General features: G+C 42.9%; 1 protein-coding gene across 2 annotated transcripts; it reads right to left on the bottom strand.

Annotated features, from left to right (window-relative positions):
• Positions 1–6,863: 6,863 nt before the first annotated feature.
• LOC132883661 (flavin-containing monooxygenase 5-like) lies at positions 6,864–49,558 on the bottom strand. 2 transcript variants are annotated; one of them, XM_060917550.1, is made up of 9 exons: positions 49,303–49,558; positions 29,986–30,127; positions 28,770–28,958; positions 28,432–28,597; positions 21,629–21,771; positions 14,838–15,034; positions 8,035–8,390; positions 7,774–7,846; positions 6,864–7,641 (listed from the first exon to the last, which is right to left on the bottom strand). In XM_060917550.1, the coding sequence occupies exons 2-9, from the start codon at positions 30,115–30,117 to the stop codon at positions 7,212–7,214; spliced, it is 1,686 nt and encodes a 561-aa protein (XP_060773533.1). In that variant the 5' UTR covers positions 30,118–30,127; positions 49,303–49,558; the 3' UTR covers positions 6,864–7,211. The 2 variants fall into 2 exon arrangements, with proteins under 2 accessions (XP_060773533.1, XP_060773532.1); XM_060917549.1 differs by lacking the exon at positions 49,303–49,558 and adding an exon at positions 42,107–44,830.
• Between the last annotated feature and the right edge of the window lie 11,390 nt (positions 49,559–60,948).

Raw genomic sequence — 60,948 nt, 5'->3', positions numbered from 1 at the left:
GTTTGTTGACATCATAATATTTCAGGACTAGTGCCGCCGACACCAAGCGTTTGATTTCTGCCACCACAGCCTCATGTTTTGGAAGCCAATGCCATGGTACGTCCTTGTCCAGGAGCCTGCGCAAAGGTTCACACACCTCAGAGAGCCGTGGCATGAATTTGGACAGGTATGTGATGAACCCTATGAATCTCTGGACACCTTTGACATCCACTGGTGGTGGCATGGCCTGAACTGCCTGAACCTTCTCAGGGTCTGGTCTGAGACCCTCAGCTGACAGCACATGTCCATGAAAGCGCACCTCCTTGACTTTGAATTGTAGCTTCTTCAGACTAAGCCTGAGGCGGACCTCCCTGCAGAGTTCCATAAGTGCCAGTAACTTTGTGTCATGATCTCTGACGGCCTCGGCATCAGAGTCACCACAGCCAACAATCAAGATATCGTCAGCAATCGGCTCCACTCCATCTAGGCCGGACAGAAGCTCATGCTGTTTCCTCTGATAGACCTCAGGGGCCACTGAAACCCCAAAAGGGAGTTTCAGCCAGCGTTTGCGTCCCCATGGAGTCCAGAACATTGTAAGGAAGCTACTTTCGCTGTCAAGTTTACATTGGAGGAAGGCCTCACGCGTATCCACCAGAGAGAATATGCGGGCCTTGGGCAGCTTGTAGAGGACATCATCTAGTGTAGGCATGATATAGTGAGATCTTTTCAGTGCTTTATTCAATGGCTTTGGGTCAATGCAGATTCGAATTTTATCAGGTTTTTTAATGATTACCATGTTACTAATCCAATCCGTAGGCTCTGTCACAGAGATTAAGTGGCCCTCTCTCTCGTGTCTGTCCAGTTCTGCTTTTACCGCTGTTTTGAGGGCTATTGGGACATTGCGTGGTGGGCACTGAACCGGTGTGATGGACTCATTTAAATCAAAGTGGACTTCACCAGGTAGTGACTCGATGGGTGAGGAGAAGACATCATCATACCTGCTGGTGAGCCGCTGCTTAGTGAGAGATCCAGGAAAAATGTCTTCCATCTTGTGGAGTTCCTCAGGGATGGTAAAGTGCATCAGACCCAGACGTTCACATGTTGAGCCCGACAGCAATGGATACTGGTTAGTCTCCACGATCTCAAACTGTAATGGGTAAGTGTGTCCCTTTATTGTGCAATTCGTCCTGAACAGTCCAAGTGAAGTCATGACCTCGCCAGAGTAAAGCCTCAGCCTAGTTTGGCTTGGCGCTAGTGTCCCTTTTGGAGCCACTTTCATCTTTTCTTTGAGGCTCATAACATTACAAGTAGCTCCAGAGTCCAATTGACACTTTAGCCTGACACCGTCCATTCTTAAATTCACAAACCACTTCTTCCCTTGTTGTCTGTCTGTCATTGTGGCTGAAGTCATATATAAGTATGCTTCTTCTTGCTCATTGTCCTGTAATGTGTCTTCTGCAGTGTCTACTACATTTAAGCGTGGCTGCATAGTCTGTTTTTTTTAGACACACGCTGGCAAAGTGGTTGGGTGTTCCGCAGTGGCGACATGTTTTGCCGAATGCAGGGCATGCATCCCTCCCTGCTTTGTGCTGATGTCCGCAATATTTGCAGTTCCCTGCCACCTCTCTTGTTCGTGGTTTGTTGAACTTGTGGGAGCTGCGCGCAGGTTGTCTGGAGTCTGCGGCATGTATTGTGTCGTCGGATTTCTGAGCTAATGCTCTCATGCGTGCATCTGTTAGCTCTGCTGCATGGCACATATCAATGGCTGAGGCAAGCGTAAGGTCTTTCTCTCTCAGCAGGCGGCGGCGCGTGCCCTCATCTGCTATTCCAAGGACTAGCCTGTCTCTTATGAGCTCCTCTTTTAGCTCTCCGTAGTTACAAGTAGCCGCCTTTTCTCTCAGTCTAATCACGTATGCATCTATCAGTTCTCCCTCCTCTTGCTTCTGACTTCCAAAGACGAAACGCTCAAAAATGACATTTTTCACAGGTTTGAAGTACTTTCCCAAAGCTGTCAAAATGTCCTTTACATTCTTCCCTTGCTCCTCAGTTAAGTGCAGATTGTGTTTATAGATGTGCCTACATTCACTGCCCATAACCCTTCTCAGCGTCGCTGCCTTTACTTCTGCTTCTTTTTCGGATAATCCAGAAGCCAACATGTAGTCTTCAAAGTCCTCCTTGAACGTGTCCCAATTGGCAGCGACGTCCCCGGAGAGTTTCATTTCAGCCGGCAGTGGTATCGCGTTCAGGTTGGCAGCCATTTTCGTGTTAGCCTTTGCGCCGTTTATTTAGCCGATAACTAATGAGCAAAAAACTTCCGTCGCTATATTAGGAATCTCACTAACTTTCCCAAGCTTCTGACACCATGTTTGTGTGTAATGCTTGACACACAGAGTCAGGGAAACCGCTTTACCCAAGCACAGGTTTAATGGCCTGTTGCAAATACAACTGTACAACGAGAGAACATGTTGTCATGCTGTGTACTAGGTTTCTCATCGGTTACCCGAGCCACCAACAGGTGGCGCAGCTTACCTCATAACACCCGCCTTTCGCCCGTAGTCAGCTGGGATAGGCTCCAGCTTGCCTGCGACCCTGTAGAACAGGATAAAGCGGCTACAGATAATGAGATAAATGGGTACCAGTAAATCCTGCCATATTTTTAAGTGGGATTCACTGTAATTGAACTGATCTAGAAATAATACAGGCTATGTGTTGTTTTTTCTTACATCCTTAGCTACTTATATTTCATGATGATTTAAATAATGTTTTAAAACTTAAAACTGACTTCAAATTAAATAACATTTAAAAAATTAGTTGAGATATTTTGGCAAGTACAGAGTTTTGAGTGATTGCTGATTGTGGGACATGTTTATTATAAGAATATATGCTTAGTCATGGACAACACTATCAGTTTTTATGTTAACTTTGTCCTCTCTTTGATCCCGTTGATTGCAAACAACCTGCCTTGTACCTTCTTCTTTTTTTTTGTTCAGGCCCAAATAATTTATTTAGAATGGCAGGGTTAAATGAACCTATCTGCCCTAAATTTATACTACTAAAGGAAGGCTGTCTGTCTGTCTGTTCACCTCTGCAAATCAACATGGCGAGATGCACAGACTCCATACTTTACACATGGATTGGTGACACCCCAGAGGGGCCCAAGACAACATTTTTGATTTTGCAAAATATGGGATTAGTGCTAATCCAACACATTATTCATTTCCCAGAGGTTACATGCTCACGCTAACACGCTGCATGCAGCCTCGGCAGGGAATCCCCTCCCTGGAGACTTCTGCTCGGGCCGAGTCTACATCACTGAGGAGATGCGGGGAGCAATTTACATCATTTTGACAGAACACAGTGAAAACATATATATCACATGTGTCCACTCAACCCAATTCCAAGCAGCTGTATGACCAAACCCTAAGACCAACACAGCCTCTGTGAAGAGCACCATTCAGAGGAAATCAGGTTCACGAGCAATAACTACTAGTACAATCTAAACTGATCAAAGTTTGAAAAAGCGCAATTAAATGACGTACAGTGGATATAAAAAGTGTACACACCCCGTTAAAATGATCGGTTTTTCTGATGTAAAAAAAAAAATGAGACCATGATAAATAATTTCAAAACTTTTCCCACCTTTAGTGTGACCTATAACCTGTACAATTCAATTGAAAAACAAACAAATCTGTTAGGGGGAAAAACATAAAAAAAACATACAGTAAGCTGGTTGCACAAGTGTGCACACCCTTAATCTAATACTTTGTTGAAGCACCTTGTGATATAATTACAGCATTCAGTCTTTTTGGGTCAGAGTCTATCAGCCTGCCACATCTAGACTTGACCATATTTGCCCACTCTTGCTTGCAAAAGCACTCCAAATCGGTCAGATTGCGAGGGCATCTCTTGTGCACAGTCCTCTTCAGGTCACCCCACAGATTTTCAATTGGATTCAGGTCTGGGCTCTGGCTGGGTCATTGTCGTGCTGAAAGATGAAATTCCTCTTCATCTTCAGCTTTCTAGCAGACACCTGAAGGTTTTGGGCCAAAATTGACTGGTATTTAGAACTGTTCATAATTCCCTCCACCTTGACTAAAGCCCCTGTTCCAGCTGAAGAAAAACAACCCCAAAACATGATGCTACCGCCACCATGCTTCACCGTGGGTATGGTGTTCTTTTGGTGATGCGCAGTATTGTTTTTGCGCCAAGCATACCTTTTGGAATTGTGCCCAAAAAGTTCAACCTTGGTTTCATCAGACCATAACACATTTTCCCACATGCTTTTGGGAGAGTTGATGTATTTTCTTACAAAATTTAGCCAGGTCTGGATGTTTTTCTTTGACCCTACCTCATTGTCCAGACATATGGAAAATATGGGAGATTGTTGTCACATGTAGTACACAACCAGTACTTGCCAGAAATTACTGCAGCTCCTTCAGTGTTGCTGTAGGCCTCTTGGCAGCCTCTCTGACCAGTTTTCATCTTGTCCTTTTCATCAGTTTTGGAGGGACGTCCAGTTCCCACTTATGTCACTGTTGTCCCATATTTTCTCCACTTCTTGACTGTCTTCACTGTGCTCCATGGTATATCTAATGCCGTGGAAATTTTTTGTACCCTTCTCCTGACTGATACCTTTCAACAATGAGATCCCTTTGATGCTTTGTAAGCTCTCTGTGAACCCTGGCTTTTGCTGGAGGATGCAACTGAGTAAATGTCTGAACTTTATTTGGGGTTAATCAGAGCCATTTTAATTGACGGCAGGTGTGAACCCAAAAAGATTGAATGCTGTAATTAAATCAAAGGGTGCTTCAACAAAGTATTAGTTTAAGTGTGTGCACACTTATGCAACCAGCTTATTGTACATTTTTTAAAATGCTTTCCCCCCCAAACAGATTTGTTTGTTTTTCAATTGAATTGTACAGGTTATAGGTCACATTAAAGGTGGGAAAAGTTTTGAAATTATTTACTGTGGTCTCATTTTTTTTTTACATTAGAAAAACCTATAATTTTAACAGGGTGTGTACACTTTATATCCACTGTAGGTATGAAAGTGCTATAAGCATCACTGGTCCATTCTGCTTTTCTTTGGTCACAAAAATCACTCCTTGTTATAAATGATTTAATGAAAAATGGCATGAGATTTAATGAGCGTTTAATGAAGTGTTACAAGACTCAATCAAGCTTCACAGAAATATTTGTATACACTCGTACTGTAATTCATTCAGAATTTAGACAATTAAGATGGTCAGTATATCAAAGAAAAAATCCAATTATGCCAATAAAAATAATAAAGCATTTAGTGAAAATATAAAGCATCATAATCTAAAACACTTGTTGCTATAATATGAACAATGTGCAGGAAGTTGTGCAAAAATAAACTTCTATTCCATCATTGAAATGAAATGATTTTATAATGTTAATAATTAGTGCTGTCAAAAATGTCGCGTTATTAACGCGTTAACTTGACTCAATTTTAACGGCGATAATTTTTTTTATCGCGAGATTAACGCTCTGTGATATGATGTAGGTTTTTCATAAGCTTTTGAAACTGCCAGGAACTTGGAACAAAGACTTTGCAAAAAAAAAAAAAAAACGATAGCAGCTAGACTGTAATGCCACGCCCCGCACAGCCAGAGTCCTCTGTCCTCCCCAAAGAACCAGCGCGGGCAGGGCGCGCTAGTAGAGATGGGATTTATGGCTCTTTGATGGGATCCGCATCTTTGTGATCCGTTCTTTGAAAAGAGCCGTTCAAAAGACTGGCTCATTTGGCTCTTTTTAAATATTCATTCAGTTTTAAGAAGACAGCGTCTAAAGAAGCCAGATCCCTCTGAACTGTAAACTCAATGCTATCCCAGAAATCCTTCCTGTAATATGCAAATTTGGCCGCCTCTGATTGGACAGCGCGACGCATCAACAGGCAGAAAGTGTAAAAGTACAAAATGTGTTAAGTGAGCTGAAACAGTAAAGATCAGATTGAATGCAATATTTATCAACGAACAACTTAAACTTAATATAATAGTGTACTTTATATTATAATCAAGCATGTCAAGCCTACCGTCACTGTGTAACCTATCTCTCTGATTAGAGACTCAAACAGTAAATCATTTCACTCATGGTTCTCTTGCTAGCCCCGCTCCGGTGTTCGGCTTAGGTTTCACTTTGCAGTGGCTGTGTCAAGACGTGTTATGCTTTGCAATTAAAAAAAAAAAAAAATTGGTACAAAGCAAGCCCATTCACTTTTTTATGCTGATAAGAGAATTACAATGGTTTTTTATGTGACAAAAATGTGCGATTAAATTGCGATTAATCGCGAGTTAACTATGACTATCGCGATTAAATATTTTAATCGCTTGACAGCACTATTAATAATATACATAACCATGTGAGAAAGTCAACTTATCTGGTATTCATTAGAAAATAAGTTGCATGTTTAATTTAAAAAAAGCCATAAGACATAATTATGTAACATGTACCAAAATTATGTAAAATTATAAAAGGGTATGGTTACATTTCTAAAATTAGCACTTGCAGCCTTGAATGAGAGGCATATACAGTGTCTTGCAAAAGTATTCATCCCCCTAACATGAAGCAACCCATCTAACTTGAAGGAGTTAGAGCAGTTTTGCCTTGAGGAATGGGCAAAAATCCCAGTGGCTCAATGTGCTAAGCTAATAGAGACATACCCCAAGAAACTTGCAGCTGTAATTGCAGCAAAAGGTGGCTCAACAAAGTATTGACTTTGGGGTGAATACCTATGCAAACTCCAGATTTCTGTTTTTCATCTTAATTATTGCTTGTGTCACAATAAAAAAATTTGAATGTGTGGTAGGAATGTTGTGTAAATCAAATGGTGCTCTTCCCCCCCCCCCCCCCCCCCCCCAAAAAAAAATTCCATTTTAATTCCAGCTTGTAATGTGACAAAACAGGACAAACACCAAGGGGGATGAATACTTTTGCAAGACACTGTAAAGAACCACTATAGGATGCTTTTAAGTCTGTTATGTGAAAACAATAGTACTGGTCTCCAATGGAGTAGAATATGTGTACTTAGATATTTAAATTGTGAATCATTATATAGCAAGCATTTCATTATGCTGTTGCTGAGGCTTTAAAAGTTTAACAGGAAACGTTCAAGACAATTTTATTTGATGTAATCTTACTCTCTTAGCCCTATGATGCTAGCAGGAGAAGGAACCTCTGAGCTGTTATGAAATAAATCACTGCATTAGTGATCACTGTTTCACCACAGGCAGAGGCAGATAAGATTTTAGCCTCTCCAAGAAGGACATGATGTCTGGGAAGAAACTAGACAGGTTGAACCTGCTGAAGTAGGCAGATGACAGTAGAGCAGCAGCAGACACAGACAGGAGCAGAGGGAGATGGGAACGACGTGACTCCTGCACTGGGGCACTGCGTGTCTGCAGCGGCTGGGAAATACGTTTCCACTGGGTGAAGATAGCCTGACGAGCTCCATCCCACAGACCTGGCCCACACAGCCGAAACTGGTACGGGGTGCAGGGACCGAACAGGATTCTCAAACCCAAACCAGGATCAGTCAGGAATATCCACAGGAGGTTGGGACGCACACCTATTTGCATGGCCAACTCATCAATGTAGGGGAGGTAATCTACCTGGATGGTATGCCTCTGGGAGGTTACATACCTGAAGAAGAAGGATGCCAAAGTACAGCGTTATCCTCAGTATACCATTATCCTCTTTAAAAACACTGTGGCTTGTTTTTTAATTCTTCATACAGACAGTGAGTTTTCCCCCAGATATATAACTGTACATTACCTCTTAGACATACAGTCCTCCTTCTTTTTGATGTCTTTCAGCATGTTGCTCATTGATGGAAGCTTACTAAGCCCTATATGTCAACATTAAACAATAGAAGTCATATGCATGCAATTTCTGGCCACAGATTTTCTGGAAAAAAGCTCTGTCTATAAAACAGCTACATTCATAAAAAGCAAAACACCCCATTACAGACTAGCCTATAAGTCAATGCCCAGGAAACATGTAAACATGCTATTTTGAAACTTTAAACTCATTCACCTTTGAAGACACGTGTGGCCCAGCGAGCCTGCATCTCAGAGATGGGCATGATGGCTCCCAAAGGTTGGACGAGGCCAATGATAGCCAGTGTGGGTTTTTCAAGGCCTGGAGGGAATACATACTTATACAGGCGTGCCCTGTTCTCTTTGACCGAGATCAAATGGCTTTGCAGGAAGGGGAAAGAGAAGGAGTAGCCTGTGGCAAACACCACCAGGTCAATGTTGTCCTCAACAGTGCCGTCCTCAAAAACGACACTGGAGCCACGGAATTCATGCACATTTGGCTTTACCTTGATAGTGCCAGAAATAAGTCGATTTGGCAGATCATCATTAACCGTGGGGTGCTGACTGAAAAATCTGAAAGAATGTGACAAAGAAATGTGTTTAGTGAACTCTGAAGGATATATCCACAGACCTTCAGAGGATGTCTAATTTTATAAAGGCTCAAAAATCAATAGGTTATTAACTGTAGTCACTGGTTTTAGCAAAACAGTATATAAAAGGTGCTGTTTAACAAAAGGGCTGTGTCTGATTTAAATTTGGTTTTGGCCATCTCTAGTGAGATATAATGAACCCTACACTACAAGTGAGAGTAACACTGCTACAATAGCCCACAAGCATAAGTACGTCATCACTTGTTTATTGCAATGCATTATGGAGGATAGCCGGGATCGGTAGTTGTGCAATATAGTGGATGTTAGATGTCTGTGAAGATTCTCAATCATCCAGGTCATAGTAAACTGTGGGTGGTAGAAATGGGCAACTGGACTTGCTTGAAGATTCTTGAAAACGTTTCACCTCTCGTCCAAAAGGCTTCCTCAGTCAGACAGAACTGAGGAAGCCTTTTGGACGAGAGGTGAAACGTTTTCAAGAATCTTCAAGCAAGTCCAGTTGCCCATTTCTACCACCCACAGTGGATGTTAGATTAATTTTACATGAGAGCGATGTGAGAGGAGCAATTTTGCCATGCTTTGTTGTGGAAGACAATGAAATTGGTGATTTAAAGAGGTGGATAACATGTCAAGGGTTTACAGCAGAAAATTTGAATCCAAATCAAGCTTGGTGAGAAGGTAAGACATAAGTAACAAGAATTCGTACAACCTAGAGATTGACCGAGTCGACCACACTGTACAACATCAAATCTCAGAATGTCTTATCAAAACATTTATAAATGAGTGAGGAGTTAAATAAAACTTGATATCAGGAAACATTACAAAAAAAAAAAGTCTTTGGAAACCCGCTGATCTGCTGTGACATGTTCAGTAGAAATGCATTTATTTCAATAAATGCCGCTAGTGAGGTACACTCGAACGAGAACCTTTCGTAGTTTGGGAGGTTTATCGGCCTGACGGGCTAATTCGGCTGCCGAGTGCTTTGGTATGTTGAGAGGCAAAGGCTTCTTCGTTTTACAGGCTTTGGAATATCGCTAGTTTCAGACGATGAACCGTGTCGATTGTTATAATCTTCTATAACCGAAGACCATTCTGCAGACCATGGAAATATCGCTGGGTCACAGTTTAAGTACATCTTTGCGGGGGCGTGGTCAAGTGTCGGTCTGTGACCGGAGGGCGGAGTCAGGGAAGGTAAGTGGCAGAATCACTGCACCTGAGGTTAATTAACGTGTGTTTGTGTGTCTTCCCCAGTGACCACGCCCTATTTAAGGAGAGAGCGAGAGTAGAGGAGAGCTCTCTCCCACACCAGATGACTTGTGGCTGGGAGAGTGTATGTGAGTACTGAAAAATGCAAATAAAAAGAGTTTTTGGGAACTCAGTTCTGGCCTGCCGTCCTTCTGTGCTCCACCCACCTGCTCTGACTACTACAGTGGTGCCGAAACCCGGGACTGAGCACCGAAGAGAACAGCCCCATGGAGTCCTCCCCCTTCGCAGACCTGATCCACGCCCTCACCACGGCCCAACAGAGCCAGCACCAGGCACTGCTCGCCCTCCAAAAGGAGCAAGAACAATGGTTCGAGGCCCTGGTGCTGGCGCAACAGGAAGATCGTCAGGTGTTCTGGCACCTCCTCGCATCGGTGGGGTCCACCATCTCCACCGCTGTGGGCCCACTCCACCTCACCCCAATGAAGATGGGCCCGCACGATGACCCTGAGGCCTTCCTCACGCTATTTGAACAAGCAGCAGAGGCCTCGGGGTGGCTGGTGGAACAGTGCATGGCGCGCCTCCTCCCCCTGCTAACGGGCGAGACGCAGCTGGCTGCACTACAGCTCCCCGCCGACAGCCGGCTGGTCTACGCGGACCTGTGCAGGGCCGTCCTCCAGCGTGTGGGGCGCACCCCCGAACCACATCATCAGCGCTTCTGCGCTCTGCGCCTAGAGGAGGTCGGCCGCCCGTTCGCGTTTGGTCAGCAACTCCGGGATGCCTGCAGGCGGTGGCTGAGGGATGACAACCGCGACGCCAAGGGAGTCGTTGACCTGGTGGCACTGGAGCAGTTCATCGCGCAACTTCCCAAAGGAATGGCGGAGTGGGTCCAGTGCCATCGCCCGGCGTCGCTGGATCAGGCCATCGAGTTGGCGGAGGATCATTTGGCGACTGTTCCCGCGGCAGGATCACAGATCCCCTCTTCGCTTCTCTCCTCTCTCTCTCCCCCTCCCCTTCTGTGTCTTGTCCTCGCCCCGTTCCCCCACCGCGGAGGCGGGGGCCAGCTCCCTCACAGCCGGTCCGCCGCACCCGCGGTGTCCTCCTGTTTCCCACTTCCGTGTCTGTCTCTCCCCCCCCTCAGGTGAGTGAGCCCCAGAGTACCGGTGCAGAGAGAAAGCCCGGGCCGGTTTGCTGGCGCTACGGGGAGCCGGGGCATCTCCAGCATCAATGCTCGGCAAAGGAGGTGGGCGCAGTGTTCCGGATCCCCGACGTGCCAGGAGCCGCCCTCGATCAGGCCGGAGCGTATCGCATACCGGTGAGTATCCAAGGGTTATACATATCAGGCTTTGGTGACTCTGGCTGTAATCAGACCTCAATCCACCAAAGCCTGGTGCAAGACGAGGCATTGGGGGGAGCACAGGGGGTGAAGGTGTTGTGTGTGTGCACGGGGATGTTCACAGCTACCCTTTAGTGTCGGTCCACATTTTTTTCAGAGGGGGAAAAATTTAGAGTAAAGGCGGCAGTTAATCCTCACCTCACCCACTCGATAATTTTGGGGACTGATTGGCCGGGATTCGGGGAGTTAATGAGTCATTTAGTAAAGAGTGGGTCCTGCCATATTTCAGCAAGGGGAGGTCCCGGTGTTGCTTTGGCGGGAGCAGCTGTCACAGAGCTGTCTACGTCATCTCCGCGTCAGAGTGAGGAGTCGCCGGCTCCTCCTCCCTCTCTCGGGGAATCTCTCGCGGATTTCCCATTAGAGCAGTTGCGAGACGAGACTCTGCGGCATGCGTTTGACCAAGTGAGAGTAATCGATGGTCAAACGCTCCAGCCAAACGCCACCCCGTCCTTCCCCTATTTTTCTATTATGAAGGATAGGTTATACCGAGTGACGCAGGACACTCAAACTAAAGAACAAATCACGCAGCTCTTGATTCCAAAAAGCCGCCGGGAATTGGTATTCCAGGTGGCTCACTTTAATCCCATGGCTGGACACTTAGGGCAGGATAAAACACTAGCCCGAATAATGGCCCGGTTCTATTGGCCAGGGATTCGCGGTGATGTCCGTAAGTGGTGTATGGCGTGCCGCGAATGCCAGTTAGTAAATCCAGCGGCCATTCCAAAAGCACCTTTGCGCCCTCTCCCATTAATCGAGACCCCGTTCGAAAGAATTGGGATGGATCTCGTCGGGCCATTAGATCGGTCAACACGAGGGTACCGCTTTATTTTATTTCTGGTGGACTATGCAACGCGATACCCGGAAGCAGTGCCTCTTTGCAATATCTCAGCACGCAGTATTGCGGAAGCGCTCTTCCGCGTCATCTCCCAAGTTGGAATCCCAAAAGAGATTCTGACTGACCAAGGCACCTCGTTTATGTCACGTACACTGAACGAACTGTATGGGTTGTTGGGTATTAAGCCGATCCGCACCAGTGTGTATCACCCACAAACGGACGGTTTAGTTGAACGGTTCAATCGCACCCTCAAGAATATAATAAAATTTGTAAGTGAGGACGCACGTAATTGGGATAAATGGCTCGAACCCTTGTTATTCGCAGTGCGAGAGGTCCCACAAGCCTCCACGGGGTTCTCCCCGTTTGAATTATTATATGGGCGTAAGCCATGCAGCATTCTAGATGTGCTGCGAGAAAATTGGGAGGAGGGACCTTCACCAAGTAAAAATGAAATTCAATACGTTATTGACCTGCGCACAAAACTCCACACACCTAACCCAGGAGAATTTGCGGCAGGCCCAAGAACGACAAACCCGCCTGTACGACAAGGGTATGCGCCTTAGGGAGTTCGCACCAGGAGATAAAGTATTCGTACTGTTGCCCACATTGAGCTCCAAATTGACTGCCAAGTGGCAAGGACCCTTTGAGGTCACACGGCGAGTCGGGGACATTGACTATGAGGTGAGGTGAATGGACAGGGGTGGGGCGCTACAGATTTACCACCTCAATCTGCTCAAACTCTGGAACAAGGAGGTCCCCGTGGCGTTGGTGTCGGTGGTTCTGGAGAAGGCGGAGCTGGGGCTGGAGGTTCAAAAGGGAGCATTGGCATCACATACCTCTCCGGTCCCCTGTGGAGACCACCTCTCCCCGACCCAACTCGCGGAGGTTGCCCAGTTGCAGACCAAGTTTTCGGACGTATTCTTGCCCCTGCCTGGCCGCACCAACCTCATAGAGCACCACATTGAGACGCCCCCGGGGGTGGTAGTGCGTAGCCGCCCTTACAGGCTACCCGAACACAAGAAAAAAGTGGTTCGGGAAGAACTCGAGGCCATGCTTGAATGGGCATCGTCGAGGAGTCCCACAGTGACTGGAGCAGCCCGGTGGTTCTGGTACCCAAGGCCGATGGGTCGGTCTGGTTCTGTGTAGACTATAGAAAAGTTCACGCGGTGTCTAAATTCGACGCGTACCCAATGCCTTGTATTGATGAGGTGCTCGATTGACTAGGCACGGCTCGCTTTTACTTGACACTGGATTTGACAAAGGGTTATTGGCAGATCCCCTTGACTCCATTATCCCGAGAAAAAACGGCCTTTTCCACACCGTTCGGCTTACACCAGTTTGTCACACTTCCTTTTGGGCTGTTTGGGGTGCCCGCTACGTTTCAGTGGCTGATGGATCGGGTCCTCCGCCCCCACGCCACCTATGCGGCAGCATATCTCGACGACATCATTATTTATAGTAATGACTGGCCGCGGCACCTACAACACCTGAGGGCCGTCCTTAGGTCATTGAGGCGAGCGGGTCTCACAGCCAACCCGAAGAAGTGTGCGATTGGGCGGGTGGAAGTACGGTATCTGGGCTTCCACTTGGGCAATGGGCAGGTGCGTCCCCAAATTAACAAGACAGCAGCAATTGTGGCCTGCCCGAGGCCCAAGACCAAAAAGGGGGCGAGACAGTTCCTGGGGCTGGCTGGCTATTATCGTAGGTTTATACCTAATTATTCGGACGTCACCAGCCCGCTGACTGATCTGACTAAAAAGGGGGCACCAGATCCGGTCCAGTGGACGGAGCAATGCCAGCGGGCTTTTTCTGAGGTAAAGGCTGCACTGTGTGGGGGGCCACTGTTACACTCCCCTGACTTTTCTCTCCCCTTTATGTTACAGACAGATGCATCGGACAGAGGGCTGGGGGCTGTTTTGTCCCAGGAAGTGGAGGGGGAGGACCGCCCGGTCCTGTATATCAGTAGGAAGCTGTCGGTGCATGAGGGGCGCTACAGCACTATTGAGAAGGAGTGCCTGGCAATCAAGTGGGCAGTCCTCGCCCTCTGTTACTACTTGCTGGCATGCCCTTTCACCCTCTGTTCGGACCACGCTCCCCTCCAGTGGCTCCACCGCATGAAGGATGCCAACACGCGGATCACCTGTTGGTATCTGGCACTCCAACCCTTTAACTTCAAGGTGATCCACAGGCCGGGGGCGCAGATGGTCGTGGCGGACTTCCTCTCCCATCGGGGGGGGGGTCGGCTGCAGGCCGGATGCCCGCCCGGCCTGAGTCGGGCGGTGGGGGTATGTGGTAGCGGGGGCATGGTCAAGCGTCGGTCTGTGACCGGAGGGCGGAGTCAGGGAAGGTAAGTGGCAGAATCACTGCACTGGAGGTTAATTAACATGCGTTTGTGTGTCTTCCCCAGTGACCGCGCCCTATTTAAGGAGAGAGCGAGAGTAGAGGAGAGCTCTCTCCCACACCAGATGACTTGTGCGTGTATGTGTGTGGCTGGGAGAGTGTATGTGAGTACTGAAAAGTGCAAATAAAAAGAGTTTTTTGGAACTCAGTTCTGGCCTGCCGTCTTTCTGTGCTCCACCCACCCGCTCTGACTGCTACAATCTTTTTCCCACCAGGGAAATGTAAGCTACAAACACTTGCCCATTTCGATTCAGTTGAAAGGTTTTCGTTGTTGATTAAACTTATCCATTTCTTCTCTTCTCCTCGACTGGCAGATGATAAAAGCTCAAATTAGGTGTTCTCTTTGTTGTGGAGACACAGTTAGCCACACAGCAATTCACTTCAGGCATGGTTAAAACCGGTTAGACAGAACAATGCAGTGTTTAACAGAGGTGAAAGTAAACAATATTGCGGCCCTGACACTGGGTATCGCCCATAATGCATTGCGGTAAACAAGCAATGACATAGTCAGGGGTTAGGGTTATTCCACTATTATGAAATGTACAATGCAAAAAAAATGTAAGCATTCATCACTCTACCTGTGTTTTGGCTTCAGCCCATACAGTGCATGATTAAACCTCGCATTGAGTTTCTTCTCTGCCATGTTGCACAAGAATCCAGAGGGCAGAATAGCATGGGCCATTCGATATACCCTGCTAAGTATCAGATCACTTGGAATACCATTGGTTCCTACACGATTCAGGACCCAGCAGCCTCTCCTAGTGCTCAGGAAAAGCTGAAGGAGCAGACAGGATTTATTTATTTTTAGACCAATGTTGAGTGAAATACTGAACATTATACCTTCATGTGCTCTGGCTTCATTGATTTTTGTCACTCAATGTGTTTGGAAATCCCAACTCCCCCCCAAATCACAGATTTAGATATGGTGGTATTAGATGAGGCAGTATAATCTCATCATTAGCAGAATAAATTAAATAAAGTGTCAGATATGGTTATGAAGGTCACTAGCACTCACTAATTTTACTTAAGTCATCATGATTCATAAGTTCTATCCAAAATAATCATTTCCAAACTCTGTTCTTCTTTTAATGCTTTCTAGCACTGTAGAAACTACACAGCTCAGAACCAGCAAAACTTTGTGAATGTTTACTAAGCTACTGCTCCTCACACAGCTGCCTTGTTAATAAATGCAATGAGTTTGCATCCTTCTTCAAAGGTAAAATTGAGAAAATACGGCAGAATATTGCTCATAATATATCTCAGTTGCAAAAAATTGAAAAACTGCAATCACCAATGACACAGATAGATAACTTCAACACAATGTCAGAATCTTGTTTAATTGATTATGAGACTCTTGAAAAAACTGTACAAAATCTCAGTTCCTCAACATCTGAATTGGACATTCTGCCCACCAACTTTTTTAAGTCTGTTCTTCATCTTATAATTACAGATGTGCTTCAAATTATAAATACATCCCTAGAGACTGGCGTTGTTTCTGTGTCCCTGAAAAAAGCCGTTGTAAAGCCCCTACTTAAAAAAATAATCTGGATCCTTCAGTATTAAATAACTACAGGCCAATATCAAATTTACCATTCATCGGGAAAATCCTTGAAAAAATTGTCTTCAATTAATTAACTGCCTTCTTGATATCAAACAGCCATTTTGATAATTTTCAGTCAGGATTTCGTGCCAATCATAGCACTGAAACAGCGCTGATTAAAGTTATAAATGACATGCGTCTTAATACTGATGCAGGCAAAACATCGGTCCTGGTATTAGTGGACCTCAGTGCAGCTTTTGATACTGTTGATCACAACATACTGCTATATCGACTTGAACACTGGGTTGGATTGACTGGTAAAGTTATCAATTGGTTAAATTCATACTTAAAAGATAGAAGTTTCTTTGTTACCATGGGAAATTGTTCTTCAACGTCAATGTCCTTGACCTGTGGTGTTCCCCAGGGGTCGATTCTTGGACCATTACTTTTCAACCTTTATATGCTCCCACTTGGGCAAATTATCAATAATAATTCAATTTTGTATCACTGCTATGCAGATGACACCCAAATTTATTTTGCTCTATCACCTAATGATTATGCCCCCCTTGAATGTCTCTACCAGTGTATCGATCAAATCAACAACTGGATGTCACAAAATTTTCTTCAGCTGAACACAGATAAAACAGAAGTAATTCTATTTGGAAAAAAAGATGAAAGACTCAGGATTACCACTATTCTTGACACAAAAGGGATTAAAACTAAAGAAATGGTTAAAAATCTTGGTGTTTTCATTGACAGTGAGCTAAACTTTGACAGTCACATGAAAGCAATCACTAAAACGGCATTTTATCACCTAAAAAACATTTCCAAACTAAGAGGGACTTATGTCAAAAAATGATCTGGAAAAACTGATACATGCCTTCATCTCTAGTAGGGTTGATTACTGCAATGGCCTTTTCACAGGCCTGCCAAAAAAGACCATCAAACGACTTCAGCTGGTTCAAAATGCAGCGGCTAGGGTTCTCACACGAACAAAAAGAACAGAGCACATTACTCCAATTCTAAGGTCCCTTCACTGGCTTCCAGTAAGCTACAGAATTGACTTTAAAGCATTGCTGCTGGTGTACAGATCTCTAAATGGTACAGGGCCCAATTACCTCTCTGATATGTTGCAGCGGCCTAACCCAATCAGATCTACCAGATCGCAACAGAAAAATTTACTATTAAAACCTGTTGTTAAAACAAAGTGTGGTGAAGCAGCTTTTAGCTACTATGCAGTACAGCTATGGAACCAACTGCCAGAGGACATTAAAAATGCTCCTGCTGTTGGCAGCTTCAAATCTAGGTTAAAGACTAAGCTGTTCTCAGATGCTTTCTGTTAAATAATTAATATTGTCTTCTTTACATGTTTTATAATCTTTACTTTTACAGTCTCTGCATGTTTCAAATTTTACTTAACTTTTATTCTATTTTATTCTGCTGGGTTTTTTTTCTTTTTCTCCCCCTATTTGAACTTCTACTTCATTTTATTATTTTATTTCTACTATTGTTTAATTAGGGGCCAAGCAGCGAAGCTGGCGAAGGCCCCTAATGAGTTTGTCGGTTTTCTTATTATTATTATTATTATTATTATTATTCAACTTTCTTCTCCTATGGGAAGTCAATGGCAGCCCATAGAACCACACATAGGAAAATGCTCAAATTTGGCACACACATTGGAGACAGTCTCAGCATTCCCCACAACAATTTTTAGGTCCCCAGCCCCAACCCTCTAGCGCCACCAGCAGGTCAAAGTTGCAGGTACATTTCTGCTTGTAACTTTTGAACCGTTGGTCCGATTTTCAAAAACTTGGTATCCCTGGAATCCTTGGGTCAAGACGAATCCAAAGCACCCCATGACGTCATTTTCCGCCCATATAGTTTTCCCGCCATTTTGAATTTTGTGAAAATCACTTAAAATGCTTCTCCTCCCTCAATTTTGGACCAATTTCTCCCAAACTTGGTAGATGGCAACTTTGGACTAAGCTGCACAAGAAACTTACCCGGTTTTTAGAATTTCATAAGCGTTTGGCCGTGGCAGCCAATCAAAATTGGCGGCGCAGACGCCAAACAGGAAGTGTGCTCATATTTCGGCCGCCCTTTGGCGTATCTTAACGAAACTTGGTGAGTTTATGCCATACCCCTCGATGAAGGACCCCAAAAAATTTGGAACAAATTGGCTGCTAGGGGGCGCTATAACTAGGAAAAATGTCTTTTGGCTCATATCTCATGATGCGTTTTGGCTAGAAACAAAATTCCACTGCCTATGGAATCCTTGGCTCAAGTCGAATCTATCGCACCCTATGACGTCATATTCTGCCTTGAGGATTTTCCGCCATTTTGAATTTTGTTAAAATCAATGAAATTCTATGGAAACCCATAGAACCGTCTGACGACAGGTTTTCAAATTTGGCACACTGATTCTAGGCTGCCTCACGGTTCTTGTCAGCAAATTTCAACTCAGCATCTCAAACTCTCTAGCGCCAACAACAGGTCAAAGTTGCAAGTACATTTCTGCTTGTTACTTTTGAACCGTATGTCTCATCGTCAAAATCTTAGTATGGCTGGAATCCTTGGGTCAACCCGAATCCAACGCACCCTATGGCGTCATATTCCGCCTGGTATATTTTCCGCCATTTTGAATTTTGTGAAAATCAATTAAAATGCTTCTCCTCCCTCAATTTTTGACCAATTCCTTCCAAACTTGGTACATGGCAACTTTGGACTAAGCTGCACTAAAAACTTACCCGGTTTTTCGAATTTCATAAGCGTTTGGCCGTGGCAGCCAATCAAAATTGGCGGCGCAGACGCCAAACAGGAAGTGTGCTCATATTTCGGCCGCCCTTTGGCGTATCTTAACGAAACTTGGTGAGTTTATGCCATACCCCTCGATGAAGGACCCCAAAAAATTTGGAACAAATTGGCTGCTAGGGGGCGCTATAACTAGGAAAAATGTCTTTTGGCTCATATCTCATGATGCGTTTTGGCTAGAAACAAAATTCCACTGCCTATGGAATCCTTGGCTCAAGTCGAATCTATCGCACCCTATGACGTCATATTCTGCCTTGAGGATTTTCCGCCATTTTGAATTTTGTTAAAATCAATGAAATTCTATGGAAACCCATAGAACCGTCTGACGACAGGTTTTCAAATTTGGCACACTGATTCTAGGCTGCCTCACGGTTCTTGTCAGCAAATTTCAACTCAGCATCTCAAACTCTCTAGCGCCAACAACAGGTCAAAGTTGCAAGTACATTTCTGCTTGTTACTTTTGAACCGTATGTCTCATCGTCAAAATCTTAGTATGGCTGGAATCCTTGGGTCAACCCGAATCCAACGCACCCTATGGCGTCATATTCCGCCTGGTATATTTTCCGCCATTTTGAATTTTGTGAAAATCAATTAAAATGCTTCTCCTCCCTCAATTTTTGACCAATTCCTTCCAAACTTGGTACATGGCAACTTTGGACTAAGCTGCACTAAAAGCTTACCCGGTTTTTCGAATTTCATAAGCGTTTGGCCGTGGCTGCCAATCAAATTTGGCTGTGCAGACGCGAAACAGGAAGTGTGCTCATATCTCGGCAGCCCTTTGACCTTTCTTAACCAAACTTGGTGGGATTATGCACCACCCCTCCAAAATGGCCCATACCACATTTGGTGCACATTGGCCATTAGGGGGCGCTATAACTTTCCAAAATGTGTTTTGGCTCTTACATCATTGAGCTCATATCTCAGCAGTCTTTTAGCACAGACACACACACACACACACACACACCTAGTACACTGGAAGTAATTTCAGCCATCACAGTCAATCGAATTTGACGGTGAAGCCGTGCATGCCTCTAACCGTCTGGTTGGAGGTACATTCCTGCTTGTAAACACTTCCTGCGCGTGCCTATGACCGTCTGCCTGGTCAGTAGTTTCTGTTGCCATGGCAACTTAGGCTGGGTCACACTGCTTGGCCCCGGATTGCTGCTTGCAGCTATATTTCTTATTATATTTCTTCCCATTTATTTTATGTAATTTTATTCTCTATTGTTTACTGTTTTGCTTTTACTTCTGTAAAGCACATTGAACTGCCACTGTGTATGAAATGTGCTATATAAATAAACTTGCCTTGCCTGAAAAAACAATGCCTGCTCACTGTTGATGAAATCTTACCCCGATTCCAAAGAAGTTGGGACAAAGTACAAATTGTAAATAAAAACGGAATGCAATAATTTACAAATCTTAAACTGATATTGTATTCACAATAGAACATAGACAACATATCAAATGTCGAAAGTGAGACATTTTGAAATTTCATGCCAAATATTGGCTCATTTGAAATTTCATGACAGCAACGCATCTCAAAAAAGTTGGGACAGGGGCAATAAGAGGCTGGAAAAGTTAAGGGTACAAAAAAAGGAACAGCTGGAGGACCAAATTGCAACTCATTAGGTCAATTGGCAATAGGTCATTAACATGACTGGGTATAAAAAGAGCATCTTGGAGTGGCTCTCAGAAGTAAAGATGGGAAGAGGATCACCAATCCCCCTAATTCTGCGCCGACAAAAAGTGGAGCAATATCAGAAAGGAGTTCGACAGTGTAAAATTGCAAAGAGTTTGAACATATCGTCATCTATAGTGCATAATATCATCAAAAGATTCAGAATCTGGAAGAATCTCTGTGCGTAAGGGTCAAGGCCGGAAAACCATACTGGGTGCCCGTGATCTTCGGGCCCTTAGATGGCACTGCATCACATACAGGCATACTTCTGTATTGGAAATCACAAAATGGGCTCAGGAATATTTCCAGAGAACATTATCTGTGAACACAATTCACCGTGCCATCTGCCGTTGCCAGCTAAAACCTTATAGTTCAAAGAAGAAGCCTGGATCATCTAAACATGATCCAGAAGCGCAGACGTCTTCTCTGGGCCAAGGCTCATTTAAAATGGACTGTGGCAAAGTGGAAAACTGTTCTGTGGTCAGATGAATCAAAATTTGAAGTTCTTTATGGAAATCAGGGACGCCGTGTCATTCGGACTAAAGAGGAGAAGGACGACCCAAATTGTTATCAGCGCTCAGTTCAGAAGCCTGCATCTCTGATGGTATAGGGTTGCATTAGTGCATGTGGCATGGGCAGCTTACACATCTGGAAAGACATCATCAATGCTGAAAGGTATATCCAGGTTCTAGAGCAAGATATACTCCCATCCAGACGACGTCTCTTTCAGGGAAGACCTTGCATTTTCCAACATGACAATACCAAACCACATACTGCATCAATTACAGCATCATGGCTGCGTAGAAGAAGGGTCCGGGTACTGAACTGGCCAGCCTGCAGTCCAGATCTTTCACCCATAGAAAACATTTGGCGCATCATAAAACGGAAGCTACGACAAAAAAGACCTAAGACAGTTGAGCAACTAGAAGCCTACATTAGACAAGAATGGGTTAACATTCCTATCCCTAAACTTGAGCAACTTGTCTCCTCAGTCCCCAGATGTTTACAGACTGTTGTAAAGAGAAAAGGGGATGTCTCACAGTGGTAAACATGGACTTGTCCCAACTTTTTTGAGATGTTGTTGTCATGAAATTTAAAATCACCTAATTTTTCTCTTTAAATGATACATTTTCTCAGTTTAAACATTTGATATGTCATCCATGTTCTATTCTGAATAAAATATGGAATTTTGAAACTTCCACATCATTCCATTTCATTTTTATTTACTATTTGTACTTTGTCCCAACTTTTTTGGAATTGGGGTTGTACAAGTCATTACACAACATCCAGGCATCTCTTTGCTCAGGACACAAACTTTGTAGAAGAAATGCTGCACCCACCTGTTTGGTCACCCTGCTGAGCTCCACAGCAATGTCACCTCCTGAATTACCAACTCCAATCACAACCACTCTCTTGTTCCGCCATTCATCTGGAAACTTGTAATCACGACTGTGGAAGTATTTCCCCTTGAATGTGTCTATCCCTGAAGTGAAATACAGACGTTTATTTAACAATCATGTGAAGAAACAGTATTTGCAGGCATTGTGTAGTAACTGTATCCTGCACATTCAGCAGCATGAAGTGTAGCAAAACACACGACCATGCAGTAATCATTTTGTGAATTACCACAAAACGGTCATGTGAAAAATTAAGTACGTCTTATGAAAATTGTGGACTTTTCTCAATATATTAAAACAAGCAAACTTTCACTCTGATACAATGCCTACAGATGGTGATATTTCAAAAAATGACACATAAAATTGACATTTTATAGTCATTTTCATAATTAAAAAAGTAAAAAGTACACGCTTACAAGTCCATAAAATCAGAATCCGGTGTTCCAGATTAGGTGCCATTGATTAGAACCTCCTGCAGGTGGAATCTGTCTTATTTAAACCCAACATCTAGGGTCTGGTGTTCTCTTTGCTATTGAAGTGTGTGGTGTCGTCATGCTAAGGTCTAAAGAGCTCTCTAAGGAACTCAAAAAAAAGGTTGTGGATGCCGATGGATTTAAAATATCTCTAAATTGTTAGAAATAAACATGAAAGGAAAATCATCTACAAGTGGCATAGATTTCAAACAACTGCCAATTTGTCCAAGACTGGCCGCCTCAGCAAATTCAGCCCATGAGCAGATAATTTGATGCTAAAATAAGTCTCCAAGAACCCTAACATTTCATCAGTGGATCTGCAGGTAACTCTTGCAGCTGTTGGTGTGAAAGTGCATACATCTACTATCAGAAAGAGATTGGACAAATTTGACCTGTATAGGAGGTGTGTCAGGAAAAAGCCTTTGCAAATTATTTTGGAATAGAAGAAGAAGACTTTATTTGTCACATGCACAATCAAGCACAGTGAAATAACATGTTCTAGACAGACAAATTGAAGGTAGAGTTGTTTGGCCACAGTAAGAGTACACATTTGTGGATCGCAGACTAAAGATGACTTTTCAGGAGAAGAACCTCATACCAACGGTGAAGCGTGGTGGTGGAAATGTTATGGTTTGGGGTTCCTTTTCTGCCTCAGGGACTGGGAAGCTTGCATTCATTGATTCAACTCCGAATTCTGAATCATATCAAAGAATGCTTGAAGATAATGTGAGGGCGTCTGCTCAAAAGTTGAAGTTGAACCGGAGGTGGACCTTTCAACAAGATAATGATCCTAAGCACATGAGCAAATTCACCAAGGAATGGCTCAAAAAGAAGAAATGGAGGGTTCTGGAATAGCCTAATCAAAACCCAGACTTGAACCCCATTGAAATGTTGTGGGGAGATTTGAAAAGGGCAGCATATATAAGAAAACCCTCAAACATCTTGCAACTGAAGGAATGCTGCATGGAAGACTGGTCAAAAGTTTCAGCAAGCTGATATCAGTGACTGGTGGACCATTATGCAAAATGCCTACAAGAAATTATTTCTGTTCAAAGGGGCAATACTAGCTTGAAGCCAAAGGGTGTACTTACTTTCTCTACAGAAGAATATTACATCTATTTATATTCTTGTTGAATAAATGTTTGAATAGAGCTTGTTGTTTTGTTCAAGTATATCATCTTTATCTGTAGGTGCTGTATCAAAAGGGTGAAATGTTTGCTTATTTAAATATGTTGGGAAATGTTTACAATTTCCATGGGATGCACTTACTTTTTCACATGACTGAATATTAAATGTGGTTTAAGTCATTCAATAACTAAACAGTGATTGCTGGTGCTGTATAAAAGTAAAGCCGAAACATCTGCGTAACCGCATGTGAAGAATAAAGACAATTAATAGCAGGAAGAGGCATGAAACATGATATGAACAAAAAGTAAAAGTGTAGACAGGAGTATGTGCACTGTGCGTAAGGTGTATGTAAAGAAAACTTTTTACAGACTCTCTTGTTTCTTAAAAAAGATACAAATGAATTTGGATGCATCACCCTCGATGGTGCATAATATCTTTCAAGGAATCTGGAGGAATTTCATTGCGTAAAGGGCAAGGGCACAAGCCTACGCTGAACACCTGTGATCTCTGATCCCTCAGATGACACTGCATCAAAAACTGTCATTCATTGATAGTTGATATAACCACACGGGCTCGGGATTGCTTTGGCAAACCTTTGTCAAGCACTATAATACAGAGTTACATCCACAAATGCCAGTTAAAACATTACTGTGCAAAAAGGAAGCCTTATGTTAACTGCGTCCAGAATCACCATCAACTTCTCTGGGCTCAGAGGCATCTGGAATGGACCATCGCACAGTGGAAATGTGTAATGTAGTCAGATGAATCAGCATTCCAGGTCTTTTTGGAAGAAACAAATGCTGTGTGTTCGAGACCAAAGATGAAAAGGACCATCCAGACTGTTACCAGCAAGAAGTCCAAAAGCCAGGATCTGTCATGGTATGGGGTTGTGTCAGTGCCCTTAGCAAGGGTAACTTACACTTCTGTGATGGCACCATTAATGTAGAAAAGTACACTGAGATTTTGGAGCAACATATGCTTCCTTCAAGATTACATCTTTTCCAGGGAGATTTCAACAAGACAATGCAAAGCACATTCTGCACACATTACAAAGGAATGGGTGTGGAAGGAGAGGGTGCCTGTCCCCTCGGTCCCTGATAGAGAATTTTGTGGTGAATTTTGAAATGAAAAATAAGACAACGATGACCCCGTACTGTTGTACACCTTAAGATCTCTTTCCAGGAAGAATGGGACAAAATAACACCTAAAACATGTGGAAGCCATGGCCTAATGTTTAGAGAAGTAGCTTTGGTACTAAAAGGTCACTGGTTCGATTCCCTGGACCAGCAGGAATAGCTGAAGTGCCCTTAAGCAGGGCACCTAACCCCCAACTGCTCTGGGTATGTTGCACGTCATTCTGGATAAGAGCATCTGCTAAATGCCACATAATGTAATGAAACATGTCATCACTTGGTGTCTTCAGTCCCTAAAGATCTTTTAAGTGTTGTGAGAAGGAACAACAACATTACGAAGTGGGAAATGCTTGACCGTCCCAATTTATTTTGAAATGTGTTGCAAGAATTAAAATTGAAACAAGTGTTAATTTTGGAAAAATAATAAAATTCATGAGTTAAAACATCAAATAATGTGCTGCTGTATTGTTTGGAATGCAATACAGGTAAACATTATTTATAAATAATTGTTTTCAGTTTTAATTTCAAGTTCAACATACCATCCAAACTTTTTCTGATTTGTGGTTATATAATTTTACTCCTTGTTACTGGATTGAGGTAGAACCTACCAGTATTCAGCAGCAAGATCAACTGTGCTGAAGAGCCATGCAGCTGCCATACGGAGTGTCATTAACTTGAGTGCTTGATTGTGACTGCAATGAATCTGTGAATGCCATTCTTTTTCTGGACCTGCACCACCATGGACTGACCATGGACAATTTGAGTCTTCTATATAGTTCCATGCTCCAAAAGTTTGTGTTGATGGGAGGTGTGCAGGTCACAATTTAATGAGCACATCCTTACTAAATGCAATGGTGGATGAAGTCAATCCTGCCATGATTGTGGAGATGGGAGCTGACAATATGAGCAGTCTTTCAAAAGATTCAAGCAGAACTTGTTCATCTGGGTTCAAACGTATGACAGAAAAGTCTATGGTTGGTATAGGGCTGGTAGATGCCTGAAGTGTTCTGACAGATGGCACTAAACTGTGCTTAGTGACACTAAACTGTGAAGAGGTTAGATATCCTTACGAGACCTTGTCTGTAATAAATATCTGTCAATGTCCTAGCAATGGCCAACACAGATTTGCTGAAGGCTGTGGGTCAACAATTTCCATATAAGAGTTGGAACCTTTATCACTGCTAGTGGCAGGGATAGTAAACATCATTTCAGATAAGGGAAGGATTATGACATAAACGTGAAAGAGATGGCCACACACTGCACTATGATCAGATATTGCTGTGGGTAGAAAGGCACACTGGTGTCATAATTGTAAGTGAGCGTGGAACAAGGGGTGAGGGAGACTGGGCACGTCAGAGCTTCGCTGAATGGTTTGAGTAAGAAAAATTGGTGTGAATAATGTTCTTTGCAAGTCATCTCAGTAATGAATTTGAGGATTGTATTTCTTTCCTGTTAGGTGACAGCTAAGAAGAAGCCATTATTTGCCAGATGCACTCTTAAGCACAGTGAAATTCATCCTCTGCATTTAACCAATCTGAAGCAGTGAACACACGCATGCACGCGCGCGCACACACACTGCAAAAAACTGAAAACTGAATTTGAGGAGAAAATTCCATAACACTACTGAAATTATCTTGCTGCATGGACAGATACAGTGGTGCTTGAAAGTTTGTGAACCCTTTAGAATTTTCTAGATTTCTGCATAAATATGACTTAAAACATCAGATTTTCACACAAGTCCTAAAAGTAGATAAAGAGAAACCAGTTAAATGAACGAGACAAAAATATATTATACTTGGTAATTTATTTATTGAGGAAATTGTTCCAATATTCCATATCTGTGAGTGGCAAAAGTATGTGAACCTTTGCTTTCAGTATCTGGTGTGACCCCCTTGTGCAGCAATAACTGCAACTAAACGTTTCTGGTAACTGTTGATCAGTCCTGCACACTGGCTTGGAGGAATTTTAGCCCATTCCTCCGTGCAGAACAGCTTCAACTCTGGGATGTTGGTGGGTTTCCTCACATGAACTGCTCGCTTCAGGTCCTCCCACAACATTTCGATTGGATTAAGGTCAGGACTTTGACTTGGCCATTCCAAAACATTAACTTTATTGTTCTTTAACCATTCTTTGGTAGAGCGACTTGTGTGCTTAGGGTCATTGTCTTGCTGCATGACCCACCTTCTCTTGAGATTAAATTCATGGACAGATGTCCTGACATTTTCCTTTAGAATTCGCTGGTATAATTCAGAATTCATTGTTCCATCAATGATGGCAAGCCATCCTGGCCCAGATGCAGCAAAACAGGCCCAAACCACGATACTACCACCACCATGTTTCACAGATGGGATAAGGTTCTTGTGCTGGAATGCAGTGTTTTCCTTTCTCCAAACAGAACGCTTCTCATTTAAACCAAAAAGTTATATTTTGGTCTCATCTGTTCACAAAACATTTTTTCAATAGCCTTCTGGCTTGCCCACGTGATCTTTAGCAAACTGCAGACAAGCAGCAATGTTCTTTTTGGAGAGCAGTGGCTTTCTCCTTGCAACCCTGCCATGCACACCATTGTTGTTCAGTGTTCTCCTGATGGTGGACTCATGAACATTAGCCAATGTGAGAGAGGCCTTCAGTTGCTTAGAAGTTACCCTGGGGTCCTTTGTGACCTCACCGACTATTATACGCTTTGCTCTTGGAGTGATCTTTGTTAGATGACCACTCCTGGGGAGGGTAACAATGGTCTTGAATTTCCTCCATTTGTACACAATCTGTCTGACTGTGGATTGGTGGAGTCCAAACTCTTTAGAGATGGTTTTGCAACCTTTTCCAGCCTAATGAGCATCAACAACACTTTTTCTGAGGTCCTCAGAAATCTCCTTTGTTCGTGCCATGATACACTTCCACAAATATGTATTGTCAAGATCAGACTTTGATAGATCCCTGTTCTTTAAATAAAACAGGGTGCCCACTCACACCTGATTGTCATCCCATTGATTGAAAACACCTGACTCTAATTTCACCTTCAAATTAACTGCTAATCCTAGAGGTTCACATACTTTTGCCACTCACAGATATGTAATATTGGATCATTTTCCTCAATAAATAAATGACCAAGTATAATATTTTTGTCTCATTTGTTTAACTGGGTTCTCTTTATCTACTTTTAGGACTTGTGTGAAAATCTGATGATGTTTTAGGTCATATTTATGCAGAAATATAGAAAATTCTAAAGGGTTCACAAACTTTCAAGCACCACTGTACTTGTCCTATTTTGTTAGTGTTATACCCAGTGAATTGACTGAACAGGAATATAAGCTGAAGAATATAACCCAAGTTTCCAAAAAGGAGAGGAATGAGGTATAACACTAGGCTGCCCTATATAGAAATCATAGCTCGGACAAGAGTGTCTAAAAACTAAGGGGAAATGTTTGTGACAAAGGGTAAATAACTGATCTTTGGACTTACAGGAATAAATAAATGTTTTTAGCCAGATGCATGAAGGCATGGCAAACTACATATTATCTAAGTAAAACATGCAAAAACACAGGCAAAAAAGTTGATATTCTGCTCAAATGTAGTCCTGTTTAAACAACAACAAAAAACAAACAAACAAACAAACAAACAAACAAACAAACAAACAAACAAAAACTTACAGGTTGTTTTTAAGAGTTAGCCAATTATTTTCACACATGGAAACTTATAAGTAACTTTATTGTGGATATAATATTGTAAATTCAAGTCAGCCTCTTTGACTTACACAGTTTATCATTAAACAAAGTCCAAAGTTTAGTTTAATCTAGATTCAGTAACATTAACATAATATTGACACGGCAGCCCTGTCCTGTAATGACCTACGCTCAGTAAAACAGTAACACAGGCGACTATGGCAAAGGGCATTAATTACATGGATGTTCACCTATGGCTGCAGCGTCTTCAGCAATGTTTGAAATGGTGCATCTTTCAAAATGAGAGCCTGGTTTAAAAAAAAAAAAAAAAAAGACTTCTGATGTTGTACCTGGAAAGTCTTTCAGAGGAAGATGAGGGTGACAGTGGTGCCCAGTGCAAACAAGTACAGCGTCAAAGACATGTTTCTCTCTCTTGCCATCCCTGTCCTCTGTCTCAATATCCCACTGACCAGAGTGAGCAAAATCTGGTCTTGGGCTGACGGTAAGTACTTTTGTCTGAAACATACACACACATGTAAGAAGAGCATGGCAACTTCTTTTCCAGCCTTTAAACCAAATACACTATACATAAAGTGTTCGACATCAACAGTGAAAACAGAACTGACTTTATTGCAGTATATAAAAACAATGGTTCAAGCTCAACATAATATTTAAGCTGATGGCTGACCTGCAAGCGGATGTAGCGCCTGAGCTGGAAGTGGTCAGCATACATGCGAAAGTAGTCCATAATGTAAGAATTGTGCATATAGTTTGGGAAATGGGCAGGAATGGGGAAATCGCTGAAACACATCATCTCCTTTGAGGTGTTGATGATCACTGAATGATAGATGCTGGCCCTGTCTGACTCAGGATTCTCCTGGAGGGGGAAGGAAGTGATGACAAGGGTTCAAAATAATTCATTTCATAACAAATTCATAAATACTTCTGTGAGACTCAGAGTTCAAGATAGCCGGGATTGCACTGCAAAATACGACCCAATTTTGAAGAACTGCTAATCAATTTCCCCAGTGTATCGCACAGAAACATGATGCAAAAAGTTGGCCAACTTCTCAAAGAAAATTATAAGCTTTCCTTATTTCCTAACATTCCCAGGGTAACTTGGTTAGTTGCCAATTGTCCAGCGGGGGATGGATGGATAAATTAATAATAATAATAATAATAATAATAAAGATAATGGTTTTCTGTGATCGCGGTAAATGGACGGAAAACACAGAATCCAATATTTGAAATGGAATGTCCAAAAAGTTTTTTTTTTTCCCACAAATTAAAACTAAATATTTTGTATCAAATAAGCCATTACAGTGTTGGACTTCACCTTTAACTTCGTTGGGGCATTTTTAAGCATAAATAGCATTATTCATGAAATTTAGAAGTACACCAAAACCTTTTTTAACATTACTCCGAACCCTTGATCACAAAATTAGCTTTAAAATGAGGGCTCAAATAGATGACATTTCTAGCTGGATATGAGTAATGTGTAATGACCAAAAATGGGTCTTAAAGCTTGTTGTAGTAGTTGTACCATTACATTTGCTTATTAGCACAATGATATAAAGGCTCACTGCAATAAAACATTGCTGTAAACTTGTCATAAGACTCATGTCTTTATTTTCTGTCACTCGCATATTTATTATTTAATATATATTGAAACAAAAAAAAAGCTACACAAAATTTTGGAATTGCTACACAAAATTACTATTGTGTAGCATTTTTTGCTACACACAAAAAAAATGTTATCTTGAATGCTGGTGAGACTCAATCGACTGACTCATATTGCAGAAGGGTGCTCATGCAGTTCATGAACAAATGAATATTTGTTTCAATATACACACTGAAGTGTCAAGTGCTGTAGAATGAATTTGAGGACAACAACTTCATCCTACCTTAAACCTCCAGAGTCCTCCAATGTCATCACTGCTTTCGAAGCACACTGGCTCCAAACCCTCATCTAAGCAACACTTAATGCAGGTCAGTCCAGAGCTTCCTCCTCCAATCACAGCAACACGCCGAGCCATACTGCGTCTTCTACATGGAGACAAGTGGAATTAGGGGCTTTACGATGAAAGGCTGAACCTAAATAATAACTGATGGCATTAATAAGTCACTGAAGGAACATTATTATGCCAGAACATTTCTCAAAAAAATGTTGAGAAATTCACACTGCCTGTGAATGAATTACCCATTATCACGGATGCCCATATTTGACTTTAAATTATGTACAAATCTTGTGATGTTTTTCAACATCATGATCATGGATCATTGAATGTGTTAATATGTAAATAAAACCTCATTGCTAAATGTTTTGTGCTTACACAACCTTGAAGTATATAAAAAATACTACTCCAGAATTTTGTTGTTATTTTTCTATATTTTCCAAGGATATTCAACAAAAATTGCAATTATACCTAAAATTTTCTAATTGCAAAAAATAATATACAATACAGAAAAAGTTGTTCAGGAAATGTGTATGCCTAGATTAGGTTCTTATAAGCCTTAATTTGTGTGCAAAACACCCCTTTATTATTCCCTTGTTTATTAAAAGCTGCCCAGCGTTTTTGTCATTTTTGGCCAAATAGCTGTTTTTAGGTCCCAATAGAAAGAAAAATATGAATTTCTTGGGCATACAACTACTAAAATATGAAAATTTGTGTGTCAGTGTATGTAAATCTGAAATAGCTGCTAGTAGGAATCTTCCAATTTAGAGTTACAGAGTTCTGAATGTGGAAAAAAGTGAAAAATGATGAAACTGTCCATGTACAAAAAAAATTATTAAAATATGAAGCAAGGGGCGTTTGTTAAAAAAAATCAGGGAGTAGTTACATCTTATATGAGAGCATCTTCACAAAAAACTAGAAGATCCTAAACCCCTAGCCACATCAACAAATAAGATGGCAAAAATGCCCTATTTTAGCCCCCTCGGAAAGGACGTAAGATGTTAAAAATTTTTTTAAAAATTCAGGAATATAATTTTCATCGCAAAATATGTTTCTGTGAACAGATAACAACCCTACAATTACTATGTAGTGAGGAAAAAAATCTAACTAGTTTCATATTTCTACTAGGCCCCTTTGAGTTTTAATGAATTTTAAGCGATTTTGGCCAAAATGCCATTTTTGGCTTCCTATTATGCAAAAAGTATGTCCTTCAGAGGCTTTCTGGCAACAGATTTGAAAAGAGTGGGTATCATTCAGTAAGAATCTGCACACACAACTTTCTAGATAGCTGCAATAAAAAGTTATGGGTCTCTGAAGTTGGGGAAAGAGCCAATTTCGACGTGGTGTTTTGACATCAATATTTCAAAGGCCTGTAGTTCCAAAACTACAACATAATTGGGGGCTAATATTTTGCATGTGTGGTACAAACATATGATTCTTGATTAGAGAATTTTTTGAGTAAAATCTGAGACGGTGATGTGGGGGAGTTCCTGAAATTTAGGTGAGTTGGCACGGAATGACCCATTGTTGAAGAATAGAAAAAGATTGATGTTGCAAAATGTCACCAACTTGTTCATTCCAGAAAATTAAAGTTATCTTTTAACATATCATTCATTAAAGATTACATGTTTTGTGACCTGATGGTAAAAAAAGAAATGGTTTTAGGTGAATTTTTAAAAATAAAGTTCATGTCCCCATTTCAGTACCCATAAGCGTGGAATATCTCTCTCTCTCTCTCTCATATATATATATATATATATATATATATATATATATATATATGAGAGTGTTATGGCTTGATTGGTAAAACCATGTCACTGGAAGAGGGTGTACTTTCTTTTTCACATGACTGTGTGTGTGTGTGATATATATATTATACACACACACACACACACACACACACACATATATACAAGGGTAAGTCAAAAAGTTCTAAGACAATTTGAAAAAAATCTTTATTTATGAAAATAAGGCTATTTCTCTACATATACTCCATTTAAGTCTGAACACTTCTGCAAGCGATGGTTCCATTGGAGAATTCCTTCTTTTTAGAATTCTGGGGGAGGTCTTTCACACTTTTTGAAATAATAACATCTGTCTTAGAACTTTTTGACTTATCTTCATGTATATGTATGTATATATGGACTGGACTTGCAACACCAATCACTTATGCAGGAAGGGACAGAGTAGGCTATACTTCTTTAGGAGGCTGCAGTCCTTTAACATCTGCAGGAAACTCCTGTGGATGTTCGATCAGTCTGTGGTCGCCAGTGTCCTGTTTTACACCGTGGTGTGCTGGGGGGGCAGCACATCCAAGAAGGACACATCCAGGCTGGACAAACTGATCAGGCGGGCCGGCTCTATGGTCGGCATGAAGCTGGACTCTCTGGTGACGGTGGCAGAGAAGAGGTCTATGGACAAACTATTGAACATCATGGACGATGCCAGTCACCCTCTGCACACCATCATGAGCAACCAGAGGAGCCTGTTCAGTGACAGAATGCTCCTTCCCAAGTGCAGGACGAACAGACTCAAAAACTCCTTTGTCCCTCACGCCATCAGACTGTACAGCTCCTCTCTGGGGGGGGGTGTAACAGGAGGACAGAGGACGGGAAGGAGCAGTAGCCTAGCCTAACAATAAGCAATACCGGACAATGTGCAATATAAAGTGCAATATCTCTCCTGGGGCGGCACGGTGGTGTAGTGGTTAGCGCTGTCGCCTCACAGCAAGAAGGTCCTGGGTTCGAGCCCCGGGGCCGGCGAGGGCCTTTCTGTGTGGAGTTTGCATGTTCTCCCCGTGTCCGCGTGGGTTTCCTCCGGGTGCTCCGGTTTCCCCCACAGTCCAAAGACATGCAGGTTAGGTTAACTGGTGACTCTAAAATTGACCGTAGGTGTGAATGTGAGTGTGAATGGTTGTCTGTGTCTGTGTGTCAGCCCTGTGATGACCTGGCGACTTGTCCAGGGTGTACCCCGCCTTTCGCCCGTAGTCAGCTGGGATAGGCTCCAGCTTGCCTGCGACCCTGTAGAAGGATAAAGCGGCTAGAGATAATGAGATGAGATGAGATATCTCTCCTGCTGCCCCCTTTCCCTTTTTTCCTCCTCTCTCTCCCCCCTTCCTCTCTTCCCCATATCTTATTCTTTTTATATTTGTATATGTAAATACTTAATTTATCTAGAAGTTTTTCTCTATTTCTTTTCTCTGTTTATCTGTAATGATGCTGCTGGAATCTTAATTTCCCTGAGGGAACCCGCCCAAAGGGATCAATAAAGTTGTATCTAATCTATCTATCTATCTATCTATCTATATATATATATATATATATATATATTAGTTCTAAGAGTCCAAGAAATTCCTGTGTGTGAGTTTGTTTTGAGTGGATAAAGTGTTGCACATCACTAAACCCACTTCTTAGTACAGTCAGTTTGACACCAGTGGCACAACAGAGGTTGAGACAACCAGCAACCAACTGAACCTCAGGTTTTATCTACGAGTTTCCCTCTCCAAGAAGAATGTTCTGATGAGAACTAGGGGTCCTTCACTCCCAGTGGAGTTACCGCGTGCTCAGACACCATACATTATCATACATGCACGATCTGCCATAAAGTGTGTCGATCAGCCAGCGGACTCAAGCGTCATCATCAAAGTCAACATCCGGAAAGGCAAGCTGCTACAGGAAGATTGACATGTCAGCAATGTGGAAAGAACTGCAAGACTCTTGCAGGTCTCAAAAGCCATGGGAGGCAACATCAGCGACAAGAAAATAATCTTTAAGATGCTCCAAAAGTTTATGAGTACAAGAAATGGTCCTACTCGGTCAGAAGTTGACTTCCACTAATTTTATATCTATCTATCTATCTATCTATCTATCTATCTATCTATCTATCTATCTATCTATCTATCTATCTATCTATCTATCTATCTATATGTGTGTGTGTGTGTGTATTATATTTCAAAACAACATCAGAGTGCCCAAGCGGATATTACTTCTAGACTTTCTGTAAAGCTAGCTCTTCTGAACATTAGATCACTTTCAAACAAGTCATTTTTAATTAATGATCTTATTTGCAAACACAGTCTTGATTTTTTGCTTCTACCTGTAACATGGCTGGATCAAGCAAAGAGTGCTACCACCCTTATTGAAGCAGCTCCCCCAAATTTTAATTTCATGAGTGCTACCCGACATGGGAAAGGTGGAGGGATCGCAATGTAAACAGTCCTCACTTGGTGATTTTACATCCTTTGAACACTTATGTGCACTTGTTACATGCTCTCCTATATGTATATATATATATATATATATATATATATATATATATATATATATATATATATATATATATATTCATTCTCATTATCTGTAGCCGCTTTATCCTGTTCTACAGGGTCGCAGGCAAGCTGGAGCCTATCCCGACTTGTCCAGGGTGTGTGTGTGTGTGTATCTAGGGTGTAATTTTGGGTAGGGACGCTAGGGACGTGTCCCTATCAATATTCAGCCGCTACTGTGTAATCACGATCAATAAAACCGATGTCCTAACCTGAGCAATGATTATATGGCACACAAAGGGTTAAATGTATGACACTGCTAATAATCCCCCCTCTAATGTAGATATCATTCTCTGATTAGCTACCTGTTTCTCGCTAACTTACATAGTTGGCTATCCCAGCTGTCACTCCATATGCTGTAAAAGCAGCACACTTCCCACAGCAGCCATGACTACCCGCCCATCAACCCCCCGTATCTCACACGTACACACCTGACCTACCCCACGCACCCCCCACTCTCCGTCAGCCTACAAATTGAGCTGGACTTCGATGTCCATGCATGCTTCCCCTACGACTCGCATGCTGACTTGAGTATCGTGGATGACGGCCCCCCTCCCAAGAAACGGTACATTCTTCTTCAAAGTCAAGAATGTAAGTGCAGGGTTTCCGTCGAGCTTTAAAAACTCAACAAAATCCTTTTGATGTATGGAAACCCTTCATAAAAAGTATTGCTGCGGCTCCTTAGGCAGGTTTAGCAACGTGACAGGACGCATCAGAGCTAGGCTACTGCATAGCTGCAGAGAAAAGGAATGCTGGAGCAATGTAACTTGGTGTTAGATAATATCCTTGATGAATGAATGTTAAATTTATAGACCTAATGGTTTTACAGAATGTAAGTAGTCAGATGTAGGCTATTGCATGGCCATGCAGATGTGCGACTTGCATTTCAGAATCAACAGTGTGACAGCTGCGGAGTCTGCTGCCAAGTCTGCTGCGTTCACCGTTTTACAGAGACCTCTTTCTATAGGCTGTAAGGTGAACCTCGAAAAGTCCTTCCGAAAAGGGATCCCGCTCCGACCTCTCCGAACCGCACACGCTTCAGTTCATAAAAAAGAACGAGTTGTGGTAAGATTACAACAAAACAGTTCGCGTCACAGAATCGCGCTCATTTCTTAAATCGCAACATTTAATGAAGAACTAGTATCTCCAAGGCGTATGTACATATTCGGCAGGCGTAATAACACTTTGGCTCGCGAGAGGTGCCACGGTTGAAACGTCATCAGACTGGATGAATCGGGTAGCTGGTAGCTACCAGCTGTGCTAGGTAAACAGAAGCAGCATGGCAGCCACCGGAGTAGCAGTGCTATCATCCAGCAGTACCGATGAAGAAGAAAACTCGTCCGAAACTGTTGAAAAAACTAAATCTTCGACACGTAAGACTTATATGCACATATCTTCTGTGAAGCATGAAAAAACACAGAATTTCACCAGCATACGGTGGAATACTTACCGAAACAGCCTTCGGCAGTGGCTGGAGTTGAGTGTGAGTGCAGAGACGTATCCGAACATTACAAACACTGTCTTGACTTGGATTTTGATAAAATTCCCGAAGACGCGGCTTTCCATCCCACATGTTACCGGAGGTTCATTGACGAGTGCGAAATTGAAAGAGCAAAAAGGCGTCTCGTGCAAGAGAAAGAGCGGGGAGATAATAAACAAGACCCCCAGACCAGCGAGGCTATCCCTGCAACAGTGACTGGCACGACTCCGACAAGGAAACTTTGTTCCAGATCAAGCCTGCCCATCTCAAGCTCTGGCCCCGTCCTTCCTGCCATCTGTATAATATGCAAGAAAACCTGCAAATATGCCGTCAAGACTGGCAGACGACAAAAAGAAGCTTTGTCAAAGACACAGACTTTAACCGCAGGTAAGCTAAAAGGCATCTCACCCTCATCCCCCACTACACAGTAGGTAGTCTATGCAAATGCATCCCATCTCCCAGCACACACACACACACACACAGAGAGAGAGAGTAGTTGAATGACTATCTACACTGCTACTGACTGCACACAATCTCCTTGCATTTGTCTAATTTGAATGCATGTGTGGATTTATAGTACATTGACGTACAGATGTATGGATGGCTGTATGAATATGGAAAGATGTCTATTGGTTGTACTTTTGCTGGTGTGCGTGTGTGTGTGTGTGTGAACTATAATGTGTTGTGTATGTGTGTGGGTGTGAGTAAAATAACATTCCAATACATAACTTCCCCATGCCTATAATATTCCAATACCATAAATGACCAAAATGCAGTGTTTGAGTTAAGGACTGCGCCCCCCTCTGTCTTAATGCCTGTTGCAAAGATTTTTGACAATAAAGTACACTTTGACTTTAATAGGGTAGTGTGTATGTTTGTATGGATGTCATAGTATGTCTGTGTGCTTTGATGTTAATATGCCACTGAATACCAGTCCACCAGGAAAAATGAAGTCTGACTGTTTGTCTGCCTATCTATCCATCCTTTTATCTTTTCTTTTGTACAGACTTGTGCAGGTGTTCTAGCTGTTCGAACACAAAGGAAACAGAAGAGAAAGAAGATGATAACTGCCCTGACACTGACAGTGAGGAATAGCATGTCATGTGGTTTTTACCTCTATTCTATTCCATTGATATCATTATCATTCATTTTATTATGATGTTTATTTATATATGTATATAAGTTTATGCCAGTCAATGTATAGTTATGATTGTTTTTGTGTGTTGTATATAGTTGTGAGTGAATAAATGAACAAATGAATACCTGAATGTTCCTTATCATTGATAATTAGAATTATTTCCATTTATTGATAAAAATGACAACATGAAAAGATCTACCTTATCACCCACTTGCATCATTGTTCTTTGTGCTATAAATGACCAAAATGCAGTGTTTGAGTTAAGGACTGCCCCCCCCTCTGTCTTAATGCCTGTTGGGTCATTCCGTGCCAACTCACCTAAGGGTCCCCACATCACCGTCTCAGATTTTGCTCAAAAAATTCTATAATCAAGAATCATATGTTTGTACCACACATGCAAAATATTAGCTCCCAATTCATTGTAGTTTTGGAACTACTGGCCTTTGAAATTTTGATGTCAAAATACCACATGACGAAATGGCTCTTTCCCCAACTTCAGAGACCCATAACTTTTTATTGCAGCTATCTAGACAGTTGTGTGTACAGATTCTTACTGAATGATACCCACTCTTTTCAAATCTGTTGTCAGAAAGCCTCTGAAGGACATACGTTTTGCATAATGGGAAGCCAAAAATGACGTTTTGGCCAAAATCACATAAAATTCATTAAAACTCTAGGGGGCATAGTAGAAATATGAAGCTAGTTAGATTTTTTTCCTCACTACATAGTATTTGTAGGGTTGTTATCTGTTCACAGAAACATATTTTGCCATGAAATTTCAATTCCTGAATTTACAAAAAAAATTTTAACATCTTACGTCCTTTCCGAGGGGGCTAAAATAGGGCATTTTCGCCATCTTATTTGGTCATGTGGCTAGGGGTTTAGGATCTTCAAATTTTTTGTGAAGATGCTCTCATATAAGATGTAACTACTCCCTGATTTTTTTTTAACAAACGCCCCTTGCTTCATATTTTAATAATTTTTTTTGTACATGGACAGTTTCATCATTTTTCACTTTTTTCCACATTCAGAACTCTGTAACTCTAAATTGGAAGATTCCTACTAGCAGCTATTTCAGATTTACATACACTGACACACAAATTTTCATATTTTAGTAGTTGTATGCCCAAGAAATTCATATTTTTCTTTCTATTGGGACCTAAAAACAGCTATTTGGCCAAAAATGACAAAAATGCTGGGCAGCTTTTAATAAACAAGGGAATAATAAAGGGGTGTTTTGCACACAAATTAAGGCTTATAAGAACCTAATCTAGGCATACACATTTCCTGAACAACTTTTTCTGTATTGTATATTATTTTTTGCAATTAGAAAATTTTAGGTATAATTGCAATTTTTGTTGAATATCCTTGGAAAATATAGAAAAATAACAACAAAATTCTGGAGTAGTATTTTTTATATACTTCAAGGTTGTGTAAGCACAAAACATTTAGCAATGAGGTTTTATTTACATATTAACACATTCAATGATCCATGATCATGATGTTGAAAAACATCACAAGATTTGTACACAATTTAAAGTCAAATATGGGCATCCGTGATAATGGGTAATTCATTCACAGGCAGTGCAGTTTCATGTGATGTGCTAAGACACTCATAAACTGTCATCTTGCACCATCAGAATGACTTCAACTTGGAGGCTGAGTGGCATTTTTTTGCCACCAGCCACGGAAAAAGTCCGTGTGACGGTATTGGGGGCACAGTGAAACGACTTGTTGCAAGGGCTAGTTTGCAAGCAGCTGACCATAACCAAATTCTCACAGCTGAAGCAATGTATAAATGGGCTGACCAGAATATCATGGGAATCAAGTTTTTCTTTGTCTCTGCAGAAGAAATTCTTCACAATGCTGTGGCATACAAGTTGGAACAGCGTTTCAAAAATGTTTCAACCTTTCCTGGAACAAGATCTCATCACAGCTTCTGCCCAATTGCACCCACTCAGCTGGAGATGAGAAGGGTTTCTTCTGATGTGGTACCATCATCGGTAGTGGACATAGGACCTGAAACCACACCAGTTTTACAGTCCCAGTTACAGGCCCCAAGCCAAATGTCCCAATCTGCACCAAATATGTACCAGCCAGGCAAATATATTGCCTGTGTTTATGACAGAAAATGGTACATTGGAAATATTGTCACCAGAAATGAAGAAGAAAATGATGTGTATGTCAATTTCATGAGACAAGGACGAGGCAACACATTCTCATGGCCACCACAAAGCAGGAAAGATGAATGTTGGGTGCCTTTGCTTCATGTCCTTTGTGTGGTAGAGGCCCCAAACATAAAAAGTGGGGGACGCCATTACCAACTAACAGAGGATGACTTCAAACTTGTGAAAGACTTAAGTTTTAACTTATGTACTACTAGATGACAGTTTATGAGTGTCTTAGCACATCACATGAAACTGTACTGCCTGTGAATGAATTACCCATTATCACGGATGCCCATATTTGACTTTAAATTATGTACAAATCTTGTGATGTTTTTCAACATCATGATCATGGATCATTGAATGTGTTAATATGTAAATAAAACCTCATTGCTAAATGTTTTGTGCTTACACAACCTTGAAGTATATAAAAAATACTACTCCAGAATTTTGTTGTTATTTTTCTATATTTTCCAAGGATATTCAACAAAAATTGCAATTATACCTAAAATTTTCTAATTGCAAAAAATAATATACAATACAGAAAAAGTTGTTCAGGAAATGTGTATGCCTAGATTAGGTTCTTATAAGCCTTAATTTGTGTGCAAAACACCCCTTTATTATTCCCTTGTTTATTAAAAGCTGCCCAGCGTTTTTGTCATTTTTGGCCAAATAGCTGTTTTTAGGTCCCAATAGAAAGAAAAATATGAATTTCTTGGGCATACAACTACTAAAATATGAACATTTGTGTGTCAGTGTATGTAAATCTGAAATAGCTGCTAGTAGGAATCTTCCAATTTAGAGTTACAGAGTTCTGAATGTGGAAAAAAGTGAAAAATGATGAAACTGTCCATGTACAAAAAAAATTATTAAAATATGAAGCAAGGGGCGTTTGTTAAAAAAAATCAGGGAGTAGTTACATCTTATATGAGAGCATCTTCACAAAAAACTAGAAGATCCTAAACCCCTAGCCACATTAACAAATAAGATGGCAAAAATGCCCTATTTTAGCCCCCTCGGAAAGGACGTAAGATGTTAAAAAATTTTTTAAAAATTCAGGAATATAATTTTCATCGCAAAATATGTTTCTGTGAACAGATAACAACCCTACAATTACTATGTAGTGAGGAAAAAAATCTAACTAGTTTCATATTTCTACTAGGCCCCTTTGAGTTTTAATGAATTTTAAGCGATTTTGGCCAAAATGCCATTTTTGGCTTCCTATTATGCAAAAAGTATGTCCTTCAGAGGCTTTCTGGCAACAGATTTGAAAAGAGTGGGTATCATTCAGTAAGAATCTGCACACACAACTTTCTAGATAGCTGCAATAAAAAGTTATGGGTCTCTGAAGTTGGGGAAAGAGCCAATTTCGACGTGGTGTTTTGACATCAATATTTCAAAGGCCTGTAGTTCCAAAACTACAACATAATTGGGGGCTAATATTTTGCATGTGTGGTACAAACATATGATTCTTGATTAGAGAATTTTTTGAGTAAAATCTGAGACGGTGATGTGGGGGAGTTCCTGAAATTTAGGTGAGTTGGCACGGAATGACCCTGTTGCAAAGATTTTTGACAATAAAGTACACTTTGACTTTAATAGGGTAGTGTGTATGTTTGTATGGATGTCATAGTATGTCTGTGTGCTTTGATGTTAATATGCCACTGAATACCAGTCCACCAGGAAAAATGAAGTCTGACTGTTTGTCTGCCTATCTATCCATCCTTTTATCTTTTCTTTTGTACAGACTTGTGCAGGTGTTCTAGCTGTTCAAACACAAAGGAAACAGAAGAGAAAGAAGATGATAACTGCCCTGACACTGACAGTGAGGAATAGCACTGTTTGGAATCCATTTAGCCCACTTTAGAAATACATGAATGGTTATCACTGATAATTAAATTGTTTCCATTTATTGATCAAAATGACAACATGAAAGGTCACTTGCATCATTGTTCTTCGTGCTATAAATAAAGCACTATTTAGAATCCATTTGGCCCACTTTAGAAATACATGAATGATCATTATCATTGATAATTAGAATTATTTCCATTTATTGATCAAAATGACAACATGAAATGTCTGCCTTTATCATCCACTTGCATCAATGTTCTTCGTGCTATAAATAAAGCACTTATGAATTCTATGATTTTCTCACATATATCTTACGGTTTGACCACATGGTCTCAGGCTCACCAGACAACAATAAAATGCATAGAATGCCTCTATAACCAAACCCTCAAAGTTTTAGACAAGAAAAGAATAAGGCATCATCATTGCCAAATTTTAAACAAATATAAGATTCTCAGTTTTACTAATTTTATTTCATTATACACAGTTAAATTGGTTTTTAAATGCCTCAATAATACTGCTCCTCAACTGCTCTGTGAGTCAATAACAAGACTGCAAAGTGGTACTAGATCCACCACCCGAGCAATGTCAAAAGGCAATTGCACTGTTCCATTCCGTAGAACTTCATTTGCACAAACCTCTTTTTCAATAAAAGGAACACAATTATGGAATTCTCTACCAGACAGTTTAAAATCCATAGCTACACTTCTCTCCTTCAAAAAACAAACAAAACAATGGCTAGTTCAACAGCAATTCTGCTCTCATATTTAGTTTGAATCACTAGTTTAGATACTTAGCTTGCTATTTGTCTTTTTATTTTTACTATTGCTATTGTTATTTTTAATTTTGTTATTATTATGACCATTATTTCTTATTTTATTTTATTTTTATGTATATATATTTTTTCTCATAGATTTTAAATATTCATTTTTTCTCTTTTTGTTTTGTTTAATTAAAAGCCCAACTAGGGACAAGTGTTGTGAATTAGCTTTGGCTACAAATACTGTGATGCATACATCAGATAACTGTTCCAGATATCTATGTCTTTGTATCTGTCCCTATTCAAAAATAAACAATACAATACAAATACACTGTTAAGAATCAATTTGGCTCACTTTAGAAGGATATTTTGGGAGATTCCTTTATGTTGGTTACATGTGACAACAACAAGCAGGCTGTCATTTTTCCAGTTTGTTGTCGTAAATCGGCTACGCAATTGGTTTAGCGCGGTCAAGTGGTGTCTCGTGAAGTCAATGCTCTGAGGAAAATAGTTCTTCAGAAAATGTCTCGATTTAAAAAAACGAGTGTGATTCTGTGACGCGGAAAGTTTGCTATAAGTGTAACATAACTTGGTCCTTTTTATCAGCTAAAGAGCATGTGGTTCAGAGACGTTGGAGCGACCTAAAACGAAAACGGGGTTCACCTTATGGTCTACTACTACTACTAGGCTAGATACAACAAATCCATGGTCCTTTACTGCCACCTACAGACGAATATTGGTAACTGCCTTGGATCACTTTTGTGTCCCCACCAATGTCAAAATCAAAGTTACTCCCTTGGTGTGTATATATGTATGTATGTGTACACACACACACGCGAGGATAAGGGTTGTTTTACAATCAGGGTACAAAGTTTGTGTCACAGGGGTCCAAAATTAAAAAAAAAACAAAAACAAAAACTATCAAATCTGCACTTTTGGAAATTAATACACATATGAACATAGGCATGTGTAATAGTTTGTATTATAACAAGATTAAAGGGCTGATGACACGAACATGACTCTATGCAATTTCTTAAATAAACTATACAACATGGCAAACATGTTAGATTTCTGTTATAATTATGTGAAAAGAAGCTGTTGTTACGCGAATATCCAACTTTTAATTGCACAGTGCAAGAAAACTGGGTCCGTGGCTCGCGGCCATGCTGTGACATCAGCGGAAGAACACGCTGTGGTTCACTGGCTGTTCTACTCAATGGAAATGGCGCATGAAAACGCCGGTCTACTTGGCAGCTGGCATCACAGTTCTGAACAAAAGAACAACCAAATACTGGTACTTTAAGCAGTGATCATGATGGCATGATTTTATCTGATTTTAAATAAATGAGATTGATAATAATGTGAATGTTCACAACTAGTACATACAAACTCTGCAGCTTCTGATTCAGCAGCTGCGTCATACTCCGCAAAAACATCAGCAAGAACCTACAATATAAATGGAAATGCAATACACTAAGCTCAAATGACTTTTGGAAAGTATAATTTCTAAATTTTTTCTACATATTCTTGAAGTCGGTCATCGGGGTACTTGCTACCGTTCCCTAACAACGCATGGCAAAGGGTAAAGTGTAGTGTTGCTACGAGTACTTGCTAAAGCCTCCGGTGGAAGATCCTCGATGTGCTGATAAGACATACAGTTCTATATAACACACAAGTGTCACGATAATCACAAAACAGATGCAAATTGTTAAAATACCTAATTTTTAAGCAATCATGTATTGATCTCTTCCGAATAGAATCTATGATAGCCTACCCTCTTTACCCTTTGCTTCTCATTGCTAGGCGGCAGTTACATGAAAGCCGCAAGCTTTCACAAGCAAATACATGACTGATATCACGCCGACTTTATGATTACATTTATGATTATCATGAATGTGTACTCTATGATGTGTACTCTATGAGCGCTCTGGAGCGAGTCACTTCCAAGATGGCCGCGCAGACCGCAGTGTTACTATTTTTAGCATCATGTCAGAGCACTCTATAGCTCTACGTACCTTTATCTTATGTCGTTTCTCAACACATGTTCTGACAGGAGGACTGTCTTTGGAGGAGTCACCTTGTCCCAGGCGACTGCTGGATCCGGCATAGCTACTAGTAGACCCCCTCCAGAATACTGTAGGCACTGCTGATGGTAGCAACACACGTTTGTGCTGAACTGAACACCCAAGAGATTCTTTAAAAGCTGGGAAGGGTGTCAAAACAATCCAAATCGAAGTGTTCAGAGCACAGGACGGATGTTGGTGAGGGCTCCCACTTGTCACGAGTGTGCCTGACTTGCTTCACCCACTTCGCATGCAGCTCGGGACCTCTGGGAAACTTGAATAAACTTACCCCATCCTTGTGGGTTTTGGAGCAAAAGCCGGCAACACAATGCGAAGGCATAATAAAACTAATTTTATATATATATATATATATATATATATATATATATAAAATGTATAATAATAATACTAATAATGATAAACTGAACACCTGTCGCATCAACAACAAACTGGTAAGTTAGGAGGAAGATTCTTTCGCTGACGTCATATGGCTCCTCCTCCTCTTTCGTCTCCTGGGTGCTGCAGCTCCGTCAAATTTGCCCAAATAGCCGCGTTTTTTATCATAACTTGTAAAATAGACGCCTTCGTGAATTAATATATGGATCATCGGGAATTACTTTTTATGTTATAAAACATCGCCAAAGATGTCAAAAACGTGTCATCAGCACTTTAAGCAGGGCTGGGAGAAACAAATGAAGTGATTCTCGGAGAGGACTTTTTTTGACAATTCAGAATCCACTACACATGGCGGCTGAGCTGGGGAGCTATAAGCAAGCCCACACCAGCCCGCCGCCGCTCACCATGGGCGACTCCAGAGAAGTGGAAAGTCCAGCTCCTCTCGAGAAGCTGGGTTCCAGAGCCCAAGCTATGCGTGAAGGTGAGCCCGACTATCTCTAGCCGGTACCTCTCAACCTCCCGCACAAGCTCAGGCTCCTTCCCCCCCAGCGAAGTGACATTCCATGTCCCAACAGCCAGCCGCTGTGTCCGGGGATCAGGTCGTCGAGGCCCCTGCCTTCGACTGCCACCCAATCCACATTGCACCAAACCCCTACTGCTACCTCTGTGGGTGGTGAACCCACAGGAGGTCGGGCCCACGTCACCTCTTCGGGCTGAGCCCGGCCGGGCCCCATGGGCAAAGGCCCGGCCACCAAGCGCTCGCATACGAGCCCCAACCCCGGGCCTGGCTCCAGGGTGGGGCCCCGGCTGCGTCCTACCGGGCGACGTCACGGTCCTGGATTTTTTCTCCATAGGGGGTTTTTGGTGAACTGCTCTTGGTCTGGCCTGTCACCTAGGACCTGTCTGCCTTGGGAAACCCTACCAGGGGCATAATGCCCCCGACAACATAGCTCCTAGGATCATTCAAGCACACAAACCCCTCCACCACAATAAGGTGGCAGTTCTAGGAGGGGCTCAGCCGCCATGTGTTGGAGTTTACCCCAGTGAACGAGAGGGTCGCCTCTCTGCGCCTTCGGATTGGGGAGAGGGCTCTTGCTATTGTTTGTGCCTACGGGCCAAATAGCAGTATAGAGTATCCGGCCTTCTTGGAGTCCCTGGGAGAGGTACTGAGGGGTGCTCAGACTGGGGACTCCATTGTGCTACTGGGGGACTTCAATGCTCACGTGGGCGACGACAGTGACACCTGGAGGGGCGTGGTTGGGAGGAACGGCCTCCCCGATCTGAACCCGAGTGGTGTTTTGTTATTGGACTTCTGTGCTAGTCACGGTTTGTCCATAACGAACACCATGTTCGAGCATAGGGGTGTCCATAAGTGCACGTGGCACCAGGACACCTTAGGTCGGAAGTCGATGATCGACTTTGTAGTCGTTTCATCTGATCTCCGGCCCTATGTCTTGGACACTCGGGTGAAGAGAGGGGCTGAGCTGTCAACTGATCACCACCTGGTGGTGAGTTGGATCCGCTGGCGGAGGAGGAAGCTGGACAGACCTGGCAGGCCCAAACGTATGGTGAGGGTCTGCTGGGAACGTCTGGCCGAGCACTCTGTTGGGGAGGTCTTTAACTCCCACCTCCGGGAGAGCTTTTCCCATCTTCCGAGGGAGGCGGGGGACATTGAGTCTGAGTGGACCATGTTCTCTACCTCCATTGTGGACGCAGCTGTTCGGAGCTGTGGCCGCAAGGTCTCCGGTGCCTGTCGTGGCGGCAATCCCCGAACCCGGTGGTGGACACCGGAAGTAAGGGATGCCGTCAAGCTGAAGAAGGAGTCCTATCGGGCCATGTTGACCTCCGGGACTCCTGAGGCAGCCGACGGGTATCGGCAGGCCAGGCGTCCTGCAGCTCGGGCAGTTGTGGAGGCAAAAACTCGGAACTGGGAGGAGTTCGGGGAGGCCATGGAGAAGGACTTTCGGTCGGCCTCGAAGAAATTCTGGCAAACCGTCCGGCGCCTCAGGAGGGGGAAGCAGTACTCTGCCAACACTGTTTACAGTGCGGGTGGGGAGCTGTTGACCTCGACTGGGGACATTGTCGGGCGGTGGAAGGAATACTTTGAGGATCTCCTCAATCCCACCGTCATGTCTTCCACTGAGGAGACTGAGGCTGATGACTCAGAGGTGGACTCGTCCATTACCCAAGCCGAAGTCACTGAGGTGGTTTGCAAGCTCCTCGGTGGCAAGGCACCGGGGGTGGATGAGATCCGCCCTGAGTATCTCAAGTCTCTGGATGTTGTGGGGCTGTCTTGGTTGACACGCCTCTGCAACATCGCGTGGCGGTCGGGGACAGTGCCTCTGGAGTGGCAGACTGGGGTGGTGGTCCCTCTTTTTAAGAAAGGGGACCGGAGAGTGTGCTCCAATTATAGGGGAATCACACTTCTCAGCCTCCCAGGGAAAGTTTACTCCAGGGTACTGGAGAGGAGAATTCGACCAATAGTCGAACCTCGGATCCAGGAGGAACAATGCGGTTTTCGTCCTGGTCGCGGAACACTGGACCAGCTCTATACCCTTCATAGGGTGCTCGAGGGTTCATGGGAGTTTGCCCAACCAGTCCACATGTGCTTTGTGGATCTGGAGAAGGCATTCGACCGTGTCCCCCGTGGTATTCTGTGGGGGGTGCTTCAGGAGTATGGGGTTCGGGGCTCTTTGCTAAGGGCCGTCCGGTCCCTGTACGAACGGAGCAGGAGTCTGGTTCGCATTGCCGGCAGTAAGTCAGACCTGTTCCCAGTGCATGTTGGACTCCGGCAGGGCTGCCCTTTGTCACCGGTTCTGTTCATAATTTTTATGGACAGAATTTCTAGGCGCAGCCAGGGGCCGGAAGGAATCCTGTTTGGGAACCACAGGATTTCATCTCTGCTTTTTGCGGATGATGTTGTCCTGTTGGCTACTTCAAACCAGGACCTTCAGCATGCACTGGGGCGGTTTGCAGTCGAGTGTGAAGCGGCTGGGATGAGAATCAGCACCTCCAAGTCCGAGGCCATGGTTCTCGACCGGAAAAGGGTGGCTTGCCCTCTCCAGGTTGGTGGAGAAGTCCTGCCTCAAGTGGAGGAGTTTAAGTATCTTGGGATCTTGTTCACGAGTGAGGGAAGGATGGAGCGTGAGATCGACAGGCGGATCGGTGCAGCCTCCGCAGTGATGCGGTCGCTTTACCGGTCCGTCGTGGTGAAGAAGGAGCTGAGCCAAAAGGCGAAGCTCTCAATTTACCGGTCGATCTACGTTCCGACTCTCACCTATGGTCATGAGCTTTGGGTAATGACAGAAAGAACAAGATCGCGGATACAAGCGGCTGAAATGAGTTTCCTTCGCAGGGTGGCTGGGCGCTCCCTTAGAGATAGGGTGAGGAGCACAGTCACTCGGGAGGAGCTCGGAGTAGAGCCGCTGCTCCTCCACATCGAGAGGAACCAGCTGAGGTGGCTCGGGCATCTTTTTCGGATGCCTCCTGGACGCCTCCCTGGGGAGGTGTTCCAGGCATGTCCCCCCGGGAGGAGGCCCCGGGGAAGACCCAGGACACGCTGGAGGGACTATGTCTCTCGGCTGGCCTGGGAACGCCTCGGTGTTCTTCCCGAGGAGCTGGCCGAGGTGTCTGGGGGAAGGGAAGTTTGGGGTTCCATGCTTAGACTGCTGCCTCCGCGACCCGGTCCCGGATAAGCGGAAGAAGACGAGACGAGACGAGACGAGAATCCACTACTTCCATAGTGCTTTTAAATATAAGGCTGTAAGCTTTGTGTTAGTTGTCTCTAATATTTATGTCCCAATATCTTGACCACATTTTAGGATGAAAATAATCATTTTAGATATGTTATTTTATATTGAAAAATTAGCTGTCTCGGAGAGGACATTTTTTTGACACAATTACATACTAATTTGATCAAAATAGTCTGAAAACTTACTGGCATTCAACATTAAAACTTAACTATGTTTCCAGTGATATGGAACCAAATATTTGTTTTATGGTATAAAGAATGATTTAAGTGCATCCCTTTTGGAGCTACCTGTAGTCAAAAAAGCACTTTTTCTAAATGACACGAGTAATTTTGCTAAATATGACATATATTGCCATACATTCACCAAAAATAACGTTATCACCAATTTTTTTTTTTTTTTGCATGGTAAATAGAGCTATCACAGGGCTGCAATAAACAACCAAGTCTATTTAGTCAAGCCTTTTGATATTGAAGATGTGTTAAATGTGATTTTTAGCTTGCGTACCCTGATTGTAAAACAACCCATAAGTCAAAAAGTTCTAAGACAGATGTTATCATTTTAAAAGGTGTGAAAGACGTCCCCCAGAATTCTAAAAAGAAGGAATTCTCCGATGGAAACATCGCTTGCAGAAGTGTTCAGACTTAAATGTATAGAATATGTAGAGAAATAGCCTTGTTATTTTCATAAATAAAAGATTTTTTTCAATTTGTCTTAGAACTTTTTGACTTACCTACCCTCGTATATACACTACCGTTCAAAAGTTTGGGGTCACTTTGAAATGTCCTTATTTTTGAAAGAAAAGCACTGTTCTTTTCAATGAAGATCACGTTAAACTAATCAGAAATCCACTCTATACATTGCTAATGTGGTAAATGACTATTCTAGCTGCAAATGTCTGGTTTTTGGTGCAATATCTCCATAGGTGTATAGAGGCCCATTTCCAGCAACTCTCACTCCAGTGTTCTAATGGTACAATGTGTTTGCTCATTGCCTCAGAAGGCTAATGGATGATTAGAAAACCCTTGTACAATCATGTTAGCACAGCTGAAAACAGTTTAGCTCTTTAGAGAAGCTATAAAACTGACCTTCCTTTGAGCAGATTGAGTTTCTGGAGCATATCGCATTTGTGGGGTCGATTAAATGCTCAAAATGGCCAGAAAAATGTCTTGACTATATTTTCTATTCATTTTACAACTTATGGTGGGAAATAAAAGTGTGACTTTTCATGGAAAACACTAAATTGTCTGGGTGACCCCAAACTTTTGAACGGTAGTGTATGCGCGCACACACACACAAATACATATATTTTTGTACATGCATATAAATAAAAGAGAAGGTACTTATACTCGTGACCGTGGCACCTTCCGATTTTTTTTTTAAGAATTCCGTCCGTGAGTCCGAAAACGAAAACTCCGAGGTTTAGTCTAGAGAGGAGCTGAGGGGATCAGGACACTTCATCCAAAGCCTTTTTCATCCGCACTATCAAGTATTTTATATTTCAGATATTCCTATGTTGGCGAATGAAAGCCCCGCTGCTCTGCGCCTAAATATTAATCACAATCCGGCTTTACAAATGAATAACTCGGCACCCGGAACTCACAGCAAACCCAGATCAGAAGGCGCCTCCCCCTTGGAAAGCGCCCAGTCTCGGGTCGGTAGGATTTAGTCCGGGAGCCATGGGGTCGGACCCGGAATTTTTGGTTAAAGGTTTTTTTTTTGCTTTATCTTATAGATTTGAGGTAGCTCTTCAAGATTTAAGAGGGTGCCCGGTGATATCCCTTGGGCAATTTAATATATTAACCCTTTAATGCCCTATATGCCCAAATAATGGAAGAAAATACAAAAAAAAAATAATATCAGTGTAAATACTGATATTAAATGCACCAAGTTGGCTGTATCTGATAGGTATTCACATTTTTCTCTATATTTGTCATTCAAATACATCAAATGTGGATTAATTAACCCTTTCATAACTTTTCCAAATTAGCGATTTTTATACAAGTATTACATAAACTCTACAGTTAATACAAAATAATGATCAATATCTATGTAAGAACTATACAGCATGCAAAAGAACTATATACAGCATGTACACACACACTAATGACCAATAACTATGTAAAAGAACTATATACAGCATGCATACACTCACACCAGTGATCCACTATGTAAACGAACTATATACAGCATGTATACACTCACACCAGTGATCCACTATGTAAAAGAACTACAGCATGCAATAGAACTATATACAGCATGCATACACACACCAGTGATCCACTATGTAAAAGAACTATATACAGCATGCAATAGAACTATATACAGCATGCATATACACTCACACCAGTGATCCACTATGTAAAACTACAGTATGCAATATATCAAGCATGCAAAATGGCATATACAGCATGCGCACACACACACACACACACACACACACACACACACACACACACACACAAGAATAGCAAAAGATACTGATTTTCAATTAACCAAATTGGCTGTACAGTATTCACGCTTTACTGTCATTCAAATTAGTCAAACGTGTAATTGACCCTTTCATAAATTTGCAAAATTAACAATTTTGATACAAGAACTACAGTACATAAAGCATGTATGTGCATGCATGCATGCACACGCACACACATACACATGCACACACACTAATGAGCAATAATTATGTAAAATAATTACATACAGTATGCAAACACACACAAAACACAAAAACTATTTAAGGAAAGAACTAAGAGTTCAGATGAAAAAAAAAACCCTCTAAACCCTTTGCCATTGCTTAGTGTCTGTAAAAATATGCTTATGTACTGGATGCCAGCTAGTACAGAGGAGAATGTTAAGTAAACCTTACTCCCCAACGTTTTAAAAGTCGTGCTAGTCAGTGGAAGAGCAGTGTGGTTTGGAGTGGGGGTGAATCAGGGACAATGCCCTGAATTTTACTAGGGAACCAGGAACATTACTATTTCAACAGTCAATATCGTAAAAATAAGCAATCTATTAGCTTAATGTATTAGCTTAAGGAAACCTTACTGCCCAACGTTTTAAAAGTCGTGCTAGTCAGTGGACTGGCTAGTGCACATGACTCTCAGTCCACAAGCAGTGTGGTTTGGAGTGGGGGTGAGGGTAAGGTTAACAGACTTTTGAGATGATAATCGGGGACAATGCCCTGAATTTTACTAGGGAACCAGGGACATTACTATTTCAACAGTCAGTATCGTTAAAATAAGCAATCTATTAGCTTAATGTATTAGCTTAAAAAAATCAGTGACTAGCATTTACTAGGTGAGAGTTGGGTGTGCTAGCCAGTGTTGTGAAACTATGGGTCTAGTTCACTGGTGAGCAGTGAGTACGTCACTGCTCTTTCATGATTACAGTCAAATAGTTTCTCTGCTTAGCTTATGCGTGCTGTGATCTTTTGGGGGCAGTGTGATTGACAGTTAGCAAGATAGCTACACAAGTTGGCTTGAATTAGCTAATTGTGTCCCTCATATGCCCCTGCAGAAGTAAACACAAGGATGACAATGGAGTGTATGCCTAATAATTTAAGGCTCGCATTAACAACCAAAGTAATAGAGTAATAAAGGGCTTTTTGGTATAAGCCCCGCCCCCAATTGCATGGCCACACCCCCAACCATGGCTGGAACCCCACCCCCAGGCCTTAAACTCATCCTATTATGTTAACAAACACAAAAATAAGTATGATATATAGACTTTGGTGAACATAAAGTGAAGAATGTCAAAATGTCAGAATTTAGGCTATGACTGCAGCACATCCAACAATAAAGGGCCAATATCCGGAATTGCCCAAGGGATATCACCGGGCACCCTCTCTTATCTTAATGAGTAGACCTTGGACAACAACAAACAGCAAAAAAAAAAAAAACTTTAACCGACGAAGCCAGGTTCAGCCAAATTTGGGCCTTTGGCTGCCGGACTAATTAGCATTTCATCAACTACTTCCCAACGCAAACCCCAAGATATTTTTTTGCTGACTTCACTATTATTTTAATTTTCTCATTTTTCTTGTCCGTTTGTGCTGAGCAGTTTACCACCTCCACCCTGAATAACACACAGTCATTTCTCCTTACAATCAGCATATCCTTTTATCACAGCCTTCACATGGTTTTGTTTTGTAGCTTTTTGTGTTACTTTGTTTTGGCTTCTCTGTCTGACCAGACACTCTCCTTACTGCTTCTGCATATGTTCTCCCTTGTGAGATTTTCACTTTTTGCACTTCTGCTGCTCTCTTACTGGCCGCACATCTGCAGGAGGCTGAGCTCTGCTCCCCTCCACATTCGCACAACTTGGGTCCACTTTCCATATTCATGTTCTCGGGGCGGCACGGTGGTGTAGTGGTTAGCGCTGTTGCCTCACAGCTAGGGCGTAATTTTGGGTAGGGACGTGTCCCTATCAATATTCAGCCGCTACTGTGTAATCACGATCAATAAAACTGATGTCCTAACCTGAGCAATGATTATATGGCACACAAAGGGTTAAATGTATGACACTGCTAATAATCCCCCCTCTAATGTAGATCTCATTCTCTGATTAGCTACTTGTTTCTCGCTAACTTACATGGTTGGCTATCCCAGCTGTCACTCCATCTGCTGTAAAAGCAGCACACTTCCCACAGCAGCCATGACTACCCGCCCATCAACCCCCGTATCTCACGCACCCCCCCCACTCTCCGTCAGCCTACAAATTGAGCTGGACTTCGATGTCCATGCATGCTTGCCCTACGACTCGCATGCTGACTTGAGTATCATGGATGACGGCCCCCCTCCCAAGAAACGAGACATTCGTTCATTCTTCTTCAAAGTCAAGAATGTAAGTGCAGGGTTTCCGTCGAGCTTTAAAAACTCAACAAAATCCTTTTGATGTATGGAAACCCTTCATAAAAGTATTGCTGCGGCTCCTTAGGCAGGTTTAGCAACATGACAGGATGCATCAGAGCTAGGCTACTGCATAGCTGCAGAGAAAAGGAATGCTGGAGCAATGTAACTTGGTGTTAGATAATCTCATCTCATCTCATTATCTCTAGCCGCTTTATCCTTCTACAGGGTCGCAGGCAAGCTGGAGCCTATCCCAGCTGACTACGGGTGAAAGGCAGGGTACACCCTGGACAAGTCGCCAGGTCATCACAGGGCTGACACATAGACACAGACAACCATTCACACTCACATTCACACCTACGGTCAATTTAGAGTCACCAGTTAACCTAACCTGCATGTCTTTGGACTGTGGGGGAAACCGGAGCACCCGGAGGAAACCCACGCGGACACGGGGAGAACATGCAAAATCCACACAGAAAGGCCCTCGCCGGCCACGGGGCTCGAACCCAGGACCTTCTTGCTGTGAGGTGACAGGTGTTAGATAATATCCTCGATGAATGAATGTTAAATTTATAGACCTAATGATTTTACAGAATATAAGTAGTCAGATGTAGGCTACTGCATGGCCATGCAGATGTGCGACTTGCATTTCAGAATCAACAGCGTGATAGCCGCTGAGGCTGCTGCGTTCACCGTTTTACAGAGACCTCATTCTACTACTACTAGGCTAGGCTAGATACAACAAATCCATGGTCCTTTACTGCCACCTACAGACGAATATTGGTAACTGCCTTGGATCACTTTTGTGTCCCCACCAATGTCAAAATCAAAGTTACTCCCTTGCCTCACAGCAAGAAGGGCCGGGTTCGAGCCCTGTGGCCGACAAGGGCCTTTCTGTGCAGAGTTTGCATGTTCTCCCTGTGTCCACATGGGTTTCCTCTGGGTGCTCTGGTTTCCCCCACAGTCCAAAGACATGCAGGTTAGGTTAACTGGTGACTCTAAATTGATCGTGAGTGTGAATGGTTGTCTGTGCCTATGTGTCAGCTCTGTGATGACCTGGCGACTTGTCCAGGGTGTACCTTGACTTTCGCCTGTAGTCAGCTTGCCTGTGACCCTGTAGAACAGGATAAAGCGGCTAGAGATAATGAGATGTTCTCCTGCACATCTTTCACATCTCTGTTTTCCTTTGCATATGGCTGCTACGCGCCCATATTTCTGGCATTTGAAGCACCTCAGTGGCAGGGAACATGAGGCTTAACATCATAGCACATATAACCTAAATATATTGTAGCTGGCAGCTTTTTCCAAACAATTTTTATCATTACCGCTAAACTATCACACTTCTCCCTGTTTCGCCTCAATCACTTTTGTCCCTACTATATTCTTTTTAATCTGGTCCACTAACGCAGCTTTGGGTACCCCTGAAATAACTCCTCATACAAACTTCTTGTCTTTGACCAATGTCCCTTGCCCTCTTTTGTCCTCAATTTTATTCAGTTTAATGGCCCTCCGTTGCGGAGTACTACAGTGGTGCTTGAAAGTTTGTGAACCCTTTAGAATTTTCTATATTTCTGCATAAATGACCTAAAACATCATCAGATTTTCACACAAGTCCTAAAAGTAGATAAAGAGAACCCAGTTAAACAAATGAGACAAAAATATTATACTTGGTCATTTATTTATTGAGGAAAATGATCCAATATTACATATCTGTGAGTGGCAAAAGTATGTGAACCTCTAGGATTAGCAGTTAATTTGAAGGTGAAATTAGTTAGGTGTTTTCAATCAGTGGGATGACAATCAGGTGTGAGTGGGCACCCTGTTTTATTTAAAGAACAAGGATCTATCAAAGTCTGATCTTCACAACACGTTTGTGGAAGTGTATCATGGCACGAAAAAAAATAGATTTCTGAGGACCTCAGAAAAAGTGTTGCTGATGCTCATCAGGCTGGAAAAGGTTACAAAACCATCTCTAGAGAGGTTGGACTCCACCAATCCACAGTCAGACAGAATGTGTACAAATGGAGGAAATTCAAGACCATTGTTACCCTCCCCAGGAGTGGTCAACCAACAAAGATCACTCCAGGAGCAAGGGGTGTAATAGTTGGCGAGGCCATAAAGGACCCCAGAGTAACTTCTAAGCAACTGAAGGCCTCTCTCACATTAGCCAATGTTCATGAATCCACCATCAGGAGAACATTGAACAACAATGATGTGCATGGCAGGGTTGCAGGGAGAAAGCCACTGCTCTCCAAAAAGAACATTGCTGCTCGTCTGCAGTTTGCTAAAGATCATGTGGACAAGCCAGAAGGCTATTGGAAAAATGTTTTGTGGAGGAATGAGACCAAAACAGAACTTTTTGGTTTAAATGAGAAGCGTTCTGTTTGGAGAAAGGAAAATGCAGCATTCCAGCATAAGAACCTTATCCCATCTGTGAAACATGATGGTGATAATATCATGGTTTGGGCCTGTTTTGCTGCATCTGGGCCAGGACGGCTTGCCATCATTGATGGAGCAATGAATTCTGAATTATACCAGCGAATTCTAAAGGAAAATGTCAGGACATCTGTCCATGAATTGAATCTCAAGAGAAGGTGGGTCATGCAGCAAGACAATGACCCTAAGCACACAAGTCGTTCTACCAAAGAATGGTTAAAGAAGAATAAAGTTAATGTTTTGGAATGGCCAAGTCAAAGTCCTGACCTTAATCCAATCGAAATGTTATGGAAGGACCTGAAGTAAGCAGTTCATGTGAGGAAACCCACCAGCATCCCAGAGTTGAAGCTGTTCTGTATGGAGGAATGTGCTAAAATTCCTTCAAGCCGGTGTGCAGGACTGATCAACAGTTACTGGAAATGTGCACAAGGGGGTCACCAGATACTGAAAGCTGGAAATGTGCACACCAGATACTGAAAGCAAAGGTTCACATACTTTTGCCACTCACAGATATGTAATATTGGATCATTTTCCTCAATAAATAAATGACCAAGTATAATATTTTTGTCCCATTTGTTTAACTGGGTTCTCTTTATCTACTTTTAGGACTTGTGTGAAAATCTGATGTTTTAGGTCATATTTATGCAGAAATATAGAAAATTCTAAAGGGTTCACAAACTTTCAAGCACCATTGTAACTCTGCAAACAATTAAAAGTGCTCCACTTCATCATATCTTGGCACTCTTCAGTTCACCTACCAGTTTGTTTATCACTTTGGTTAGCTGAATCGAGTTCCACTCACTGAATGATGCTCCTTCTTGAGTTAGTTTAATTCTCACTTTATACGCTTCAACTTGTTTCCCTGCAGCTACCATGCTTTGATCACCGTCAGTGTCTTCAACACAAATTTTACAGGCAAAGCTAAGCCTCCCCCTTGGAAAGACAGTCTGTAGGACAAACATGACTATATATTCACATTCAAGAGTGTATTGTAGCGATGTGATTTGGATGATTTAAGAAGCTGAGTTGTCTGTGTGTGACAGAGTAAAGGAAATGGGTGATGAATTCTTACAATCACTGCTTTAGACTAACACACCGCTCCTACTGCAGTCTTTGCATAGTGAAAAACAATGCACCATCACTTTGTCTATCACAATGTTTACAATGCTTCTTGCATACACAATGTTTTACATATGCTACCTCAAAACCCACACTCAAAACTTCTGTACATCACTGACATGTACTGGTTGACACTGGACTGTGTTTATGCTAGTTGTCATTTTTGCACTGTTCTTGCTGTTTGTACTGCCTGCACAAGCGGAGCCCCATAGGCCTAGAATGTGGATACATACAGAAATCCATCGAGTTGTTTTCTGATGGTTTTGGTCCCGTGCGTGCCTGCCACCATACCATCTCATCTCATCTCATTATCTCTAGCCGCTTTATCCTTCTACAGGGTCGCAGGCAAGCTGGAGCCTATCCCAGCTGACTACGGGCGAAAGGCGGGGTACACCCTGGACAAGTCGCCAGGTCATCACAGGGCTGACACATAGACACAGACAACCATTCACACTCACATTCACACCTACGGTCAATTTAGAGTCACCAGTTAACCTAACCTGCATGTCTTTGGACTGTGGGGGAAACCGGAGCACCCGGAGGAAACCCACGCGGACACGGGGAGAACATGCAAACTCCACACAGAAAGGCCCTCGCCGGCCCCGGGGCTCGAACCCAGGACCTTCTTGCTGTGAGGCGACAGCGCTAACCACTACACCACCGTGCCGCCCGCCACCATACCAGTGTTATCTTATTTACCATTCCTAAACACCACCTAGTGGCCAGTGTTTGTATTTACCAATCCTAAACACCGCCTAGTGGCCAGTGTTTGTAATTACCAGTCCTAAACACCGCCTAGTGGCCAGTGTTTGTAATTACCAGTCCTAAACACCACCTAGTGGCCAGTGTTTGTAATTACCAGTCATGCACACCGCCTAGTGGCCAGTGTTAATAATTATCAGTCATACACACCGCCTAGTGGCCAGTGTTAGTAATTATCATTCCTAAACACCACCTAGTGGCCAGTGTTGGCAATTACCAGTCCTACACCACTTAGTGGCCAGTGTTATAGCTGGTTAAGAAATAAAACAAGATGCTGGCTATATGAAAATTCTTCAACCCAGAAACAGATGGAAGCTCCACTTTTAGGCAGTGCCTAAATCTATTTATTAGTTTATTGTCTGCAATGTTTGCACTTGCTGCACTCATGCACGCTATGTAGATTTGTAGTCCTGTGATGTTTAATGTAGCACCATGGTCCTGGAGAAACATTTCGTTTTAATGGTGTACTGTAGGAACCATTTTTAAAGTTGGGGGGGCATAGATTTGTCCATGGATTAAAATTGAATCCCCAGTTAACATGAGACAGAGGTTACCAAAAGAATTTAAGCCCAGATCCTTGACTGAAGTCAGTCATTGGAAGGCTACAGAACTGTGGCAGTTTCTCTTGTATACTGGACCAATTGTGCCGTTTGGTCAGACTCCACAAAAGATGTACCACAGTTTCTTGCTTCTTTGTGCGTCAGTGAGGATCTTGTTAAGTCCAAATCTCTGTGTCAGTTATAATAATTATGTTCAGGAACAAGCTGGAGCCTATCCCAGCTGACTATGGGTGAGAGGCAGGGTACAGCCTGGACAAGTCGCCAGATATATGTGTGTAGGTACTACAAAGTAATTCATGGGGAGAGAAGACGACAGCCTCCACATGGCCTCCCCTGTGAGTAGTGAGAAATGGTGTAAGACCAACTCATGAAACTAATGTTGCCGAAGAATCATCAAGCTGGCAGACCAAGGTACAAGCCAAGGTCAAGACCAAGGCAGAGAATGTCCTCCTTAGGACGGGCAGATACCCCCACTGTCGAAAACCAAGGCCTGTCAGTGTTCCAACTCGATGTCGAGGGCCTTACCATCGCCAAACTCGAAGTCATCAGACATCTTGCTGATTCCAATAAAGTGGCAGTTGTTCTCCTGCAAGGGACACACTGGGTTTCTGATGACAACCTCAAGCTGCCTGAGTTCCTCCTCGCTGGGTCCATCCACAGCAAGACGCATGGAATGGCAACCTTTGTCCGGGAAGGATTAAGTCGGTCAGCCACCAGCCACTCTCCACCTGGCTGCAACATTGAGTGGCTGGTCACCAAAATCCAAGAAACATCTGTTGTGAATGTATACAAGCCCCCACCAACAGCACTGACTGTATCATCACTTCCACCTGTGCCTGCTCCCGCCATCTATGCAGGTGACTTCAACTGCCAACATACAGATTGGGGTTACAACACAATCACATGATGGTGAACCGCTGAGTGAGTGGGCTTCTAACATTGAAGCACTGCTGCTCTTCAACCCAAAAGAACCCCTAAGCTTCTTTTCTGCACACTGGAATTCTTACACCAATCCAGACCTGGCCTTCGCCATATGCTGCAGTAATGACCTGAAACTGGAGAGACGTGTCTTGGACAGGTTCCCTCATTCACACCACCGGCCATCCATCAAAGTACCATCGCTGGTACAGCCGGTAGCTGGCAAACCAGTCAGGAGATGGAATTTCAGGAAGGCGAACTGGCAGTTGTTTATGGCAGTAATGGAAAGAAGAACTGCTGGTCTGCTGGACCCAGAAGCAGCTGATGTGGCCGCTGCATACGCCGCTTACTGTAAAGTCCTCCTAAGGGCAGCAAAGCACAACATCTTGCGTGGCTACAACAAAAACTACATCCTGGGTTGGGATGAGGAGTGCAGCTGCCTGCTACATCAACACCAGCAGGTGAGCTCCAGGGAAGAAATGGATGCAACAGCAACAACCTTACTGCAGAAGCTGGATGACACCAGAAGGACTAGGTGGACTGAAGTAGTGGAATCTATCGACTTCACCCACTCTAGCCGGAAGGCGTGGCAGACCATCAACCTGCTCTCAGGGAGAAAAACAACACCCCGCAGGTGTCAAGTGACAGTAGATGCCATTGCTTCCCAGCTCCTGAAAAATGTCCGCTTCCCAGATGCAGACAACAACTTCACATGACTGATCTCGTATGAGGTATCGTCTCTCTCCAGGGCAGCCAGCGTCGATGCCAACCTCTCAGGAGACTTCACAGCAGCCGAACTAAGTGCAACAATTAGCAAACTGAAGCCGGGCAAGTCACCAGGTTGAGACAATATCCACCCAGAGTTTGTCATACACCAAAGTGAAAGAACATCTTGCTGGCTATGCTCGTTCTTCTCAGCATGCTTCCAGAGGTCCAAGCTTCCGTTGTGCTTCCGTCATAGCCTTGCCAAAGCCAAATAAACCCGCTGAAGAGCCAAAGTCCTACAGGCCCATCTCTCTGCTCTGTGTCCCATATAAGATCCTGGAGAGGCTGATTCACAGCCGCACTGAGCCAGTGGTGGACCCACAACTCCCACCGGAACAAGCCGGCTTTCACTGAGGCAGGCCAACAGTGGATCAGGTAACCCTGCTCACTCAGGACATCAAAGACAGCTTTCAGGATAATGAGAAAGCTGGAGTAGTATTCCTGGACCTGACAGCTGCCATGTGTGGCACCGTGGACTACATTTGAAACTGTTGAGGACAATCCCTGACTGGCACATGGTGAGGTTCATCATGGAGATGCTATCGAACCGTAGCTTTATCCTACAGACCAGTGAGGGCCAGACCAGCAGGCTCCAAAGGCTGAAGAATGGTGTCCTGCAAGACTCTGTCCTTTCACCAATGTTGTTCAACATCTACATTCACGACCTGCCGGATATAATATCTACCAAGTACGGCTATGCGGACGATTTGGCCATCATGCTTCGACGCCCAACATGGAAGGCGATGGAAGATTGTCTCAACCGAGACATGGGCATCCTGGCAGACTACCTCCAGAAGTGGCAACTTCAGCTCAGCGTGGGCAAGACAGTGTCTGCAGCATACCATCTTAACAATCAGGAAGCAAGAAGGGAACTGGACGTGTATGTTGGCAACAACTGCCTGGAGTTCCAGCATGCCCCCAAGTACCTCGGTGTATGCTTAGATCAGACACTGTCCTATGAGCAGCACCTGGATGAAGTGAAGGCCAAGGTAACAGCAAGGGTCTCGCTCATCCGCCGTCTGGCGGGTTCAACTTGGGGAGCTTCCCCCCCAGATCCTTCTCGTATCCACGCAAGCCCTTGTCCTACCCATAGCCGAATACTGTGCCCTTGCCTGGAGCAGAAGTCCACATGTGAATAAGGTAGATACTGCCATCAACAGTGCCCTCCGGATAGTAACTGGTTGTCTGAAACCCACCCCTGTGTCCCACCTGCCAATCCTTGCTGGAATCGCCCTGGTCAGTCTCTGACGGGATGCAGCTACCCTCACCCTGGCAAGAAAAGCCCGGAAGTATGACTGGCATATCCTGCACAAAGCCACAATAACACTGGCTCCACCAAGCAGGCTCAAGTCTCGCCATCCCTACAACAAGGCAGCATAAGAGATGCTACAGTCTATCTCTGAGGACTTGTCCAGAGACAGCTGGCTGGCAGCATCCTGGAAACATATGTGGGAGACGGCTGGGCCCTCCCTCATCCAACGATACATCAGGGACCCAGGAGGTGGTGTAAAAGGAGAAGACCTGCCACGCCACCTGTGGACCTCATTGAACTGTCTATGCACTGGGGTCGGCTGCTTCAAGT

This window comes from Neoarius graeffei, chromosome 3 (assembly GCF_027579695.1).
Source record: "Neoarius graeffei isolate fNeoGra1 chromosome 3, fNeoGra1.pri, whole genome shotgun sequence".
NCBI classification, from domain to species: domain Eukaryota; kingdom Metazoa; phylum Chordata; class Actinopteri; order Siluriformes; family Ariidae; genus Neoarius; species Neoarius graeffei.
Note: the sequence above shows the minus strand (reverse complement) of the source record. Positions and strands in the feature narration are given on the sequence as shown.

Coding starts and splice junctions, on each gene's coding strand:
- LOC132883661 (XM_060917550.1), bottom strand. CDS start 30,117: ATGGCTCGGCGTGTTGCTGTGATTGGAGGAGGAAGCTCTGGACTGACC. Junction 28,959..29,985: donor GAGGACTCTGGAGGTTTAAG/GTAGGATGAAGT, acceptor TTCCCCCTCCAG/GAGAATCCTGAGTCAGACAG. Junction 7,642..7,773: donor GAGGACTGTATGTCTAAGAG/GTAATGTACAGT, acceptor CTTCTTCTTCAG/GTATGTAACCTCCCAGAGGC.